The sequence below is a fragment of the Ptychodera flava genome, chromosome 1, assembly GCF_041260155.1.
Source record: "Ptychodera flava strain L36383 chromosome 1, AS_Pfla_20210202, whole genome shotgun sequence".
NCBI lineage: Eukaryota > Metazoa > Hemichordata > Enteropneusta > Ptychoderidae > Ptychodera > Ptychodera flava.
The window spans coordinates 42,544,003-42,616,091 of NC_091928.1; the positions used below are offsets into that span (position 1 = coordinate 42,544,003).

The 72,089-nt window shown below is 38.4% G+C and overlaps 1 protein-coding gene across 2 annotated transcripts; it reads right to left on the minus strand.

The window, feature by feature from the left end:
• Positions 1–2,922: 2,922 nt before the first annotated feature.
• LOC139138033 (serine/threonine-protein kinase 38-like) lies at positions 2,923–51,749 on the minus strand. 2 transcript variants are annotated; one of them, XM_070706258.1, is made up of 11 exons: positions 51,530–51,749; positions 45,606–45,831; positions 14,380–14,425; positions 13,233–13,439; positions 12,669–12,792; positions 11,872–12,026; positions 11,564–11,666; positions 11,180–11,241; positions 10,374–10,615; positions 8,471–8,655; positions 2,923–7,797 (listed from the first exon to the last, which is right to left on the minus strand). In XM_070706258.1, the coding sequence occupies exons 2-11, from the start codon at positions 45,728–45,730 to the stop codon at positions 7,655–7,657; spliced, it is 1,392 nt and encodes a 463-aa protein (XP_070562359.1). In that variant the 5' UTR covers positions 45,731–45,831; positions 51,530–51,749; the 3' UTR covers positions 2,923–7,654. The 2 variants fall into 2 exon arrangements, with proteins under 2 accessions (XP_070562359.1, XP_070562366.1); XM_070706265.1 differs by lacking the exon at positions 51,530–51,749 and adding an exon at positions 48,438–48,652.
• Between the last annotated feature and the right edge of the window lie 20,340 nt (positions 51,750–72,089).

Below are 72,089 nucleotides of genomic sequence, written 5' to 3' on the forward strand. Positions count from 1 at the left end.
CATTCCTTGGCAGTCCTTTACACACTACAACGATATGTCAATGCCAAGGTAACAACAGATGCGACATTGAGTATCTCACCTCAGTATGTCCATGTATTCTTTACTTCTTTAAAGATATCATAGCTGTATTTTTCGAAATTATTTCCAGTATTTTTGTTCAAGAAATCAAGTAACTATAACTTGTTCTTCTCCCTTCTGTTTGCCAAAATACAAAATATAACTCTTTCAAACACAACATATTGCACAGAATGCAATGTTCTTGTTGACAAATGACTTCTAGTCTGTACAAGAATTCAGTGTCTGACAGTAACATTTGACATCATACAAAAGGAGTCTGTGTTAAGCATGCATGTCAAACCCAAATACTTGGCTTAAATGTTCTTCAAAGAGACTTAAATTTAACCATTCTCTTATCAAATGAACAATAAAAAGCAGTGGTCACCATGCAAAATTACTAGAGGAACAAATAACCCTGCATTTACTGATCTTTGAAATTCAAAATATGTCCAACATCCCTGTGTTTATTCTATGGAAATAAAACTTTCAATCTCCACAAAAACGAGAATGGAGAAAATTTTACATACTCCAAGAGCTTCAAAATGAACCCCACAAGCAGTAAACCAGAAAAGTATTGGTAAAATATCTGTCACTGGGGTGAATTCTACCTGTATTGGGTTGACTACTTGCTTTTCATTTTGTCACAACTTTTGAAGTTAGAACATATTTTATGCACAAGCAGAACAAAACTGCTGGATGATACTTCAAAGGGTACAGCTATTGTGGAGCTCTGATCAATGCAATCACTGTGTTGTTTATCACCAGTATTTCAGACTTTTCAGTTTACTTCACATATTTAATTATATGCCAGTCATCACCAGGTGTGTTATGGCAGTATGCACGAGTATATCAATATTACATGAATAGAATCCGTGTTTATCAATGCAATCTCTACAAATGTGTGTATGTGTTATCTCAGTGTCTTTCTTTTATGAAAACTAAAAACAATGCAACTGTAAACTTTTGAAAGTCCATAAATGGAAATCAATGCAGGTGAAATAAAAGTTTGCTTGGCATCAGTGTATATATGTGTTGTGTCTAGTTTTGAATGCACCACATTCTTCAAAATCTGATCATTCCAATTGTAGTTGTTTGTAGTGATGGACATTTCTCAGAAAATACTCTCCACCAGGAATTAAAATAAAAAGTAGGGTTTTTTGCGTGAAATCTCACATCATTCCAGCTGTTTTCATTGTGAACACTTTACCTGGCATCAGGGACATAATCACTTCACTGCACAAACTCTATGTATGCGCCCATTTGAACCTATAGGGACAGTAGCTGTAACTTTTGATTATTGTCTCTATTTTTGTTTTATGTGTCAATTGCAAGTAGTTGTTCTACTCTCAAAAGAATGTTAAAACACTTCACAGCCTGTTAATGCAGGCACTCTATACCTAAAATGCACAATTATTGTTCACATTTGATTCTAGTCCAGACCAGAATTCGCCTGTCAAAAACAACAATGCAGGTTACACATGTACAGGCTGAGTGGACAAGCGGAGTACTGTGTGTCCAAACATGCTTTGGAGAGGACAAGAAACTGCCAACAACAAAAACTGAAAAAAATCATTGAAAATTGTAAGTATTGGCCAGGAAGTTCACAAGGAACACATGATATAGATATAGTACCTTTGTAACAACAGCTAACTATATTTCCCCAGTGAATATATCAAATAATGGCCAAAATAATGATTAAAGTCTTCAATAAATGTTGACTCCTTGCATTTATGAGGGTATTTTACCTTTAGTTTGACTGTCATGCACAAATCCCAACTCACAACATGCTTATGGCACCACTACCCCCCATGGAGACTGGTCACTCACTATTTAATTTGTTATGAAAATTTGACATTCAAAATTCTAGCGGCCCTTTTGGACAATCATTGATTTTACTGGGGATTGGGTGGAGATAAATAATAGTCCAAGCATCAGGTTTTTGCTTTTCCAAACTTTCATTGAGGGGAGGGAGTTTCATTGACCATACACACATCTGAAATAAACATGGACCACATAAACAGTTCTGGTGTTTTGATACCATTTCGGAGTCATGAGTATACATGTATACTGTTGCCCCATCAGACAGTCATTAGGTCTATACATAATGCTGTTGCCCTGTCAGACAGTCGATACCAGTAGGTGTAATCGTGTATGCTATTGCCCTCTCAGACAGTTGATAGGTCACTACATATATGCTGTTGCCCTGTCAGACAGTTGATAGGTCTATACATGTATGCTGTTGCCCTGTCAGACAGTCATTAGGTCACTACATGTATGCTATTGCCCTGTCAGACAGTCGATAGGTCTATACATGTATGCCGTTGCCCTGTCAGACAGTTGATAGGTCAATACGTGTATGCTGTTGCCCTGTCAGACAGTCGATAGGTCTATACATGTATGCTGTTGCCCTGTCAGACAGTCATTAGGTCTATGCGTATATGTTGTTCCCCTGTCAGACAGTCGATAGATCAATACATGTATGCTGTTGCCCTGTCAGACAGTCGATACCAGTAGGTGTATACGTGTATGCTGTTGCCCTGTCAGACAGTCGATACCAGTAGGTGTATACGTGTATGCTGTTGCCCTGTCAGACAGTCGATAGGTCTATACATGTATGCTGTTGCCCTGTTAGGCAGTCATTAGGTCTATGCGTATATGTTGTTCCCCTATCAGGCAGTCATTAGGTCTATAAATATATGCTATTGCCCTGTCAGACAGTTGATAGGTCTATACCTGTGTGTTGTTGCCCTAACAGGCAGTCAGTCATTAAGTCTATACGTGTACCGGTATGCAGTTGCCCTGTCAGGCAGTCATTACATGCATGTATATGTAAAAGTTGATCAGAAATACAAGGAAGCCGTTCACTTTCATAGCTATGTACACTTTATTACAGACAAGAAGACCACAAAATGCCAGCATGCATAAGTTGAATTTACATCAATAATGCGAGCAACGTTTACAATTCACCAAATGCCTTCACCCCTATTTTATCCGAACAATGGTACATTCCCTTACAAGAAACTTTGGGACGTACCATTCAGAAAGAGGTAGGATCACATCATGACAGTACTCTCTCCTCCAGAGAGGTATTTACTAGTTTCAGTGATCAGACATTATAGTCAAAACATAAAAGCGGCTAACAGTCGGTCAAATACACAAGACGTAACAGGCGGAGAACAAAATACCTGCAAACACCCAATGCCAAAGTCATTTCAACTTTTTTTGTTACTTTAACTTTCTATGAAATCTAAAGGGCATAAAATGATAAACATTTCAAAATACAGAAATAATTTAGTGAATTTTTGACACCCTGATTATATAAGTTGTTTTTGATAAAAGTCTGCAAGACTAATTTCACAGTCCTGATTACCAATATTGAACTCTTTGCTCTAAACAAACTATGCATTTCATGAGAAAACAGGACCACTCTTTGTGCTCCTAAATGGACAATGCAGCAAAAACCAAAGAACAGAATTAAAAACCTACACAAGGGATATCCATAAATTGCTTACGAAGTCATTCTATGATTTCCTGCCATTTCTAGATTAACAGAAACACTAACAGTTATACAGACTTGTCAAATTAAATCTAGCAGGCAGATATTGCTGCTATTGGCAACACACTACGTTTTCATTTACGTTTAAATTTCACATTATCCTTTTTCAGAACAACTTTAAAACAAACCCTTGCTTTGGTATGTTTGGACGTCTTAAAAGGAAATGAGGGCAGAGCGGCGAGATTCATGGCCACCTACAGTGGATTTTGCAAAGTTGGTCTGAAATTATTTCAGTCCGTTGAAGGCTTAATGGTTTCCACGGTGGTCGCCATACCTAGGCTAGCATTTTAAGAAACTCAAGGGCAAGGACTGAACAATGTCTCAATCTGGAGATTAACCCTTTGAGCGCCAAAGTCAACTTTTGTCACCTTGTTTAAAATGTATCCCCATCAAATTTTTTCAGATTTTTGCCAAAATTTTGATGAAAACCTGAAGCCAATGACATGTGACGTCTATTTGGTTCAAAACAATCAAAAAAATTGCAGAAAAATCATAAAAATTGTTAAAATGTTGTACTAAAATTTTGGCGGGGAAAAATTACAGCACTCAAAGGGTTAAGCTGCGACTGCTTTAAAACGCCAAAATATTAAATCGGCTAAATTCTACAACTGCTCTGGCAAGGCGTACACTTTAAGCTGTTAACTTTCTACCTTATGACAAAATTCAAAACGTCCTACATTAAAGATTTATGAAATTCGTTTTATGATTTCCTGAAGGCCACCAATATTTCAGAGATACTCTTGATAAATGGCTGACAAGAAATGTTTCCACTTATCTGTCTCTGTGTTCAGAATCAGTTCCTGAACACAACTATAAAGCGTTTGTTACTTTGTGAACACTCGTGAAAAAAGAAAATTTCAACTGGAAACTATGGACGCTACTGCACGGCTGTAAATATCCAAATAATTCTTCTACTTGGAAAAACATAAGCTTTACATTGATCTGTGGCCATTTTGATGTAACAGTTTCCTGTTATTTAATTATACAGCATCGGCCATGGTTGAAATAAAAGTTAAATTGACAGGACACAGCATTCTGTTGTCATAGATACTGACATACCGTAAAGTAAATCCTCACTGAGGCTGCAATCAGGACAATTCTCTACATAGGACGTGTATTTCATGCAAAATATTTCAAGAAGCATACAGCTAAGTTAAAAGAAATCGGTCACATATTTAAAGTAGCCAATCCCCAATTTCCACCTGGTTAGTCATGCAAAAACAGATGCACTGCCAATACTACGGTATACAGTGCTACTGACATTCCATGAGAAAATATGGCTGACACGCTTCTTTACCATATATGGATATGTGCAACCATATATGGATGTATGCAAATTTGTGGTGACTGATTACCTTTAATCTGCTGTGTAATACACCTATCCATATGGAGCATTTTGGTTGTTTTCATGGGAGTCCCTAATAGACAGATTGCCCTGTATTTCACTGTCCTAGGATTTCAGAATCATTTTAACCCCTGTTGCAGAGAGCACACTGTCCAAAGGAAGCAAATTCTTTGATACTTATCAAAAATTTTTCCTCCACAACTTTTAACTGATGCAGCACTACTGCAATACAATGAAAAAAAATTTGGCAACATTTGATGACATTTTCTCTACTGCTAGTCTACCCAACTATACTACAACTTGAATATTATGTATGTGAAGCAAGGATCGGCAAACTTAACACAAATGTCTTCAATTTTACAGGATTTCAGTGCCTCTTCAGTGCCGATCCAGTTTTCACAGGAAAATGACCACTAATCTCTAAAAACAAAGATTGAACAATCGAGGTTTTCAACAAAAAATGTAAATTTGAAATCAGCAGTCTATTGCGAGAACTTTCCATAAGTACAAAGATCTACATAAAGTATTTGCATATTTCCAGGGCAACAGCCAATCAGATCATCAAATGCACAGCATTTGCATATTTCTATGGCAACAACCACATGGTAGTTCGACACTTTTGACGTAAGTGTTTGCATTTCATTCTCATTAGTTTCATAATTGTGACAACACATGAAGTAACTGGACACAGTCTAATAAATTATAACGTTGATATTTATAACTTTTTTCTCTTTGGCTTAGTGGAGAAAATTATAGTACATGAGAGATATGTAATTAAGGCATCTGAAGCACACATTTCACACCTTCTCCAAAGAAAACTTCATTCTATAATGAGCTGAACTGCCACTTAAAATGACTACTGTAGTTCACATCGAAAATAAATGAGCTGGACAGGACCAAGGATAGGGAAAATCATAACTGACATTATATGAAACAGGAAATGGTGAAAAAATTACTGATAAAGCAAAATTTCCAAGACAGGATTCAAAAGAAATGCTCATTCATTTGTCTGCTTTGTTTATGAAATCACTTTTCCACTTCACAAATAGTATATGGGGCTACAAAACCATGATTTATGCCAGTCTATGTGTAACTAAAGGCAGCATTCTAATACGATTGCTTTCTGATAAAGACACTGTTAACTGAATTTGAGAAGCTCAAAAGATCTGCACATCCAAAAGTGAAACAAAAGTTAATATTTGCACAAGACAGATAAAATCAAGAAATAATTATTTTTGAACTGTACTACATGTATATGCAGTGTGCCTTACTGTAAAGTCAGTATGTTGTTCAGGTACATTTAGCACCAAGTTGATGCCGCACAGTCATGGATTGAATCCCAGCCTGTGCGAAGACCTCTCATTCTATTCCTAAATTAGGGCCAACCTATTCTATACACTGTCTCAGGATTGTATTACACACGATATACCACAGCATACTGAGTGTACATGTGGATTGCATTGATGTATCCACTTTCACAAGCTTTGAGAGCGCCCTCAAGCGATGGATCTTACAGTCTATGTAATCCTATCCCCACAGTGGAACCAAACGACTCATCGCACTCTCCAGCTTTGGCATTCCACTGTACATGAATAATCAGTGTGTACTGAGCATACATGAGATGTACATGATGGTGGCGTTATCAAACAGTGTAATTTGACTCTCTAACTTCCTCTGTTCTGAGATGGAAGAAATCTACAATGGCTATGAAACAAGTGAAAAGGATGCCACCATCCGTAAGTCAAGTATATGTGTTATGAAGTAATAGGGAGCACCACTCACACAGCCTATGGTGCACAGGGGATTTCAAACAAACCATGAAATTTTGTGATATCAGAAAATACATACCAAATACACATCTTTTTAAAGGTCGTCTTTACATAAATCCAAGTAATACCCAGGGCAATTACACTTCAAAAAAAATACCAGGGAAACATAAAACTTAGATTTGAATCATGCACACTTAATTTCCAAATGATAAATACGATCACAATGTTAACCACAATGAGATAAATTTCAATAAATAATTTAAGAAGTAAAAGATTGTCTTTTCACAATGAACGTTGGGATTATAGTACCAGTATAACCGTACCCAAGTGTGAACAGATTATGAGCACTTTTGCTGTCCACATAATAAAAGTAAAAGTAATCTCACATAAATCCTGTTAATCATATCTGCCCACAAAAGCTTTGCAGATTTTCTCTGTGAAGTGGACAGTGACACCTGCCTGTTTGGCTATTTTTTGCCAAAACTCAACTATAATGGTGTGATTAATAGCAAGTAAACAAAATATTTTAGGTTCGTTTGCAACAGTAATAGACAACAGTGTGATTTTTTCCTAAAACAACTTCTGGCATCGCGTCCTCCCTCCCATAATGATTCACTTGCATAATTTGCATTGATAATATGGGTCAAAGGCCATAACCCTATTTCCAGATGCATCATTTGATTTTTGCATTGATAATGAAAGTCCCTAACCCTAGTCCATGCAGCTCAACAAAGACTGTAAACCTCTGTAATTTCATTACTCAAGTGGACTTTGTCACCCTAACCCATTGGTGAACCATCATCATTCCCTCCTCTTCAGGGAGTGGACTCTCCCAGTTCAAAGGCAAACAGTGGACTGGGAACAGACCACTCTCCTGATGAGTAGGGGTGAGCAGGATCAGAAAGTCTACTTTTTCCTTCCTAGAAGTCAGCTCCGTTTAACAGAAGTCTGTGGTAGTGGCTGCCTTGACACACCTCTCTGTGTCAGGCCTTCAAATCTCTTGAATGTGTAGTTAATGAACACCCAGTCCTTGTAGTGGTGTTCTTCACCTTCTTTGGGTGGAGTGGCCACTGTTGATACAAAGAGAAAATCCATTAAATAAAATCATACTATTAAAGTCTTGCAGAATTTCCGTCACAGAATGTCATGTATCAAGATGTCACTGTCATCTGCTGGAGAAACAAGCAGTTTTGAGTGAATAACTAATAAACAAACAGTATAAGGCTCTTCTCTAGTTCTGTTTGTAAATGAAAAGGCACAGCACTTGGAAAATTTTTTGAAGTGGCCCTTCAGCATCTGAAAACTTTGAATGTAAAGCGTCCCTGCCAAAGTTCAACTCAGAGCAAATAGTTGATTTCCAAATGCAGGTGAAGTGCGCCCTCACAGTCCAACATTGAATGACTGCTTGATCTCAGTGTTGCCGCCTGGTGAAAATTTGTGAGACTTCCTATCAATGTTGCCTTTCATAGCAATCAAAACTTGAAACAAAATATTTTGATAGAAACTACAGCAGTATTCTGGTTTCCTATTTGAGATCATGGTCCATGATTTTCCCTCTGTCATGATCTCTGAATATTTTGAAACTTCAAAATAGTCTATGCTGTTCACCCCCATTCTGTGTACATAGTTCCACATTCACCATGGTTACCATTGAGTTTTGGCTAAACCATGGTGTGGGAAAGGGGTTCACAAGTAGCATGAAGGCATGTAGTAATGGGAAATAAATAATGACATAAGACTCACATGGCTTGAGTTCAACGTCTGGGAAATCGTCAAAATTGGATGTATCATCAAAACTCTTGACGTCTATGTGTATTGCAGCGGGGCGTTCTCGGATGTGTTCCCAGTCAACGCCCTCAAAGAACGGGTGGGATTTAATCTCCTCTACTCCATTAGCACCAAGGCGATGCTCAGCATCACAACAAAATCTGAAATATTAAAACAAAACAGGCAAGTAATGATTAATGAGGGGAAGTAAATTTAAAGTCTGAACTCTGTGACACGGGCAAATCTCAGACAACTGAATACACATTGAGTAATCTGAGAAGTTTATGTAACCGTCGATATGCTTCTATCTACGCACGAAACCTTCACATTAGTTCTGTTCAGAGCTCACAGGCAGTAAATCAAATTAACCTTTTTAGCAGCATGGTTCGGTCCAAACCTATTGTTAGCAATGGTACATGTGGACCTGTTTAAAGGAAATTGGGGGTGTACAGGTTAGAGCCAGTTAAGCTCTGAGCAATATGGACACATGGTGCGGAATTATCCCAAAATATCAGAAAATATGTGAAATAACTCCTTGCTTGTTTTCTTCCTAGGGGACAGTCCCTCTGTTACAACTTGCAATGAACAAGTTGTTGTTGGATAGCTTCAATTTGGCTCTACTGGGATCACTTGGTACAGCATACAACCATTACTATGAATAGAGTTTGGTGAAATGATACAGAGTTAAGGCCAAGCCAAAATATTTCATGCATCAAGGGTTGTTATTCCTGGCAAAGTTCCAATTGTACACTATTGCATGTCAAGGTTTGTGATGTTCATGCAATTTTTTTCATGCAATTTGGTCTCAATGTCATTCACATGCATTAATAACCTGGGAAAATGGCTTAAATTTGGTGGAATTTTTAGACATTGCCCTTAAAAACATAGATTCACACATATACATATTTTTCAATATCTTGATTTCTTTTGAGATTTCAATGACAATCTGATAAAATTAGAATGCAATTTCAAAGTGGACATTTGCCATTTCAAAACAGGGGCCTAGTAAGAAAGCCATTCAAATCCATGCTAGGGAAATCAAGGTATATCTTGCGTACCTACTCATATATTTTCAGACGTATTTAACTAAATTTGGAGTTCTTGAAACATTCTGAGATCTTGCTACCTCCTCATTTGCATTTTGATGATGTCACATCACCATAGCAATGTTCTCAGATTATTATTCCATTGAAAATTTTAAGATTTCATTCACACACAGAGAAAAATCTAACTATGCTTATGGCTAAAATAATCCTCTTTGGGGAATAGACATGGTCAGTTGTCCACACTCAATAATTTGAAGTCAGTGCATGGTTCAATACTGACATGATTAATCGTCCCTGGCACCTGTGACTCTGATGTGATCTGAATACCATAGTAAGACTGTAAGACCTTGCCCCAGCTGGGCACAGGGCCAACATATCAAAATATAAGATTCAAATTTTCAGTTTCCCTCTTCCTCCTTCCAAAGTTGGAAAACTTTCATCCCAGTAAAAAGGGAGAGGTATTGTGGTCCTACCAAGAATTTGAATCTGAGTGTTAAAATCATGTATGCAGATGTCACCCTTCCCCTGGTTCCAGTAGGAGCAAGGCCTCACAGTCAGTAGGCTATTCACATCACGGCAATAACAAGTCACAAGTCCAAGACTCTTTGAACACAGTGTGCCCACATTTACTCTTTTGAGTCTACATGTACTTAAAAGCCAGACCTACTCAGGCCTAATACAGAGTGTCCATGTGTCCCAAACTGATATGTACAGCTAAGCAATATGTGAAAACAATGCACCCGTCCAAATAATTGAGGAAATGGTTCAAATTGTAGGAAGTTGTTGATAAGGTTTTACCCTTCTAAATACACATTATACATTCCAAAACTTACCTTTTGATAAAATCACGTGCTCTTGAGGATATTGGCACCTCTGGAGGAAAGACCAACGTCTCCCTCCAGTTCATCACCTTCCTGTAAGTTTCTTGTGGGCTCTCAGAACAAAATGGTGGATAGCCAATCAGCATCTCGTACATGATGACGCCTAGCGACCACCAATCACAGGTACTCGTGTAGCCTGTCTGTAAGAAGACTTCAGGAGCTATGTAGTCTGGTGTGCCTACTGTAGAGTACGCCTGGGGTGAAAAACAGAGTCGGTAGAAAAATTGTTAAAAATCCAAGAAATTCAAAGGCCTGAGTATCACTAGTGTATCAATTTTCATCAGGTTTTTACAAAGCATAGAATACTTTCTCACAACAGGACTATTTAAGTAAGTTCCCACCTTCAAATTGAAAGACTTAAAATCTTACACCCAAACTAACTTTAAACCTTTCCCTTTCAAAATCAAGAATAAAATACAGGGGTCATCGTGCAAAGTTTGCTACTGTGGAAACAAATTATTCAATATTTATGGACACTTGAAATTCCAAATGGATACCATCACTGTGTTAATGCTATGGAGCAAAATACAATTTTTGATTTACAAAGATCTAAGTGAGTGAAAAGTTTACGTACATAATGAGCTCAAAGTGAGCCCCACCAGTGGCAGACCACATTGTATTGTGAAAGTTTCATAGTCAGAATAACTCTCCCGGAGGTGCATTCTACCTTCACAAATAGATTCAAAGTTATGGTTTGCAGTCACCATCAACTGGCTAACTCTCTTTGTCATGATTATTGGGGGTCAAAGTTCACTCACCAGTGCTCTCCTGTTTTTCTTCCAACTCTCTGCCATTCTCTTTGAGTCCATTGGTTTACTTGCTGTCGGGGTAAATCAAAAATACAGATCAAAATGAAAATGTCTCCTAAAATGCCAGACGTTGCTCTGATTATGTGTAAGTGCCTGAATTTACTGGAATGCAGAAGAACATTGGGTATGTGAGCGTGTGTATTGAGGGTTGGTTGAATGTGAAGACCGAAACTTACTAAATGCACATGAGTGGTGTATATCAGGGGGGAGGGGAGTTGAATGTAACGACACTGCCTTATTAAGGGTGTGTAGGTGGGAACATGAGGACACACTGACTTCCATAAAGGGGGATAGGATGGGAAGGCATGTTTGAATGTAAGGACACCGACTTACCAAAGTCACTGGGATGTGCCTGTGATAGATCTCTGTAAAACTCTGTTCTGTGTGCTTTCTTTAGTCCTGTGCATAGTCCAAAATCTGATAGTTTGATATGACCCTGTAACAATCCATACATCAAAAGTGTCAATGAAACCATGGGTACACTCTAGCGCCCTCTAGCGACAAGAAAATGGCCAAGAAGCAAACGCCCTAAAATGGCACATAGAAAGTCATTCAAGTGTCTTGCCAATGAAAGTTACAAGCATTGGTTTGTACATTACATATTCTTCAACTGAGTAACTGAAGGAAATGATTTCACTTACTTTGCTATCAAGCAGTAAATTATCTGGTTTAATATCTCGATGAATAAATCCTAACTTGTGTATGGAGTTAATTGCCACTATGGTCTCTGCAACATAGAACTGTGTGGCTTCCTCTGATAATGTGTCCTTTTTCATGAGAAGTGTCATCATGTCACCTGCAGAGTCAAGATCAAAAATTTTGTTAATCAGAACAAAGTTCATGCTCATCAAAACAAGTAATTGTAGTTCAGAATAGGAAAGACTGATAATACAATATCTATTTGACGCAAACTGATGAGAGTAATAATTTTGCACTGGCATCTGAAGACTGATTACTAAGCATGTGGGGTGAAATGTGCTCTGAAATTTGCTACTGATCGTCCTTCTGCTCAAGTGTTACCTTGTTCACAACTGTACGGTCACATTTATGCCCAAGAGTCAGTCAAATATTGCACTTCAAACCATCTTCAACAAGTTCTGATTGAATTGACCTGTCATCCATGTCAACCATGCAAAGCCTACCGACAGTAAGAAAATGGCCAGTCTGATATGAAGGTTTCATTTTTACATACAACTATTATCCTTAAAATTATTTGTGATATTGATCATAAAATGTGTGACACTTTGGAGAAGCAAAGGGCAGGGGAAAAGCCACACAAAAAAGACTATTAACCTGTTCTCCCAATTTTCTGATAATGGGTTCACACTCACCATAGATAACAATGGGTTTGGACCAAAACCATGCTGTGAAACGGTTAATAAAATTAAAAGAACAATTTTTAAAGTTTGTTTTCTCATTTCTAATGTCTTAATCTTACCTCCTGGCAGGAATTCCATGATGAGGTAAAGGTTCTGGGGGTCTTGAAAGGAATAGTACATTTTAACCACCCATGGATTATCAGCTTCTACTAGTATGTCTCTCTCTGCCCTGACGTGGGCAACCTGTACAGCAGATAAATGTTGAACACTGTCAGGATAGATTCCGTGTCATGACTAATGTGTTTTGGATAAAACACTTGTGGGACATAAATAAATACATAGTGGAATATAGATGTCCAGTTGAACTTTTTCAATATAACATGCATATGATTGTAATGTTATGCTTGCTGTTTTGCATGTTTTTTTCATTGTCAGAAAAACCTCATTACTATCACACACCTTGTCCAATTTTACTTGGAACAGTGTTCCCTGCTCATATTTTTGCATATGTACTCAATTTTTAAAATATACAATGTTAGTTTCCATTATAAGTATAAGAATAGGGGAACATTTTTGGTTGAGTTTTACGCTTTTGCTTGTTTACGCACAACATACATGTAGATGGAGAAGGAAGATTTTTAAACCAGTTCTGGATATCTGGGAAGAGGACACAACTCCCTAACCTGTTCTCGTTCATGCATATCAGCTTTCCTGAGTATTTTCATGGCATAGATATGACCAGTGTCTTTCTTCTGTACAAGTCGCACTTCACCAAATGCCCCTCGTCCTATGACCTTCAGCGATTCAAAATCGTCGACGCCCAGTCGCGACCTCTTGAGCCGTAGGAACTCTGTTTCTTTCTGTGCATGTTGAGATCGCCTCTCAGCTTTCTGAAAATAAAATAACACAGATGTTGAGGGTTAAAGGTATACAGTCACCTGTAATCTAAATATGCCCATATATGCTCAAAGTGGCATTCCTTGGTATTCAAAATGCCCATGTGAGGGCGCTGTTTTTAAAAAGCAGTCACCCGCTTAAAATCTGTGATTGGTTAGATTTTCTCTTTCCATGGTACATGTAACTGTGGCAAAATTGGAACAGGAGACAGTATACCTTTCAATGTAGCAGGAACTACATGTATTGACAATTTCTGTATTTGACTTCAGGCTTGAACAATCATTAAATATAATTTCATTCCATAAAGCACACGAGTATTTCACATTTCCACTTTGAAGTAATGAGGAAGTATAGAAAAAATATCACTTGTACACAATACTGCATGTTTACACACGTACTACAATCTTACACAGTAATCACATCTAAGTTTTTCAAAATCACACATCATAATATAATATATCTTGCAATCAAAACTATATCATTTACGTTTTCGTTACAGACTGGTGGAGTATCAACATGGAATGTACACACCTAAACTGGCAGGCCTCATCACAAGATTATTATGATCAGATAAGCTGCATTTCAAAGATATTGATGGCGACCTTTAAAGCTACTGCAGGTCAAAGGTTAATGTATGCAAAAACATGCAAACAGGTACTCTAATTAGATGTAACTCTGGCAAAAATTTCTGGGCATTGACAACAGCGGACAGCTCTTTGTTTGATGTCAGTTGATTACAAATCTCTGTGATTGTTGAGAGAATATCAATGTCAACTCTAGAGGGCGCTATAGGACAAGCGGACATACACCTGTCAGAAAACCAAGGATGGTTTTCTATTGTTGATCTGAATAACGGTTTCTACAATCTTGTTGACTTGGCCTGACAATAATTAGACATTGCACGTGATCTTAAAACAAAAGTGACATACATACCTCTTCATCTGAAAGTTCTGCTATTGAATTCTCTAATTTCCTCTGTCTGTGAATGAAACAAAACATTTTCATGTCAATCAACTTTGCATTTGAGAAACTTCAAGGACAAAGATGTTTGTTCTTTTCTCAATATTCATTTGATGATTGATTGATACAAACTATTGGTGGAAATTCATGAGGTGAGTTGTGAAAAATATGAAATCATGGAGGCTGTTTTGGTGTCACAATTATTTGAAACACCTGTTGGCTCTTAAATTGGGGTAGACTGCGCCAACTAATAATATGAAGCATAGCTATTTGAAAATTGGCTGATAATATTTGAAAACCATATGTTCAGAAATTGTATTAATGGAATTACATGGTTGAATTGCATGAATCGACATGAGCTGGTTAGCTGAGGTGGAAACGGTACTGTACCATACCGTACAAGTTTTACATTTCATGTGCTTAGGAGTATCCAGGGTTGGTGATACACTTATTTAGCTATAGTACGGTTATTTTCAGCACATATTGTTATGATTTTTATTTACTTTTTTCTGAATGCAAAATCATTTCCCATATTGATGAAATGAAACATTATAATGTACATGTAGGTCATGGTATTGCATCTGCAACTGATAAACCTAAAATGTGGGCAAAAATGACAGTGCAATGAAAAAATAAAATTCAGGACAGCATTTTTTTTAAGATACATAGTACTGGTCTATTAAAGTGGCATTCTTTTTTTGACATTGTTTACATATGTCTTGCACTCAAGAATGGATATCAGAAAACTGATAAAACGCAAAAACATTTTCAGAGAAGTCTGCATTCCCCACTGCCCATTAAATTTGAGTTCTGAAGATTGAAGTTTGTCCACCGAACTGTTATAGTACTGTGCTAGGAGTAGAGACATGCTCTGAATGCAGTGATTATACAGAGTGGTAAAGTGCAACGGCCCCTTGCTTCTTACTCTTATGACTCCCTGGATTGGTATCAATCCTCCTTGGTATCAATCAATACGAACTACCCCATGATTTTAGCAAGTTCATTCTAAATTTGAAGCAGGGTGAGCCATGAAAGGCATCAGATTATGAGGGTCCAAACTTAAAAGCATTAGCGTCCTTATATTCTCTATTTTTCTTACTCTACCCTTCATTTCTGAGTCAAATGTGGAGTTTTTGCGTTGGAATAGAAAGCCACAAAAAGACAATCACACTTCACACATGAACAGCATACAAATCAGGATTTTTTCATGAGACGGAAGACACCCTTTGTGTCAATACAATCTGATTTCACATATTCTTGCCAGACCTAAAAAGCTCATTTACTAGGTTGAAATGGCTGTTTGTTCAACATGTGATAAACCACACTGGTATGTGAAAAATTCTCACATTTTAATTTGGAAAAAATATCCTTGAAGAATTTATAGTTACTGTTCAATGCTACGTACACACTACATGCATGTGTGTGTGTGTGTGTGTGTGAGACGATTATTTCATCCAATAAAAACTGAAAATGTGTTTAACTTGAGAATACTGCATTCTTCACTTGAAAAAATGTGCACCTATTTAAGGTAGAACGTGCTTCAAAGACAGATATTCGAACTCTAAAACTTTTTCAATTCTTTTCTGATCTACCACTTGTGGAGGTTCTTTTTGAAGCCTTTCGCGACAGTAAAACTTTCACAGTCTTTGTTTTTTGAAAATTGAAAATTTTATTTTCTCCATAGATTTAACACAGGGATGGTGGCCATTTTGAATTTCAAATATCAGTAATTTGTTTTTCTAGTACAAAAATTTATACAGTCAGCCAAAATTTTACTCTTGATTTTGAAAGTGAATCAAGAAAGATTCCTTGAGGCAAATTTGAGCGAAACTAAGTCTTTTACTTTAGAGGCGCATACTACCTTAACACCAACAGCTGACTTCTAACCTGATGGTTTAAATACAAAATATCCACCAGACTCAAGGATCGATAAAACTGGAATTTTTTGAACAAAGGTGGGAGAACAATATCCTTTGCAGGTTTTTGGTTTTATTACAGGGTGATTAGTAAGGCTCTATTTAGTTTTCTGAATGTTGTAAATTTTTTGTTCGATGTGTACAGTTCAAAGCAGAACTAACGCACCATCCGGGCTCGCCTCGGGCTCGCCTCAGGCTCGCCTCAGGCACGCCTTGGGCACGCCTGAGGCGCGCCTGAGGCGCGTCTCAGACCACACAGGTTTGCCCTCAATAGCTCATTATCTCCAACTGGAAATTGTCATTATGTTGACATGCATAAATTATGCAGCGGTAACTGTCCCAGCCACAGTGTGGTTACACTGAGCACGAGTAAGACAAGTGTCGACCTAACTTTTCAGACGTAAATTTCTGGACTGTAGACCGGCCAACAATTTGTTGCACTTGCAGTTCAAGCATATAAATCTACACACCTTCACATCAAAGGAAAGCTTGTGACCCACTTTGTTGAAGGGTCAAATTTCTGTACAACTTTGTAGCAAACAACGTAAACTTAGCAAGTGTCTTGTGTACAGTGATCGCCATTGATCGTTTTACGATGCCACAAAAACGAATTGGTAATAATTGCCCTCCAATTTTTTAGCTTCGTTCGCCGTAAATTTCTCTGAGCCAGACCATGATCACTGACTGTGGCCAGACTTTCTTTTCTTGTCTGGAGCGACAATATGAAGGCCAATTTGCTGTGTGGCTCACGTAAATTATTTGACAAATGTATCGCCTACATTTAAATTGGCTCAAAGTCAAACAATGATTTGATCACAAATCTCGGAGAGTTACGAAGGCAACCTGTTGTAAACGAGTTTTAATACAAGTTTTAATACCTCACAAAACATTCATTGATCGCTCCAAAATAACATATTAAATTAAGATTTGGTAAAAATCCTTTTAAAATTCCTCATCTTGAGTGTTTTTGACAGAGAAAACCTCAACCACGGATCACGATATTGATCGAGCTTTCATTCAGAGTGGCCGGTGCAGTCAACGCGATGCTCCCGGGCGGGCGGGCGACCCATTTGAATCGCCGTTTCAACTTCAAATCACTTTCAAACGATAAACGTAAGTCTTTATTTTCCCGCAAAATACCCTCAAAAAATACCGAAGTCTGTCATTTCTGTCACGTGGTGGCACATAACCTGTCACAAAAAACATCGTGTGTTGAGGAAAAAATGCTTACAGACAGGTCTGTCTCCCTTCCAGCGAACCAGACCTAATTAAGTATTCACGACAAAGTTGTTGACCCGGTTTCATCGAAAGGTCGCTCTAATCATATGCAAATTTCTGCTGCATGCTGTGCTACATAGCATGCATAGATGATGTCATTATTTAGTCCTTACATGGACCTGAATTGGGTTCAAAGGGCAAAGAATGAATTATTTGTCAGTGACTTCCTGAGCGACTTGTGTAGTTTACATTTAGGCACGGTCCGCAGAGGGACCGTGAGTTAGCCCAAATACGACATCGGATTGTGGGAAGTTTTTTTAAAAGACGTCAATGCCGTTATCGGTGAAGTTCACCGTAGAGAAAGTCGCGAATCGTTGCAACAATATGTTACTTCAAGTCTTGAACACCGAACACTGTCCCCACCGTTTTGAATATCCCTATAAAATATTGCCAAGTGTTTAGCCGACGTAGTATCGCAAAGTGCATCAGATCATTGTGCAGTTTGTTTATAAAAACAGTGGAGTGCGCAGTCAGAGACAAAACACCACCACTAGCAGAGGCTGTTCATTTTGCGTGAACGTCGCGATAGTAACTATTCAATAAAGGATTTACATGTACTTTCTATGAATAAAGTTACATTGCTTTTGCCCATGTGTAGTTGTTGTGCATTGCTGAGTTAAATTTCATTGACCAGGGAACCTATCACGGTTGCAGCAACCTGATTTGACAGACTTTCAAAGTTGAAGAAAATGTGCCGGAGAGAAAACGGTAGGTACTGTTACAGACGCCCGTCATGTAGGCCTACTAGACGTTGTCATAATTAATGCCGTCATTTCCAATTTCTCACAAAAAACTTTTTAACTCTTATTTTAGTATACAGTTATCGTCGAGGTTAACAATGTGCGTCTCATTTCTAGTTGTTGTATATGAACCTTTTTCACACTTTACATCCATCGCATGGTGTCATCTGACCTCGAGCAATTACCGATCTAACCGACTGCAGTGTTTCCTCGAATGAAATTCAAAGTCACTAAATTTCTAATTTGTTGACTTGTGACGAAATTACGGTTGATGCATATTCTTAGATAGCTACAGTACCATACGTACGTAGCAAAACCAGATCTGGTTTTGCCGTTTTGCCGCCCGACCCAAATACCCAGGCAAAACCTCGAGCTACTGTACTGCAGCGAATTCTTAGAGTGACAGTGGGGAATTGCCAAAAACTTCCAGGCCTCGCTGTTCGTTTATCCAACATGTGTAACGAAATTCTGTACGGAGAATGCACACAAGGTTTCGGTTTTCCGACAGTTTCAGTGTATTAGCTCATATACAGTATGAATGGTTGTTGCGGCTGGCAGGAATCAATGTCACAAATCACGTTGTTCAAACTGTCGGCCGGCCTAACCTGTAGTAGCCTACTAGCTGCCAGCTGTCGTCGACGGCTTTTGGTTGTTAGTAATTCTACGTCCGGGCGAGCTCTCATTCAGGGACGTCCCGAAATCGATTTTCAAACACATGCAAGGCCAGTGTTCCTGTATTTTTGTAAGAATATAGTAAATTGTAGATAAAACCAGACCCTTTTTATTGCCTACAATGTCGCCTTGTACGTCGTGTACGAGTCTCGGCCTTGACATGGCACAAAACATATTTGCGCGCGTCATACAGATGATACCATTATTCATCTGGGGGCTTTCCGACTGAAGTGGGCACATAGTAGATTTTTCTCGAGAAACCTACGACGAAAAAGACAGTCTAAATGAAAATATTTCAAGCATAAGATCAATTGCATAGAATGCTGAACTGCAGCAGCTTTTAATCGCTAATTAATGGCATAGTTTGTTTTGCATTCAACGCATCCAATTGAGCAAGTAAACTTGGTTTGACCTTTTATAGAAAGTTTGACAATGTATTTTTGTTGGTCTCCGGCTCGAAGCCAGTGACGTTTCCGGACTTCAGTTTCTGAGAGCCACATCAAATTGCCACGATCAGCGGACGCAAAATTATTATTTTCAAATAGCTATCACCAAAAATTTCGGGAAATGAGAAAACCTGGCGAGAAAAAAGGCATGGCAACAATGGTGTTGATAGCGTACCTACCTTTTCAAGCCATCAAGAACCAACAGCTCAGCTCGCCCGAATTCAATTCATGAATATGTTGGGCGAGGCAACGATAGTAAATTTTTTCTGCAAACGTAGAAAGACCTGCACTTTGCACTGAAAGGAATAGTTGGCAAGTCTTTTCCGAAACTGAAAAACATAGCTGAGGATATAGCCATCTCTCAGTCAGTGCGGCCGTGGCAAACTTGGGCGTTCATACCGACAATGGGGACAGAGCATTTTCAAACGAAAACGGCATTGTGAATGAAAGGCGATGACTTAGTTTTTAAAGTAGAAGAAAATGCTCAAAATTTTGGTTGTGTTAGTTAATCAATCGAAATTATTTCTTGTTCCAATTGATAAAATCATAGACAGTCTCGATTCTACCATCAATTAATCGACAGACTAAATCGACAATGGAAGATGCATATAAAATTTACAACGCGATGTACGCGGTACGTACGTGTACATCTCAAACAACGGGCGAGTTGGTTTTGGCCCAGTGGGAATAGGGCGATCCGGCGAGTTGCTTATGGGCGGGTTCAAGTTGGAAAAAGTGCAAGTTAGTCATTCGTGCAAAACGGTCATCAAAACTTCAGGAAAATAGGAAATCAATGAAATTTACTGAGCAATTCAACAAAGACTTGGTGATACACATAGCTAAACTTAGTAAAAGCAATGTAACTTATTCATAAAAAGTTAATCCTTTATTTGGGTTATCATCATCGGTCATGCAAAATGAATGGCCTATGCTTTATGACACACCCCGCGGTTTTGATAAAACAAACTAAAAGATGATCATGGACAGAGCAGTACTGCTGTCCGCTGATCAATTGTCGATATATGGATATTCCCAGCGGTTTCCCATGTATATTGGGACTGTGATGTTCCTAGTTTTATTGCACCAGATGACATCGAATACACTAGTCTACACGGTCTAAGGCTTATTGACTCGGCGTAATTTTGTCATCGCCAGTGCAAGAGAGGGCCGGAGAGTAACAAAAACTTCATTCTCCACTCCAGTGAGCATTTTAGCCCGTGTTCTATTATTCAACGTATAACAAGAAACTTTAGCAGTGCCTCCGTCATTTTGTACACGAAAAATTCAGACCTCCGTCCAGCTCCGCAGCTCCGAGTTATTCTCGACGGTCAAGTCTAAAATTTGCATTGTTGCTATGGAAACTGGCCGTTTTCCGAGAAAAGGGAGCATGATTCCTCGAAGGCAGACTTTCGCTGTTTCACAATTCGACATAGAGGAATGATTTGCAATATGTCACCTATGACCTTTAACATCATGTAGCTGCTAATCACAAGATTGATCAGTCGCGTGAAATTCATTAAGTTCTGATACTTCGGACTTCACTGAGTTTGACAGAAAAGATGCCTGTTTTTTGTGGGGTTTTTTTGCACCAGTTATTTCCACGTGGGAATCATTACGTTACTAGAAAAAGACGGAGGTTTTTTATGTTCGGCCCAAATTGCTATTCGGAGCAGTTATTTTGAATGTGGGATATCGACTCACTTGTAAAATATTGACAGAAGCGGACTTACGTTTTTGGTTTTCGGTTGTAATAATTTGGCATGGGGACAGTTTTGAAAGTCAGACTTTCATCGGGTATGGACAGTTATGTTAAACAATACTGGTAAAAGACGTAACGCCATAGTTTTTGGCCGCAATACATGTGGGGCGGCAACAGTTCTGAGCTGGATAATTGTAAGATATCGCAACCATTTTCAAAACATTAACGACATGAGAAATCTGTGGTGACGTACTTGGACGTAATCTTTATGCAGTGTAATAACTTTCAAAGTTGGAGAACGGTTCATATTAATACCACAGACTTCAGGAATAAGCATAACCGAGTTTGACTACGGGCCCTCTCTATCACGGGGTTTGAATTACATGTAAAATACCATCAGAAAAAGACGTTTTTTCCGTCTCCAGTTACTTAGGAGCGGGAACAATTTATTATGAATATCAGACTTTATCAGGTATCAACTCACATGCACAGAATATTATCAGAAAGGAACCGGGAATTTTGAAAGCTTTTTGAGTTAAAGCGCAGTGGTCGTCGCGCTGCGCATCCTCCTGAGGGGTCCCCCTCTGTTGTAAACAAATCCAAGAACGCCGCACATGTTACGGGTTGATTGTAATGTTTGCGGTATTGCCGCTTGTTAAAATGGCGGCTGATCTGTCACAAGCATACCAACTAACCAAATGTAACACGCAATAAAAGGTCAATTAATCTAAGTTAAATATCTGCTGAATATTGAACAATAATTGCACGCTGGATTGAGATCACATTTGCTCATGATTTTCTTGAATCAGTTGAATGGGGCTCGGCTACTGTTATCGCTCGAGCCATAGAGCTAGACGTACGCATGTATACGCCAACAGACTATCAACGACCGGGCTCTAGTTTTCGACATCGCTAGCAAGGACGAGAGCTTTCATTTCAAGAGGCCCGACAGGAGTACAACAAGTTGTACAAAGACAACAACTCAAACTACAGAAATCTACAGCTCGCAGAGCAATGCCCGCTGCAGCAAGAAGCATCTCTGCATCTGTTCTGTTCCGTGGTCTGTATGAACGTCCGTGTCAAACCGGGTATATGGCGCGCTACACTCGGCTGTGGAGAATCCAACTCAACTACAACAAAGTTTACCCCGTTTTGGGGTGCAAACGAGAATTCTGAGTACAGGTATCAAGTAAAGCGAAGGACCTTTCATAGCTCTTCTTGTTATGTGGGGGTTATCTCACTTGAAAGAGGATTCAGACCTACCCGGCAATCAGGAGGTACAACAACGAAGTTTGCCCAGCACCGGTAGGCCTACACCAGCTAGCGGTTGGATCACTGCCATGACCGTGCACAGGCCCGGGGCACAGGATCTCTCGATACGTCTATGCACGGTGTAGCCGTGCAATTTTCCTGCCAAATGCCGCGAAAACCCGCTCGTTTTGTCTATTGTTTCCTGACATTTACTATTTCTTACCACGTAATACTAGGAGAAGTAAGACATGGTGATCAACAGTTGGTTGTGGGCCAAGTCGTCGCGGGCCGGCCGGTACGTTGTGGGACCGGATTCTCTATATCCGTGTACGTCAACGCGGTGACCGTCTCCCAACAACATCTCCCGTGTCCTGCTCAGGCTAGCCGATCATGGTCTTGAGTGTAATTTTTGTGTTAGGCATTGTGCTTTTTGCTGGTCTACATATATAGGCAATGTTGATCATTTTAGTTATGTATTTTCACTGTACTGTACATAGCATTGTGTATAACAGCGTGATCGCGCACGATCAAAGCTTTTGTTGAATGTGTCTGCGTACAGTGAACTCAGCGACATGTGCTGAGTGTAGTGTCCCAATGTTCGTAGCTCTACACGAGTTTATACCACTGAAGTTCGTTTCCGATCTTAATATTTTACTATTGCATGATGTTGAGTCTTACAAAGGCCTTAACAAAGTGGGGGACTGCTCCCATCTCACTCCTATTGAAGTTGAGAAGACTTATGTTTACAAAAATTTATGTTTATCAACAAAAAAACCACGCAAGCGCGGCGCGACGACCACTGCGCTTTAAGTTTTTTTTTTGGCCCCAATTTCATTCGGATCGGGAACAATTTTGAATGTTGGAATTTGTTGAAGGGTATCGACCCACATGTAAAATGTTAACAGAAGCGGGCGTAATTTTTTGGCTTTCTGTCGTAATATAAGTTGAAATCGGGAACAGTTTTGAATGTCTGACATCAGGTATGGATGGACAGACGTGAAACACACTGGCAAAAGACATAATTTTTGGCCGCAATATATGTGACTTTTGGAGTGGAAACAGTTCTGACAAATGTACAACATTTTAGAAATGGACGAATTATTTTGTTTCTGGCCGTAATTTCTTCGAAACGGGGAGTAGAGAAGGACGTTGATTGGGTAGTGAAACACATACATATCATGTGAAACATCATCAGAAACAAGCATTAATATATGATTTTCGGCAGTTGTAAGTACAAAACGGGAGCATTTGTTAGTGAATACGTATCCTAAATAAAAGCAAGGCAAGAAGTTCATAACAGAAACATCTTATTAATCACGAATCCTAGAAGTGTAAATAGTAAAATAATGTAGGGTGCAATAGCAGCCTGATATGCACCAGATGAATATAGATCCTATCAAGTGTAGCAATTTTCCTTCCAGATGGTTTTACATGTAGCAATAGTTTCTGAGAGTTGCAACATTGTATGTAAAGGTTAGCAAGATCGTTTTGACGGGCCTATTGTTCAAGTACTGATTGTCAATAATTCTGCCCTTTGTCATGCACGTGAATAAATTTGCATACGAGTACAGCAGGTCTCCAAGGGGAAACCACTTCTCAGGCTCGCCTGAGGCACGCCCGAGGCGCGCCCAAGGCGCGCCTCAGGCGAGTCCGAGGCGAGCCCGAGGCGAGCCTTTTGGTGCGTTAGTTCTGCTTCGATGCGTAAATAGTTTGTACACCTGTACAGGTGGGTTGTGTTTTGTACTGATCAAGCTCAACACACTAAGGACATTGTAACACAAATATCCAAAGGCAGACACTATTGCTAGACTCTCACGCATGCCACAGCTCTGCACACTGATTATTCACCATGAACAGTCTGGTTGCAAGAGAACCATTGATAACAGCACAGCTAATTACGCTTTACAGGGCCATACACAGCCAAAATGCGTGGCCAATGAGGGTTTGTGACTGAGTACAGGACTTGTCCACAATTATTTCCAACTTTCTCAGTTATGAATATTCCAATAAGTCTCCTCTGATACAGGTCTGCATTTTACAGGTTCTCATTTATAGGGCAGTTGTGTTAGGCCACGGCCACGGAGTTCCTCAACCATTTTCTAGTTCCTCATTGTCCCTTATAGTTATACTTCTACCATCTCCTCATACAAAGATGGCATGATGACATTTAGAAATTATGAAATATTACATTTATCCCCTTTTTATCAACTTAAATGATACTAAAAGCACAAAACTATTATTTATAGCTGTTTGTTCAGCTATTCTTAATCATGTTCCATGACGTACAATGTTCTGTGTTTACATCTAACACGGTTGGATGTTGATGGTGTTGTTTACTTCTGCATATGGCAGGTGTTGTGACCGTTGGATGAAGAATGTTTCAAAGTTTGGTAATGCCAAGCAAATAAAATTAATCCACTAGTTTCCAGGTGCTATTCTGCTGGATACACTTATCACACATGTGTGCGCCCAACACTGGGTAGCATTTATGGACAAACTTCCCTGCAAAATTTTGTTTGATTTGATATTACATGTATCTCCTTTCAATTTCTTATCAGTGCATCTACTTCATCTACCAATGGCTTTTAATAAAGTACATGCATGCAAATGTACCGGCAGTAAGTCTCTGACATACTAGAATTTTTCCATATTTCAGGTGTTTCGAAATTGACACAGTGATCACTTTCATGGTATTGTCGGCATAACCAGGTGTTGTGATGACAATCCTGGAGGATCCAGAGCTTGCCAACATGCATACATGTACTTAGTGTTGTGCATGTGGTATTATTGGCTGCACAAGCCAGAATTCAGGTGCCCTGGTGAACTCAGTATATATGTACTGTGGTCTAGTGTATGTAGGTTGTGTTTACTTTGCCATTTTGCTATAGACAGAAACTTTATCAAGCACAGGAAGAGATGATCATGAAAATAAAGCTCTCTGATACTGAATTGTATCAAAAACAACTCCAATAAATACATCAGCACACTGTCATAACATTACTGTAAATCTTATCATATGAAACAATTTACAATGTCTATGACAAGCTCTTCTTTAAATTTGTACCTTGTTCACATGTTTTTATCATTAAACTTTATCACACAGGGCTTAAATAGTGGAATTGGATGAATAGCCGAGTGTAAAAGGTCAGTACCCCTGATTATGTGTGATAATTGTGATGATAACATCCTCGTTAGCACATCAAATTTAAGAAACACTTGATGAATTATCAGTGTTTGAGGGCATAGATCAACCATGGCACATGGTGGTAAGACATTAATGGGACACAGAGACCTTGTTTTTGAGAGATGCGATGGTATTCCATTGGATCTCAAAGATAAAAACACAGATCAACAGTGTTCGCGGTGACTTTTTTCTCCTCGCGTACGGCATACGCATTAGTCTGCTAAAATTGCGTAATGGCTGGATTTGAGTGCGTAATTTCACTTCCGCATTCGATTGATGAAAAAACTGACTGCAAAATACGATGTGCCGTTAAATAAACCTACACTACGTATTCGGATTGTACGATGTAACATTATTTTAATGAAAACAGTTTAACGAACAACTTGAACAACGTTGAAACGTAACAGCGAAGGTTAAACATGCAACCGTCAAAACACATCGGGCAACCCAAAAGTTAGAGTTATGGCAGCTTATCCAGACGGTTTCTTGACGTTTCGGCACCAAGTCGTTTCGGCCCAAGACGTTTCGGCCTTCGAATTTCAGGCCCCAAGTCCGACGTTTCGGCACCGCTGAAGGCTACCTGTGGGAACTAGTGCTGGAGCGTAATGTTACAAATCAAAGCAATAAATAGTATAGTGTCAACTAACATTCACGTACATGCTTTAATATTTGTGAGAACATGGGAAGAGACCGTAAGAAAAAACTTCATATCATTTTCAAATCTGTGACACAAGTTTATCGATATCAATAGCCGCCGACACGGCAAAAGTTTGAAAGCGGTGACGAAACAGCACGGCAAAATTCACACAAAATGCACATAAAGTACTGGTCAGAACGCAAAGGTCACGCTTACGAATGTGACAGATCAGTCAATTACTGAATAGTTTGAAAAAAAATCGAAACACAGATGCCGAAACGTCTTGGGTTGCAGTGCCGAAGTGACTTAGGCCGGAAATTGAGAGGCCGAAACGACTTGGGCCGAAACGACTTGGTGCCTGAACGACCAGTTACTATCCAGACACTTCTGCAGTGTTAAAAATTTATCGGGATTCCGACGAGCTCTACCGATGAATCATTTTTTTCACGGACTCGTAGAGCAAAGTTGTAGGAAAACAGATTTGTCTGCTTCTACGCCATGCTGCATGTGTGCTTGATCAAAATTTGGGAACAGCGAGACGCGATGATCGTGCACGGTTGGCATTAATATAATTTGTCGCAACATTTCTGTCAATCACTCACTTTCAGAAACTATCGCTCGCCTGAAAATTAGCAACGTAATTCATAGGCACAGCTGACATGATAACGTGCTTATTTTTCAGACAACGCTCAGAGAATCCGAAACTTTCCACACAAAATGAGTGATTGACAGAAATGTGTTGCAACAAATTTAGTCTGGTTGTCGCCTAAGCTCATTCATGGGGAGTGCTTTCGGTGTTATCCTTTGCGTATAGAAAACGCATAACGATGGAAAAAATGCGTAGAGAGTCAATTTCAATGCGTAAATACGCACGATTTTTGCGTAAACGCGAACTCTGATCAGATATAGCTAGCAACTAAGTAACCTGTTTGAGTTGCTATTGTCTGAAACAAGGTGTGGTATAGTGGGTACAATTTTTCCCTTGACTAGATGTACATGTATTTGTACTGTATGCACTATTGTTTTCAGCATATACTGTAATCTGAAATAATTTGACTTGTCATATCATACGCTCTGCCTGAGAACAATAAATATACAAATGGTCTGACTAAGAAACTCCAACACAACGGGGTGCAAAATCAGCCCCTAATATTGTAGGTCTGCATTTGAAACACAGGTACTTGGCAATATCGTAATAGCATGGCAAAACTATACTAGCTCTACTGTCCATGACAACACCTGCCCAGTGTTTCCGCTGCCCGCTCGCCAAATCGCAAATGCGAGAAAAAAGTAGCGTTTGGCGAGAAGATTTTGGCAAAAGTTAGCCAAACTTGCGAATCGAAAATTGCACTATGACGTCATCACTTTGTCTGTCCGCGCGCACATCGATGTCCTGCATTCAACTTGAGACGTTATGCTTTATCTCTGTGCATCCCCGACCTTATGCGTCAGGAGATCCTATTTGTAACACATACAGTATGAATAAATTGTAACGAAATAACTCACAAATTAATAGTACCGCATCATGACTAGTTGACTAAAATGTTGCGAAGTTTTGGGTTTGACTACGCGCAATGTGTGATAACTCCGTGCAGTGACAGCCATGTCATCGTCAACACTGAAGGATCGTAGTGACTGTGAACTACCTCCATGGTGAAACTAAGCAAAAACGGCAAACTTTCCTTTTTGACTTTGGCTGCTCCACCAATATGGGGGGAACCACCCCTACAACACACATTCTACGCGCAAGTAAAGCTATGAAATGGAAAGAAAGATTATGATCAATGTACGAAAGTCGACCGTGAATTTGGAAAAGAAGGTAGCGGCATGCATACGCATGGCACTTTTAGAACGTAGAGCGAGTAAGGCACACCTGAATAGCGAAACTGTTCGTGGTGTATTGCTGCCAACAAGAAAATACCTTTACTGGCGTTAGAAACTTGTGTGAATTGGCTTCCTTAAATATAAATTCGCGACAATTTTCAGTGTATCACGGACCGTGGTGTATTGTGACGTGACATCAGAGAAGGCGCTCGCTCGTCCGCTGAGCTGAGTCGCCTAGTTCCGCATTCACATCGTGCAAATACGCTAAGTCTTGTCGCGATATTTGAGCATTTAACTTGATCGTCAGTGAAACAAAAAGATGTTTCTCCATATCAAAATGGTATATATTTGATATTTTACGGTTCTATTTACATAATAGACGTGAACATTTGGATTTATGATCCGTGATTTCCGCGATCCATGGCAAGCTTGCTGTGAATACACACTGACGTCTTTGATGATGACCCCTGACCCGAGTGCCATTGATACCCTGTGCGCTGTCCGAGCGTTGAGCTTCGCTTGCTAAACTTCAGGCGTAAAGCAAATGTATTGGAAGTCTAAAAAAATGCACATATTACTCAAGTCTGAGAGTATTTTACTTTCGAACTGCTACGAGAATGGATATCTGATTCGTTTGAAAAAACTAGTATGCTGAACCAGGTTTCGTGCCGCATGTACAGTATCGCACGATAGCGATTTCAGGTTTGTTACTGAATATAGTTGAAACGCCTAACTTTGGACAAGTGTCGCTCGCGTGGTGTCGCTTGAAATTCGGACAAATTTTATGTTGTATGCGTGGCTGATGTTGGCACCTTGTAATCTGAACCATAAATTGGTGTTACTTTTAGTATCCATAGTAGCACTAACAGGGTTTATTTCCGTCATTCTTACGGAAAATGCAGACAAATATTTATTTTTGCATATTAATGAGAAAGAAATGACGTCATTTGTGATCAGTGGTATCGGCTTGGCTAATTGAATATCTGGTTTGGCGAATAATTTTTAGGGCTTCTAGCCAAATTTGCTACAAGATTTTGGAACCCAGGGGAAACACTGCCTGCCAATGTAAGTAACTCAGTGTATAGATTTGCATGGTCCATACACACAGATCAACAGCTTGAGATATGGAATGGGTGATGACAAGGATAGGAGAGTTGCGGTTATTGACTTGGTACCAGCAAAAGCATCCAAGCAAGACTGACTGAGTCACCACACCAAAATTGCAAGCTGGATCTCCTCTCCACTGCAATAACAATGGTGTGGGGTCAATAGGTCACTGCTCTTTTCACACCTGTTGGATTGTGCTGACACGGGTATACCAGCGACAGACTCCATTGAGACCAAATCGTCTCCTTGAAGACTGACATCAGCACAGTTCCTGTCATGTGACCTTGTTTACCGTTTTTTGCTGCCAACTTTTGGGGAAATTTATGAATTACTACACACTTATAAATTAAAGTACGACCAGTGTGTTTCTAGTTTCAAATATTTAATAATTAAAAACAGTTGTACATTTGATGCATAATGTGCACAACTAATTATGTGATTTGTGATAGATTACAAAAGATATACAAATCTATGCTGCATCATCTCAGCACTGGCCAACAATAAAGTCATGGGTATTTGGCTCTATGTTTCTGTTTTTGGTGGTCACACCGCAACACATTTATACATGTAGCTCTAGACCAATCGCTAAGCTCCTCTACTTCTGTATAGTGTCCTGACCTGGCATGTAAACAGTTTATCTGATGAAAGCCTACAGATTTCTTTGTATCAAATACATCTCATTTGATTCTTCATCAATTTAGTTTTCACTTCAGCTTCATCAGCGGTGAACAGATTGTCACTTGACAAAAGATTGTTGACATTTATTTGGTTCTCTAACACATGCTATACTTCTAATGTGGAGTCACCTGGAAGTCTAATCACAGGTACAGCTATACTGGTGACCATTTTGGATTTCCACTACTGATGCGTTTTACATGCATTTTATATATCACTATCGAGGACAAGTAAAAGCCCAGTAAACGTAAAATATACATGTATCAAGGGTTGTCATATTTGATTAGTGACAAAATGATTTACGACATTAAATCTTCGCAGCAATATGCGTTTCAAGGTCAGCAAAGCTTTGGGATCATATATTTGCTGATTTCACTGCGGATTAATAATGTACATACAGTAATCTCTCTTTTTGAAAAATATTGTTACATTTACAATTATTTAATGCATTCAGCAAATTTCACACTTGTAAATTATCAATATGGTGTGTTGGTAAGCCTCTGTTTACTGTTACCACGGCACGATGCAAGTTTTACAACTCTAGGGGGCTCTCACATGTCACAGTTTACATTGGCAAACTTTGGTACCAGAGAAATAAATTACACTAGACTGGCATTTTATTGTGTGATGTCATGTCAGGGAAATGAGCAATCCTTTCCACTGAGCATTTGCATAAAAGCATTATTTACGATCTTCCCTCTCTCTCACATAGTTTCAAAACTATGTAGTAATATATCCTTTAAAATATTCGTCAAACATCACCTTGTTTGATGGTCAATATTTCTATCTTGGAAACCACAATTGTTGGGCTCTAGATTTTGTTTGACTTTCGAACATTTTTTTAACTGTACATCCTGTTTGAACAAGAATTTAACAAACTTGTCTTTCCTGTGTGGTACTAAAGAGTAACCATGGTGCAGTATGCATGTGTCAAATTCAAGCATATTTCTCCACTGTGTGTATGTTTTGGGAATTTTTTGCAAAAGACTTCCTCGGTCTCTGCAATCATGTTGGGTGTGACTATAATCAAAACCATAGTTCTGTTGAAATAGATTCCAGGCTACACATGCACCATGGGCACTGAAACAAATTTTCAAAACTCCCCAATACCTCACCAGGACTGTGCAAGTTTTCAGTGCAAGCAAAACGTGACCTCAGCGACCTTCTTTTACAACTGGACGTCGCCAAACAGTACAAAGAGACATTTGACAAACTTCCTCATTCACCATAGTGCCATGATGTGTCTTGCCATCCTCAAATGCTTGCCTATCAGTGGTTGCCTACGATATATTGAGTTTATTGAGGACTCTCCTAACATTGTCACAGAATACTTGTAAACACAAGCACTGACCATAGCTCATAACCAACACATTGAAATTTAAACTTCAGTAGCCAGGAGTAACAAATACTCTCTTACAATAGGAGTAATACATGTTTCACTTCAAAACTCATGTTTATCCTTCAACTCCCTTCAGTACTACTTATAGTAGGACCAAAATTTGCGCGGTGATCCCTGGTTTTATTTTTGATTTCGTGAGAGAATGGTTGAAAGTTTTGTCGAGGAATGTTTGAGCAAAAGTTAAAGTCTTTGACTTTCGAGGCGCATACTACCTTAATAAACACTAACTGCAAATGCAGTAATAATTTCTGATCTGATACCTGGAGAATAACTTTGGTTTATTAAAAAGAACTATCTGTGTGTATAAACTGACAGGGAAGCCCTCATAGAATACATGTGTCATATCTGACTACTCTGTACAAATACACCTTGTTTATCACAACGTCCACATCAGCAGAGACCAATAACATTAATCACAACTGCCATAAAGCAGGCTGGGATGACCCAGGCTTGTAGCATGTGGCCAGTGTCAACAAATCCACAGGTAACTGTGCACACAAACACAAGATACCATAACTCCTTTGCTAAGAAACCAACAGTCATGACTTGCATCACTCAAATGAGGTGATCTTTTGTTTTGTTCACATGGCGTGGGTTGGCCTGTGTTTACTCACAACTTTGGAAGATTGCCAATGAATATGTAACTTGGCTAGTTCTTTCAAACGGACTGGTGTGACCTCCGACATAGAGCCATGCACTCCTGTCCCCTTAATAACCATGTGCAAATCACGAGACCTACTATACAGTTCTTTCTAGTGTTTAAAATGCAACAGAACTCTGTACAAGCCAATCAATGTTTCAGGAAACAAACTGCAGTAATGTTACATTAATCCTCCAATGACCAAGCTCTTCAATTCCTACAATGTCCCAGACTAGCACATAATGTTCAAGACTTTTGTTTAAATAAAGTTTAAAGAACTACGTGTAAAGATTCCATAAAATTCAGTCATGTATTGGTACTTAACAATATCCTACCGGGGCGGCATAGCACCCATCCATGTACACGACTGAATCTCTCATAGTTTCAGTCTGTACTATGCAGAGTCCTTTTCACAAATTCTTTAAGTATCCCAAAAGCTGGCTGACCCCATAATCACAATTACTTACACTACTTGTATAGATGATATATTAAAACACCATTACCTTCAAGCTTTGTGGATAATTGTTTGAAGCGCTTGTCCAGGGGAAATTCAACAAAAATCAACATGCAAGGCTGTACACTCTAATCCCTTTTTGAAGAAGGCTAAACTTTTTCAAAAATAACTTCTCCAATTTACAATGTACCTCTGCCGTTTTTTTCATTTATCAAACAAACAGATTAGATTCACTCTGAAAGTTTTTGATTTATATAAAGTTAACCGATACTGGAAAGTACACATACAGAGACATCCTCTATATCATATGTAGTTTATAATATGTAGTCTCCAGGGAAGCATGACATCGATTTATCAAGGGCATTGTGACATTGGCATCCACCACCACTGAGGATGAACAAACTGAGAATATCGTCAAGATATAACAACATCTGATGGGAAAAACTATGTGTATTACCAGGTTGGGGGGGGGGGGGGGGCGTGCACACTGCTATTCCCTGATTGGAATGATTGAAGATTGCTGGAGTTTTCACTGCTGGGAATTGGCCAACCATCTACATGTGGTATGCAATATTAGAGTCACAACATCCCTGCTCAGTCCATCCACATTGTGTACACCTTGCAGGATGAATTGCATGTACAGTAGATGTGCTATACATTGTCTATATTATACATACATGTGCGTGCATAGCACCATAGACCCTAATTAGGGTCTATGACAGCACTGATGAGTATGTTGTTAGTATACATGTACATTACATGTATACTCTCGCAGACAGCTAGTGCAAAAACACTGTATAATCAAACATGTGATACAGAAATGAATAGAAAGAATACCACATACACAGGTATACATGTACTGCACTTTTATGGTACCACTTTCGAACGTGTGTTTTACAACACCTCCTACATGCATTGCCAACCTTTTGAGGCAACTAATTATCTCCAGTCTTTTGCCAAAGATGGCAGCTTGGGAACCTGGTAAGAACAAGTTTGTTGCTGACATGACTAGGGTATGCTTGGCGTGGTGTGGAGTGCTGATGCGGCCAGCCTATCAGCTTCCTTTCTGCTGATCGAAAACAATATTGTGCGAACTAAAGTTTCCTGGCCAAACGCGATCAGATGAATAAGGTCATCAACAAACATGACTCTCTTAACCACATACTTTGACTCACACAAAATCTGGTCTCGGATCAACAAAAGTGAAGCCAAACAATTCTGTGGTTTTCTTCAGGTAACAATTGATATACCTGACTGAATCAGCAGCTTTCAGTGATGTTGAGTCAGCGGTGGTACCAGGTGGTAGACGTGGAGGAAGACCCATGACAAAGATGTTGAGTTGGTGGTGGTACCAGGTGGTAGACGCAGTAGAAGACCATGACAAAGATGCCAACATTTAGAAGACAGTCTTTCGCAGGTCATGAATGTATTCTCTTGTCAATAGCAATAGATTAAAAAGGTTTTTTATTCATATTAACTTTCGTACAATAATTTGGAAGTTGTACCGAGGGGACATGTACAGTACATGTGCATAGCAAAATAAAATACAGTATGATCCAGACTGTCGTGTTAAGAGTCAGTGAGTCCATATTAGACTTGCTCAAAGTATGTGGGCATGTATAATATCCAAACAGAGTAAATTAACCCTTTCACCCCCAGTTCCCTGTATACAGGTCCAACTTTACCATAGAAAACAATGGATTTGGGACAAACCATGGTGGTGAAAGGGTTAAAGGAATAAATGTTGTCTTTGTGTCAAGCTGTTGTGTAGATCTTGGGTTGAACGCCCTGACCAGCCAGTAAAGGCTGCCAAGAAAAGCCAAGTGGAGCACTCTACATTGTATACTCTACCGGTACTCAGTACATGTACAAGTAAGTCCACATGAACTTGAAGCTGAAGTCTGACCGCCTACTGTCATACAACTCAGACCTCAAGTACAGTACAAGTTCTGAGTCATTTGGTCAATATTTGCTGTGGGATGAAACCCAGGGTTCTATCGTCTTGGGTGTAATGCTGACAGGATCATAACAATTACAACGTCACTGCTATATTTAGAAATACTTGACAATATACACCTGCTTGAGTCAGTGGGTGCCGATGGCTTTGAAGTCAAGATTGTCCCCACCCGATTTGGTCACGCTGTCTTTAACACATTACCCTATGATGTCATACTGTCAAACATCATGGGACATGTACGTACAAGTACAGTGTATACAGGTACAAGTGTGATTAACACTGATATTCCTGATAATACAGACTCAAAAGAAGTGTTACAATGACATGAACCGTTGGCAATCAAAGGCAATCATACTGGTGAAAACCCAAAACTGTGATATTTCTGATTATACCATAGTCACAAAAGAAGTGTTACAATGACATGAACCATTGGTAATCAAAGGCAATCATACTGGTGAAAACAGAAAATTTACAGAAATTTCTTATGTATTCCATAAAACCATAGACCCTTGAGAAAAACTTTCTCGAGGGTCTATGATAAAACTAATGAAGAAAAAACATTGATAATACTCATATCTATAAACAAATGAGTCAACTTCAAATCTGATATTCCTGACTACAAAATTGAATTAACATATATCTTTTTTTTTCAAAAACACCACTCTAATACAGATACTCTTTTCTAGTTAATATACAGTGTATACCAGTATATGTTGAATAGCATTTTACTAACAGGTCTTTTTTTCCAGTCTACAGACTACAATTATGATGAACTGTTGGACACCTTTCTACTCAGAACTCAGTCTGCTATACCAAAAGAGAGTATAAATGACCTTGGTACATCAGCTAGCCTAGTTGCTTCTCTTTCATTTCAAGTTCTGTGAACTGAAAACACAGTTATACCTGCTCGTTTTGGGTTTGAAAAGGACAACCTAACAGATTCAAGACTAGGATAAGTATTCATTGATCTCACAACTGGTATGGGGTTGGTTTGATATCTTCTTTCCTCGTGTATACAATCACACAAAATGACAGTAGTACAGGTACATGTACATGTAGTTCTGATGATAAAAGATATTATGAAGGAATCACTTTACCCTCCTAGGAAAACATTTCTAACTTCTATAATATTGTCTGTGTGTGATTAGTATGTAGTTTTTATACTAGGATATGATAATATGGTATGTGCATGAAGGTACATGTACATAGGGCATATCTCAAAGGCGACTTGAGAACGTTTCTTTGGCAACAGGAGAGTGTAAAGTAAAGTAGCGTTCCTCCCACGCAGGTCAGTTTCAACCTTGGTTTGAAATGTCACTCTTGTGGCTTGAGTACTGTATCATAATCATGAGCAGCGTTTCCGTTACAATTTCAAAACTTGCGTACGATTTTACGCAACTGAGTTTTTATTTGCGTAAAATGTATTCAAAATGCGTACGGTAGGAATCAGTATCTGAAGTGAGCTGGGCAGTCTTTTCTGTAGAACTTGGGGTTTCCTGTAATGCGCATGCTCTATTAACAAAAAACAACAACCTGGGGGGCTTCAAGGTGTAGCTGAACGCGTAACGTTTGCCATGCCCATGCCGTGATGCATGTCCCGGATATGATCGTTGAGCAGCCCAATGAGTTCATGTTCAAAGAAAATACCTCCTGACTACGACATTAGTGTTTTCAAAGGGCCAACAAAAAGCAGATACTGTTCAAGTCCAGTGGGACCTCTCAAGAATGCAACCCGACAGAGTCTAAATGGTCATCCGTAAACACTTTCCAAATAACATACAACGTAATGACCATTAACTGTATTGTGTTACCAACAACGTAGACTCGATCGATTCTCGAAATTTTGCATCTGTAGTGCCATTGTCTGTACAGAACTGATTGACATGACGTTTTGTGATGATGAAATGCAATGTTGCATAAAGTGCTGCGGTCTGCTAAAGTCTAAAATGTTGCAATATCATGATAAATGTCACTTGCAAGCAGGTGCATATGTTTTATTTTGTCCTGCATTGAACCACGTTCAGGCAATGTAGTGCGGGCCAAGTACTTCGTTGTCATTGGGCGGCATTTCTCAATGCGTATTTGTTTACGCAGTCATGATTTTTTTTGCGTATTTCCGAACAATTTTGCGTAAAATACGCAGGATTTTGCATTAACGGAAACACTGCATGAGATGTTGAAAGCACTGTTGTTGTGGTTTAACCCAGCCCCACAGCTTCAGCAGATATCCAGAACTTGAAGGATGTCGCATTCCGTTGGATAACCCCCTCCTTTAATTGGGATAGCCTGGCTTCAACCCTTGTTTACTCTCTTGTCATTGGACCTCAACACGTGAGAATGGGGGCGTATTGGATGAACACCTAGTGGTTTGCCTATAGACTGCTTGTGTAACAAGGAAGTGAATGCACAGCACACATGTGGTCATGGCCACGAGGTCAAGCCTCATCCTTTTCCATGTGTGAAACCGAAAACACAAATGTAAACAGATTTATGGGAAAACATTGTCACCATTAAGGTGTGTCACATGTACACGCATGTAAACTTTGAAAACATGTAATGAAATACATGTATATTGACTTATTTGTCCATTAAGATATGACAGAAAAGCGGGTTTTCACAAAATATATTTCCCTTACTACAATAGTACAAAATCCCATAAAGAAGTCATATTTTCTATTCTGCACACCTACATGTACACTGTACATTTGTAACAAATACTGTACAGAAGTACTGGAGGTATTACATGTACGTGTAGTTTTCATGGAAAAATTTCACCTCCTGAACTACATGCACAGTACATGTAGAAAACGTACATCATCATACATGTAACTTCTACATGTATGATGCTCTTGTTACAATTTCGTTTACAAAATGAAATTCAAATAAATATAATGTGCATATTTGAAATCATCCAATATATAATTTAAACCCTTTAATAAACACAACACTTTTGGCACAACCCAAATTATTTTCAACGGTGTGGCTGGACCAATTCACCAGAAATTGGGGGTGATAAGTCTTACAGTTATCCCATACATCAAAACAATCTTTATCAAAACTACAAGTGACCTCGTGTACACTATATAAACAAATGTCCAACTCATACTTCCCTCACATTGCTTCAAGCGGTACATATACTTAATGCTTTGTTACCAGCATGGGATTTTCCAAAACCTGCCCTAACCTGGCAGCCTTGTGTTGCCTGTTTACTGCTGTGGTGCTATAATTACACTGTGTTCCTCTGTAGCTTTTTTGTGTGTGAATGCAGAAAAAGTGGGCCCCACCCAACTGTGTCTATACATACACCACATCACCTGAGTTGTCACACAAATAGGGGTAGTCCAGTGAACAAAATAAATAACGGCCATAAGGCGGAAAAGAAATAAAGAAATAGGTGACTAAGCTGGCGGAAACTGAAAACTTGATGATTTATATTAATAATGAAAATCTACAAGATTGACTGGATTTCTTGTTATGAAAGGTCAATTCAAGGGTAAGAGATAATCAAGGGAGCACAGTAAATTTTGGTTAAAAGTCTCAATTTCTACCACGGTACAGGAGGGACTGTGTTCCTACAGTGAGATATCCAGCTTTACTGTCGGAGGCAATAATAGTGTCTTATCAAAATTTTGAAATCAGTGTATGCTTTAAAAACATTGCTACAAGCATAAACTTCCTATTATGATATATAAATCACTAACAGCTCGTGTCCTACACTGTATTTGCATATATAAAATATGTTTTGTGTATAGCTCAGATAACTGTATTATGATATACAGTCTTTCTGTTCCGGTTCAAAAAGTTCCTTATAAACTGAGAAGTGGGGTATTTACAGTTAATTTTTTAGATGTCACCTGATTCAGCTTTCCAACATCACACTTCAAGCTTCAATTCAATTGTTTTTTTTTGCATCTTTGCCGGATGTGGGATTATTTTTGAATAGTAAAGTCAAACAAATATTTCATATAAAATGACACTCATAGCTAAAATCATATTTACTGTACTGCACTTTTCAGTCTCCAAATAAAGGTGATATATTTGCTACAGCAAATATGATCTCCGACGATTTATTAGGATCATGGTATATTATCAGCCAAGACTGGTGCACAGTTTGTCCATGTTTTGTTGAAATAGATGTAATATATCATAATAGATGTAATAGATGTAATATAACATAATACTGTAGATGTAATATATCATAATAGATGTAATATAATCTTTATTCCTGTAAGCTGTTTGTACTGGTTTTGTGAAAATCAGCTTAAATATTATTTCTTTCTTAAAAGAGGTACATATTGCAGAACTAACTGTCATTAAACAATATTTGGTAAATTTTTGACATATTTGCCCCAAAAAATTCAAACACATGGTGTATCCCTTGGCGATTGCATTTTAAGTTTCAGTGTTTCCTGGCATTGGAGGCTGTCACAGTAGACTAAACTCTCATGTCCCACTGGGCATGCTCAGTTGCACCTTGGTTTTGCTCAATTTTACTGCAAATGTCCCGACTCTCCCAATATTAAAATTCCATATTCATAGAGACAATCACTGGGCAATAAGGACAATCATTAAACCATTGCAACAAACACTGACACTGTGTCCTCAACCAGAACACACTGCCCTCCTATTCAACAGAGTATGGCTACCCTTCTACACTCAACTTTGACCCCAGCGTGGCATCTTGCACTGTCTCCTGACAATATCCAAGACCGTCATAAAAAGCCTAGGGCAGGCTCAAATTTAAAGCATCACTGAATATATCACACTTCAAGGCAGGGTAGCATGTTTGCAGCCTACAGCTTCACAATAAGGTGTCACACTGTAAAAGTGACAATAGTTAACATGAGAAATGAATCACTTGATGATGATGATGACATGCACAAAGGAAAACTGTCACTGCTCACTACAGAGAAGGGCTGATGTGTAGCACCTCGGAAGCTGTTATCCAATTGGGTGGCTGAATCTTACTGTTATAATTGAATAATACAAATAGACTCCCTAAGTTGCTGTGAATGGTGACAATCGACCAATCAGATATAACCATATACTGACATTTTGAAAGGAAGGAAAGTTTGAGCACAAGTGGATACCTTCCAGTTTTTTGTTCATATCACAGGGTTTGATTCATTCTAACGATGAGTGTGTGAATATATTTCTCCTCTTTATCCCTTTTACTCCTTTGCATACTTTTTAATCATGAAAACTGTGACAGTATGTCCATAGACAGTCTCACTTCTCACTGTCGTCTATGGTATGTCATGCTTCACTCATCATATGGAAAATGTAGAGATTCTTTGAAATCAAAAGGTGTTTGTCACTGAGAGCTCATTACCATTCTAATATATTTGCCAGGTATGACTCCTGGGTGTCTGTGACATGCATGGCCTAGCTACTTTCAGACTTGTCTCTGTTTCACCGCACTTTCAATTAAGAAATGCAATGAACAGAAAAATTACCAATCATCTGTGCAATAAGTTTTGATTGTTACTGTGTAATTCAAGCATATGCTATCAACTCTATAAGCACGGGAGTCATGCATCAAATGCAAGAACATCACTCATGTTGGTTGGTTTGTCTTAACAATATGAGCAGTGCTTTATCATCATATAGCGTACATTTTCAATCCTGACATCTCAGGAGAGCGTCACCTAGGTCTACAAACCCAATCAACAGCAATGGGGATGTGTACTGTACATGTATGAAAATCTGCTAGTGATTGGTTGATGCTGGAACTTAATTAACCCTTTGAGAGCTGTAATTTTTTCCCTCCAAAATTTTAGTGCAACATTTTACCACTTTTTGTGACTTTTTCTGTAAATTTTTTGATAATTTTGGACCAAATGGACCTCATTTTTCATTGGCTACATACAGTCTTTGATCAAAATTTAATGAAGTCTGAACAAAAATTCAGTGGTTATATTTTATCAAGGCAACAGAAATTGACTTTGGCACTCAAAGGGTTAATGAATACAGTGAGTGTGTTACCTCAACTGCTGTCCCCTAAAAAAGATGAAACGTGAGGACTCTTAAGGAATTAAGAAATTTCTCCACACTAAATTGACTTATTTTTCCTCTGCCAAGGATAATATAAGGACAATCATACATGAATTCACAGCTCCATGCAACTTACAGAAAACTAGTACATAAATAAAACAATTTCCATGTATCGAGTTTTATGTATTGACAACCTTTTGATAAACATGAGAAATGGATATTCGAAGTACATGAACTTGATATGTGTAACTTTTATTTTTATTGACATGTATTTTTTTCTGATTAAATGGAAATGTTTGCATGTATGCTATCTCCCAAAATCATTTTGATAAGACTGATGAATACACTGAACAAGTTTAGAAATCATCATAGTCTTAGGGGGTTTCATTTCAAAGAATTACAGCAGCCTCCCCCCCCCCCCCCTCCCCCCCTCCATGGACACTCCATTGCATGTACCGGTACTTGTACAGTATGCTATCTCCAAAAATCACTTTGGCAAGACTGGAAAATACTGAGACCACGCTGAACAAGTTTACAAATCAACAAAGTCCTAGAGGGTCCTATTTCAAAGAGATACAACATGGCCCCCTAAGGATACTCCATTGCTTTCATAATGGAGGCCCTGTCTTCTTTTATATGTGAGATAGCTTAGAATAAAAGACTTGGTTGAATTATTAACTCAAGTGGTGCAAAATGTGATAACCTGCTGTTGGACCACTGCATTCACGATAACTTCCTCTTACACAGAGTAATTTCCTACAGTTATTTGTTAGAAAGGGGAAATCTAAAACATCCTGTCTTCGCAGTATAAAGCAAAACGCCCTGTTGTCATGAAGAATCTCACATTAAGATATAATACTGTGGGTTGTACTATATGGTATGAGTGCACTGGTCACTCATGACATTGCACCATGCATGGCCACACTGCTGAGACAGCAAAACACTGCACAGCTACATGTAATGGTTTGGTCAAACTTGGTGACCACTGATCTTGTCTCTCTCTGTACTACTACATGTAGACATACATGTAACTAACAATAGGATGACCCCAGTGACCTTCCAGAATGCAGAAGCTACACTCCAAAATAGCCACACAGCAGGGTTTGCATTTAAAAGGTCACGACCCCAATGTTTCCAGCGTGTCCTGACGGCATGTCACAAATCTTGTGTTGCTTCCCATCACTGATTATCACCGCATCTGTCTTTTCATCAGAGGTTGCATGTGACTGATTGTAATTTCGACAACTTTATATTTATACATCTTATTACCGTGACTGCATTAATACTGATAAAGTAACTAGTACAAACTACACCAGTTTGTAAACGGGAGAATGTATGCCGTAATGATGAGCAGTTCCAGTAGTAAGCGATGTGCTCTGAACGTATGCCACCTCTAAATCAAATACTGTATATGAGAATGATGGCAGCATGTGGTACGATGATATGCCACAGGAACGCTAGATGAAAAAGGCCTTACGGAAGCCATGTGACTCCTCACGGACGTTTGCAGGATTTTGGTAGTAACTTTAGAATCACATGTACAGTAGTCCGGTACTTGTCCTGTTGTTTTGTAGAAATCATATGGGAAATATGTACACTTCTTACTCCAGTGAACCCATATGATTCCTGTGGGATATTTTTACATTGGGGAAATGTACGACCAAAAAACCCATTAAAGACTGTGGATTATTAATTAACCTTTTAGATGCATTTAAGATTCTAAAGCTGAAAGTTAATTTTTAGCCCTACTGAACAGAAAAAGCCTAAAATTTTCTGCTTTGCTGAAACTGAAACCAAAAATGCCTGTGTAAAGTTCTGTCAAACACAAGATAAGACTGAAATTTTGAAATCTAGAGGTTTGTATCCCAACTGTTCATGCAAAGCAGAATTTCAAATAAAGATTATGAAAAGGCAGATGAGATACAGTATGCATTTCTTTTCTGGATTGATCTGAAAGTGTTGTTTTCAGCTGCGTCAAGCAACAGCACTGGAGGAGCACAAACGACATCAAGGATGCTAATTTTCTGTAACAGTGACTAGCAATACCACTATACATGTACATGTAAACCCTTGCAAAACACAAGCATCGAATGTCATGCCTGTATACCATGATCATAGATGTGACTTGACCCTACAGATTGATACATTACAACTCTGAAAAGTTACAACGGGGCCACAGTGGATATTGGAAAAGTTCACACTGAACTACGCGTATGCCAATCGACTTCAGAGAACGACCTATGAACTTTGATTATTATACCGGTAGGTTTGAGGACAGACACAATCTGACAGCTCTCTGTGTTTATCAACATGACTCAGGGAAAGAGGTTTTTTACAAACACAGTTTACGAGCCACTCATAATTCATCTTAAATTAGACCAACCACTTCAGTATTAACATTTATTTCGTGAGGAGCAACCAGGTTACACACAGCTATTCTGCATGTACCTTGATAACCCATAGAAACACCTCTTTTTTGAGTGTCTGTAGATTTTCTTAGATTGCATCAACAGTTATGTACTGTAATGTCTCAGTGACATCTAACAGATTATCCTATATTGAATAAGATTTCTGCTTGAAATAGTTAAGTGGTGTTTCAACATGGTCTTTGACATGCTACGTTATCATTATCATTATCATCATCATCCTGATGATCAGCATCATCATAAAATCATCACTATCATCATAGAATCATATATACTGTGCAGTATAAGCTATTTTGACATGCTAATTAATATGACTACAATGTGTGTTCTGCTCCTGTAATTAACATAGAAAATTTTTGTATGAGTAGGTTGGCTGCAAGAAATTTCAAAAAATTCCTAAATGACTGATAGTGTTCAGAAATCTTAAAAGATTGTAAATGTATGGGACAGGCAAGGTGATTATATCTACATGTAAATGTATATATGAACTGGAGCATATTGTAACCATACATGTACATGTACCACCTTACCCTCCAAATATCACCTAGTGACTGAAACCCATTCTTTACAATGCTATTATTGGACTGGAATACTGCTAAATGGGGGAGAGAGGGTGAAATATACGCACTGAAAGGTTATGCTTTACCGCACATTGTCAGTGGTTGCTATACTGGTGCACAGTAACCACTCTACAAATTTTGTATTCTGAAGGCGTCTTGTTTGTACAGTGTGTGATTTACGTGTTCTAGCACGCTGTATTCTCAGAAGTGAACATGGTACACCTACAGCGATAAGATAACTGAAAATAATTAATCACAGCATACAGAAAGCATGTCACTGGAAAAAAAGAGGCATCGCTAAGAATCATTATTATAAAATCATAATTTCTCCTTGATATATTTTGCTATGGTGAAAGAATCTGAAATTACGGAAGTTTGATTTACTTTAAACAGTGTTCTGCCTGTGACCCCTGTCTACAGACTAATGACATGAAATCACAACATTTCTGGTTCCACACACAAGTTAGCTTCTCTTGGCAGAAGTTCAAATCTGTGTTAATGATATGCATTATTTCTTAACCAGGGCTTTGTGTAACTAACTGTACCTGGTAGCAATTAATCTCACTATACCCCTCTCCCCATATACTCCCATTAAAATAAAATGTTTACTTCTCGGTGGAATTTAAATGTTCATACAGGATTGTTGAACTCCGCAGGTTCCCTGTGCTAGGCTACTGGCAAGCTGTTTGCCTCAAAGGTTTATAAGTTTGTTCCATGCTTACAATACCTTTTTTTCAGTTTTCAGTGATTCAAACCTTTGACCTTTGACCTTGCCCAAATTTTGTACAATCCCCCAAGAGTGTTTTTTTTTTAATTTATCAGTTCTTGGTACAGGATGACTAGCAATAGCATAAATACATAAATTTATTAAAAAATGCCAATGTTGCTGCTTGTGGTGTGGTCTTCCGCAAAAATAAATAAATTTATACCTTTCAAAAGAATCATATGAGGATTTCTGTACATGTCACAATGTTTAGAGAGGGGTCGTTTGGCAGGGTGGGCTATCCTCCACGTCTGACGAGTTCATTAAATATTAACAACTGATCAAAGAAGGGTGCATGTATATCCTGAGTGAAAAGATTTGATGAATCATAAATTACCATGTGCAAACTGAAATCGTGACAAATTTGGGTTGTGAAGTATGTTATAGCGTGCACATGTCAAGTTATAGCGATAATATCTAATTTGGTTTAAAGTCTGGGACGCCTGCCCCTCCCTAAAAACAGACGTTCAGTATGTTGCTACTCTGAAGAAAGAGCGATACATTGCAGGGATGGAAAAGTTCATTTTGCTCTTGGTAATCAGAAGACCTATGTTTAAATATTTTTGACTGGCAACTCTGTGCACTTTGATGTCATACAATGTACATGTATACCAGTATGACGCTATCTTTCCAATTGTATAACCATCAGAATGGCAAAGTAAGGGGCCTAGGATAACGAAAAGAGGTGTATTTCTGATGAGAAGAACTGAACAGACAGCAAATTGTTTCAACCGATTTGAAATTTGGTGGTTACCAAGCCTTGCAAGGTGTGAATGAGATAGGCACCAGGGATGTAGAAGATACATGTACATGTAGCCGGCATCCGATAAAAACAACTGGCTGTCAGCTAAAATTTGCCGGCTGTGAAAATTTAGTTTTAGTAAAATATCAGGACAATTTGCACAAACTTTTTATGCACATGCACTACTTGTAACCGCCTGTTCTTTTATTTTTGCCACCTGTAACCAAAATTTTCTACATCCCTGGGCACACACGTACACAGAACAATACTAGTAGATGGACTACATTATGTACGTCAAGAAATACATTGTGTATGGCCCTTTAATCATGGGCATGACAATCAAATGCCTGTGTATGGGTACATGTACATTACTGTAATGGCAAGATTGTAGCGGGTAGAAGCCATAAGTTTTGAACACTACAACAATGCAACCTTTGCATGCATGTAACACCAGCATAACTCTACACTGTCTGGATCATGTACTTGGTACAACTGGTGCTAAATTATCTTCATTTCATAGAAGAACAACAACTTGTACATGTAGATTATTCACACATAAACTCTCACATGGTCCCTCTTGATGTGATAACACTAAACAGCTCCATGTACAGCAGGGTCTTTTAACATTAAAGATACTGTAATTATTTACATATCAGTATCCGTATATGTGCCAAGGTGTGTACATGCATACTGTACATGTAGATGTACGTGTATATCAGTATATACACAGAGACAAGCAAGTCAACCAACAACGGTACTTGCTCATCCTTGGACCAGCATCCACATACACTGTACAGTACCATGTATCTGAAAAGAAAGTCGTGCAACCACTGACCTGTTTAATCTTTCCTCGTTCTGAAACACAAGGTTGGTGTAGAAGTTCTCCAACGTCACTTTGGCTTTGGTCACTTTATCCGAGGTGTGCTGACTTATTCGGTGCTCTGTAAGCGGCACAGACATGGTGGCGATGTCGTGGATGACGCGGGCATCAACGTTGCCGTTGTTGTTGTTGTGGTGCGTGGGTGATGGTTACTTCTGTTCAGTTTTCAGGTACTGACAACCTGTGTGGGGGGAATTAGAAAAGACCAGGTTAATGATTACTGGAAATGACAGACACGAGCCACGATCTTTTTTCTTTCTTTCTTTTTTTTTTATGCCAACAGCTCATTGGTGTCTGGCTAGACGCCAGCAAAAGACACAAAGGTCATCCTGGGCCTTTTCTATTGATCAACCAGGGCAAGAAGACACTACGCTGTGGTGCTTAGTCAAGGTGTTTCACATATGTGTAAAATAAAAGGACACAAATCTACAGTACCCCTCTCTCGCAATTTTCTAGGGGACATAACTCTAACCTAACACACAAATTTCAATCAATGACTGACTGAGGACTAAGATGTCCTGCTGAAGCCACACTGTACTGTACAGTATGATTTACGTATGACATGCCGTCCATTATGTACGCAATCTCAGATTGTCTGTTATAATGCAAATGTGACAGACAGAATGACGCATTGCCTTATCACTGTATCAAGGTCCCAAGGCACCAAGAAAGATCGTGAAAACCATAAAAATTGTACAGTATTTGGCAAAGAAAGTGCAATTTTTATGGTTCTTACATGACCAGATGTAACTGTGACACAGGCACACATAGTAATTCTCAGTTTCGCATGATTGGTTGCCACGATGCCATACCTGTGGTACCTATCGTACCAGAACCCTTATTATCAAACTCTTCAAAGTGGGTGGGACTAGCTTCATTCACCATCTCTGACCCCCAATATCTCAAAAGTGTTTACGGAACTAAAGTGCACTGAAATTGTGGTTGGCTGTGCATTGATGTGAAAGCTATACAAGCAAAGAGAAAGAATCAGAAATTATCAAAACAGAGTGAATTACATGTACATGTATGTATGTGTTTCTCAAGCATTTACGATGCAGAAGGACTGTCTTATAGTTTCTGTAAGGTGTCTACCGGTACATGTAGCTATGCATTACTAACAAATATGCCTTCTGTAAGTGTTTTGAAAGAATTATGATAATGGACCGTAATATTGCTGATCTATGATACCACAGTCTCGATTTTTTTCATATTTTCACTTCACAATAAAGGTCAAGTCTGTAAGTCAATAGTACAAGTTTTTCTGCTGATGTTGTGTCATTAATACTGCTGCAACTGGACTCTTACAAAATTGTCATTTGTTCATTGAGTGGCATTCTTTCTCTGGCTTGTAATAGCTTTGATATCAATGCCACGGCTAACCATCATTTCAGTGTGCTCTTTTCTACTGATGATACAACTCCAAAATTCTTACAAATTTAAAGTTCACATCACTTGCTGACACTACATGTGAGTGTCACTTGTACTGTTGTACAACCCAGTTTACGCTGTCAGTTATATTTTACCTCAGCGTTTTGAGCTATGACCTCGTGGGAGAAAGAGGAAATTCTGGTCTAGTGGAAATGTGGGTGGAAGAGATGGGGGCCTGGAAGACAGAATGCAAATTACATGTACATGTAGATGGTCTACTGATATTCAATCAGCCATCTACAATTCATTTCTGTACATCACATGATATAAATCAGAAAAAGATTAATATTTTCCTTCAGAGTGTTAAACAAACAGCCAAAGATAATAAATTACACATTTCCTGTATCTTTCACAAGAAACATGACATTTTCAGCAAAGAATGTTTGGAGAAGTGAAAGTATTTGATAACTAGCTGCAGCAGAGGAAATCACTTTTTTGGTATTATAGAACAATGTACATCATCAGATGTATAATTATTCTTTAACTCCATGAAAGGACAAAGTAAATGCATTTAGTCATGGTCACTGTAGGGACGCGATTTGCATTTCGTATGAGGTACATATACTGTAGAACTGAAAAGAGAACTCAGTAAGCCAATTCTATGTTCAGTCACATGTACAGGGAATACGTCACATATGATAAGTCTTTGTATACTATAAGAAATATACATGCACTGTACTTCTGCAGAGAGACAGGGTTCGAACATGTGGCAAAGCAAAACACACAAAGGAGAGAGTACCAATCGTGGTCCCTCCACAAAATTTGTAGAGTGACCGTGTACCAACCAATGCACAAGACAAAGGCTGAACTGCAGCAAATATCAATGATAGATGTTATTGTTAATATACAAAACACGATGACTACATTACTCTACTCTGTGGTTTTATTCATACCAAAAATAATGTGAGTGGAAAGTCAAAAGTTTGAAGTCAACCCAGTGAGAGTGGAGTTCAGCCAGTACTGAAAAAAATTTCTGATCGAAATGAAAAACAGGAACACCAGACTAGATGCACAAAGAGATGTGGTTCATTTGACACCATGGTTGTAAACAAAAGAGACGAGAGAGAAGTATTTCAGAGTTTGAGATCACCAAAACAGAAACAGACTACCACACACCTACATGTAAGTCAATCTTTTGTGTTGAAAAAACTCACTGGCATTTATAATAGTACCAGGACAAACTAAAACTCTAAACTACAGTCTGTTATGCCGCTCAAAATAACCTTCTAAACTCCGTAACTTACCTAGTAACAGTAACCTAGCAAGTACCGGTATGTAGAAGAAGACTCAAAAGTGCCAACTGTAAAATCTGTACATGTAATAACAAAACACCATAATGGGTAATAATATTGATATTACCTTACACTCAGCGGAATAATCTACTGTCTAGTTTGTATCAATGCAGTGTCGATTTTCTCAGCTACTGGCTGAACAGAAGAGTCACAACAAACTTACGATGCACTTGGATGAACCTGGTAAGACGGATCAATCAGTCAGTGTTCTCTACAGTGTCTGGTACTGGGACCTTGGTCTGAATCACAACAGAGTTCACTTCGGCCCACCAACAATAACTCATAAAGGTCCTTGGCACCAGGCACGTTTAAGAACTGACGTCACTGATAAGGACAATCTAACGCAAGCAATTCAGCGAAGTGAAAAGATCCTGTCATTGAAGAAGGAAGTGGAGTACAATTCAGGATTTATCAGAAAAACTCCATGTCAAATCAATAGGCTATTGCCCTCTCGCCCTAACAAATCTTCCTTTTTCCCCATGTACACCACTGAACTGACATCAAACTATGACAGAATGAAGCTGTCCCATTCACAAGTGTTTTGCCTCAGACTGGTCAAGCCAGCAGTTTGAATAGCATCACTGCCATGAGCACAGACTTGACATTCGTGACCAATCAATTCAACACTCTCCCCGAAAATAATAGTTCAAAGGTCATACCCTTCACTTTCCATACTGTACAATGTATGTTGACAATTCTAACAATAAGTTCTGGATGATGTCCCTCTCTTGTCCAGCCTTGAAATACAAAAGGCAAATCTACATACAATAGCATAACACCACACAAGTGAGTTCAAACACCTGTGTGCCACAGGTAGACAAATATGGTGAATTTTCCTTTCCTCTAAAACCACCTGGAAAGTGTGCATATCCCAGGTCCCTGGTTCTGTCTCTCTATGTTTGTTTCACCTGAAAGAAAATTCTGCAAAGTTCTTCACTTAATGTAATTTTTTTAAAATTTACATAACAAAAATGTCACCTTATCTTTCACCAATTTCTGTTACACAGATCATACACAACTGCACAAGGCCATTTTATCTGGCACGTCACTGGCACTTCAGCATAATAAACATGAAGATTATTCAGTTTAATCCTTTGAGTGCTGTAATTTTTCCCACTAAAATTTTAGTCCAACATTTTAACAATTTTTATGAATTTTTCTGTAATCTTTTTGATTACTTTGGTCCAAACAGACATCATATTTCATTGGCTACAGGTTTTCATCAAAATTGTGGCAAAAATCTGAAAAAAAAAATTTATAGGTGACAAAAGTTAACTTTGGCGCTCAAAGGATTAACCAATAGATTTTACAGCCATATGTGATAAATGTATGTACTGAAGCTACAGTGTATGACATAGAAATGAAGGCCTGATTGCAAAAGCACATTTCTTTTATTAGTGTGCACCTTTTTTTCACAAAATGTTTCCCACTGGTCAAGTGTTAGACAAGATACGTGACTTTGGAAGTTTTTGGATTTACTTCTGATGAATGCTTTCAGGGCCAGCTGAAGTGACAATGAGAAAGAGGACACAAAAGATGGAGTAGTAGAAAAGGAGTTAAGATTATCAATATCATTTTGACCATACATTTTGTACAGCCTACCCACTTACTTGAAGTTGAACCACATTTAATTGAGGTTTTCTGTCCTTTTTTCTAAATACAAACCGAAATTACCATTTTGGGTACTCTACCAATAGAGAAGTCGGAAAATCATCGCACAATCCCAAGCACTCCACTATTTTACAACTTGCAGAAAAGTGGGCAGTGTGTAGCCCATAAGACATAAATCTTTGTTCAGTTTTGGCGAGTATTCAATGGTAGATAAGAAATGGCATATGAGGCACATAAAAAAAACAAGTGCTGATAATAGATTTAGATACCCAAACCTAGGTATTTCACAGATTGTGAAGGTAGGTTTGTTAGCCATGTAGCTTGTGTTATATGTAACGAATCTTGTCCATTTATTTTGCACCTGTTTTAAGTCGCCCTCACATTCTTGTCCAGGTTGTAGACATCAGACAGTGAATTTTTGTGGTTTTTCATTTTCATAATTGGTAATCTCAAACTGCCATTTTCAGAACTAATGAACTTTTACCCAAGTCTTCAGAAACACATAACGACACATCAAATGACTAACCAAAGACAAAAGTTGTCCAGAGGCAGAAATACGAGTATTTGGTGGCAGAACCACTACTGCACCAGTCTCAAACCCAGACAAGAGAACAGCCATTTTGTTTACAGACAATCCCTATCGGTTACTGTACATCACGTGCTCTCGAGCACCTGCCCATGTGCGTGAACATGAAACCAGGTTATCGGCAGACGAAAACTTTCGTTGTAAAACACAAATTTTCGTTTGCTCGTTCTGCCGTTTAGCTGACGATGACGGTGCAAACTAAGCGCGTCGTCACGGAAGCTGGCATAGTGTAGTCTGTCTGCCTGTACTTGTCGGCGACGAAAACAACTTGGCGCAGTGTTTATTATTTCCTCAATGACGGATTTATCGCGCGAAAGGTGGTGTGATAAACGTAATAAACATAACAATAGAACCCCACAATAGCCTATTTACTCGCCTTTTGTTGGCTCTCACCTAGCAGCTGCGAATGATAGCGGGTCAATTTTCGTGTCAGACGGGTACATATCAGGCATTTAATTTTTCGAGTGTTGCCGATGGCGAAACAAAAGGCGTGAGAACAGCTTTTCAGATTTGGCGGCAGTCTGTAGGATGTGTACCGGACGGAGTCAAGCTGTTCCAAGCCGCTGACCGGAAATACCGCGACAATCAGCTGTTTGCATACATGTACTGCAGCGTCAAGTTCTCGCCATCTCTACGCAGTATACATGTACTGCCTTTTTGAGAGACACTCTATATGTCACTAAGGTTATTATTCTCCTTAATTTTCGTAAACTCGCAAACAAAATATCTGGATTGATGGCAAAACATGCAAGGGTGCGTTCTGAACACTATATGACTATATGCGCGAAGTACCAAAATTGACTCATACCATACGTTCACATACCACTAAAATTTATCGACTCCGGACGCACGGCATGCGGCAATAATAGCTAACCAACCGTACGAAAGGCGGTATTTGAAAACTCATTTCGTCAAATTGAGTAACAGCTTTCAGAATATTTGTCTGTATATTCTGAACTTACCTCACATTTACGAGAAGCTTGCGTACTGTAATTCCTTGACACCGTTTATCCAAAGGCAAGTGTCAACACACAGCTCAGTTCGGCGCTGCTGGGACCTCGACCGAATGACTCTGTAGTCACCTATGTATTGCTCTCGGGTCAAGAAAGTAGTTCCATAAACAGAACCTCATCTATGGAAAATAAACCTCGGTATTTTCATCTCTCGTCATCATCAGTATGGCTTTGTATGAAATACGTTGATAATTCTGATTAATTAAGTGATTCTTTTCGAAATTTAACGAAATTAATGCACGTGCACGCGTAGTGATCCTTACAGGTGTACAAACAGTCGAGCGATACATATTAGTTACCCTCAAGGCCCAACTCATCTATGAAACTGATTGCGGAAATTTAGCACTATTATTACTAATGACGTGTAGTCTTTGATAAATATTTACTTAAATCTTCCTGTTTCGCATGGTGTTACCTGAATGCATCTTCAATTTGACACCTTGTCACGTGACTGGTCTTGTCACAAGTTTAAAGGTCATCTCGGGACACGGCAACATGCCACTTTAAATTTCTCTTCAGAAAACGTCATTGTTTTACAACAGTGCCTCCACAAAGGCTTTCTTTTTGATTGTTGATCGATCTAAAAATTATGTGCACTTTGAATTTGAGCCTACAAAGCTTCGAAGTTGAAGAAATGCATAATTAAACAATAGCATTGCCTTTGTTTCATGACAAAAACAAAAGCTCACACACATTCACTGGTTCTTTACGGTTATCCACGATAAGCTTTAACAACAATAATTCACTAACAGTGCGTAAAATTGATGTGTCCTCCTTTATACCCAACGTTCACGTCGTATGCAACAGTTGCTGGATGACCATGGCCTTCATTCCACGATCCACGCGATTGTCTTCTGCTCTATATTTCTCCAATTTCACGATCACCTCAGCACTCATTGAAGTTTATTCCTTCAATTTTAATACTCTGTTTTGATATATTATATGCCCACAGGCTTGGGCCAAGTCTACAAGTCCCCCTCGGTGAAGTGTATTTTTACATAGGGGAGGGAGGCTGTCAGTTTAACAAACTCACTGAAATGAGTAAATTTGAGAAAAACACAACGAACCTGCGTCTTTCGAATCCTGCAGATTGGGTAACTATGCGTTGCATTTAGGGATGGGCCATTAGATCTTGGGAGGGGGTGTGTAGAGCAGTAATTTGTAATACTTTCGTAATTTGTAATACTGCAGTAAATTGTAATAAAATTTTGAGGTAATTTGTAATACTGCGGTAAATTGTGATAAACTTTGGAGTAATTTGTAATAATTGAACTAGCGCAATTTGTAATAAAATTTGGAGTAATTTGTAATAACAATCACTGCAGTGATTTGTAAAGAAATTTGGAGTAAATTGTAATAAAGCTTTTTCGATGAACCAATCTCTAATTTGAATGGTGGTACTAGTCAGTGAGCAGACGCTGATTGCGTATCCTTTTATTTCGAGCAAACATGTTTTCTTTTAATCATGTTTTAGCAAAGTTTTAGCCAAGTGTTTGACTTGGAGGAGAACTCCACTAATGCGAGAACCTGGGATTGAAAAGTGCGGCTTTAAGCGGAGCTATATAGCACACTACAGTTTTCTTCGAAAGAATTAAGGAGATCATTGGGTATGTTTTACTGGAGCGATAGTAGCTGACTCCTTTGCTGGATTATAATTCTTGCATTTCTTTAAGAGTAATAATGATTGGAACATTTCCAAAAGTTCTGCAATGTATAGAAATTTTGTAGAAAAATCCTTGGAGATGGTCAAATACCTTGCAGAATTGTGGAAAATCTTTCAAACTCTCAAAGAAATGCAAGAGTTACAAGCCTGGAAAGGAGCCAAACTTTTGCCGTTTGTCGCGAAATTGGGCTACCATCGCGCCAGGTATACAACAGAACAAATAAACTCCTTGATGATCATTCGGACGAAACACTAGTGTGCTATAGCCCTGCATATAAGTATTCCAAGGATTACCTCTTGTTTAGTATATTTGAAGAAATAATGTAATTAAAGTAGTTGATCATGCTATCGTCATTGCTTCAAAGTAGTTGATCATGCTATCGTCATTGCTTCAGAGTGGTGTCAATTTAGGTTGTTGAAAACGCTTAAACAGTGCTTGTTGATGACTCCGGTTCTCAGGGAAGGATAACAGGGCGCCCCCATGATTGCTAGATAGATAAAAGGCCGTCTGTTACCTGAAAATCCATCTATTCCTTTTACATGTTAAAACTTTGCTAAAACATGATTAAAAGAAAACATGTTTGCTCGAAATAAAAGGACACGCAATCAGCGTCTGCTAACTGACTAGTACCACCATTCAAATTAGAGATTGGTTCATCGGAAAAGCTTTTATTACAATCTACTCCAAATTTCATTACAAATCACTGCAGTGATTGTTATTACAAATTACTCCAAATTTTATTACAAATTGCACTAGTTCAATTATTACAAATTACTCCAAAGTTTATTACAATTTACTGCAGTATTACAAATTACCGCAAAATTTTATTACAATTTACTGCAGTATTACAAATTACGAAAGTATTACAAATTACTGCTCTACAGGGTGGTCAAAAACAGTGAAAAATCTAGATCTTGGGAAGGGGTAGTCAAAAACACTGAAAAATCTTCAACTCAAAATTTTAGGAAAAAAAATCTTTCGAGTAGTTTGCAAAATAAAAAAAATCAGAAAGCAAAAAATGATAAATCTGACAGTTTACTTAGTTAAAAAAACAGCACATCATGACTCACTTGGAAGAAAAATTTCAAAAGTTGAAAATTGTAAAAAAAATTCACAATCTGATTGTGACCACCCCACCTCCAAAGATCTAATGGTCCGTCCTTTATTGCTTTCGATCTCTCGGGATAATGGCAACAACTTCTGGCAATATTATAGCGCCCTCTTACGGCATAATACCTTTTGACTTCCCCTGAGGGAGTCAATTTTCTACAGACAGGCTGTGCTTCGATGCCACCTATACCTTTTTTAACAGACGGCTGTAAGACCACAATATTGAAAAAGATTTCTTTGTCAAAACTCTCCTTTCGCCAGAAGCAAATGATATGATGAAAGGGATGTTAAAGTAATTGAATGCCAGTAATGTGATTGAAAAAATATCACACCTCATCTTTCTTTTTGTGATAAGTTTTACACAGTTGTTTGCGTTTTGGGGTTTTTTTTCTGCAAACTCCGCACGAGACAGTCGGTGCAAACATTTCATAGTATTGTGTGCAGCTGACTTGAATTAGAAAACGGTATAAAGTAGGGATATTTGTTCCGACTGACAAAATTCTGGGCTACCAAACAAGTTTTCAGTGAAAAAAAAAATATGTTCGCAAACAAGTTCTCGATGGATAAGCCAGAAAGGCGCGTTTTTTGCACAAGCAAGTGGGGAACAGGCGGAGAACAAGTAATATTCATTAAGTTGGCCTGATGCATAAACTGAATTCATTTAAATGCTAAATTGATAGACTTGCTTCGTTCCCAGCGTTGATTTTTGGCTTTCATCTCGCCATTGCTCATTAATGAACGATAATAGCCAACGCGTCGTCTTTTGTTCCTTCAATGCATTTAAGTCTGTTTGAATGCATAACACTTCCTATTTTCATGTAACTATTATTGTGCAAAACTGGTTCCAATGAGAATGAGATGTGACATATTTACATAAGTCACCCAAGGGAGTCCCTGCAAATTTCCAATTCGAAAGCTATTTAAGAAATTAAACTTTGATAACTAATATATCCACCATCAACATGAAGCGTCATGTCTACATAACAGTACATAAATAATGCAAACAAAAATACGAGGGAATTATCTGAAAACAGAGAGTGTAAGTGGAAGAAGAAACACACCGAAATGTAGAAGCGAGTTCAATTACCCTTTAAATTAACCAATTTAGCACCAACAAACTCACGTCAACAAGGAGAATTGAAAGAGCGCCCTCATACGACTGATCTGCCAGTCTTGTTTCTTCAAGTTCCACATTAAATACTTTCGTGCAGAATTTCAAAGATAATTTTTCCTTGGGCGATCGATTTCATGACCTTTTCCAGCTTAAACTTGCTCACTACTGGGGGAGGGACTGTAGTGGACCGCAAAAGTAAGTAGTGTATGGTCCTGTTTCGACTCGGACCAAATGTTGCCGAAATACAAATTTAGTTTTTTCATGCATTTTTGAAATTTTAGTTCTGTAAAAATATTAACTTATGAAACATTTGGGCAATTTGTCAATATAGTAAGCTTAGTTTGTTCCTCGGTCAGTTTATCAGATATTTTAAATATATTTCTAACATTTTAATTCGCAGAGGGCGCAAGGACAGTGGATGAAGTGGGCGCTATACTACACTCGGTGCGAGTCTTATTTCCGTGGACCGTAGCCATCATAGCGCCCTCCCGAGCTCGTTCTTGGGATTCGAGCGCTCGTCACCAATTTACGACTTGCAAGAAGTTCCCTATTCTCCTTTGAAGATAAACTTCAAAAGATTGACTCCGACGGTAAGCATAGCAGCAAACGGGTACAGCTACAAAGGTCTGAAGCCGTTACGCAATCGTTCCTTATCAGCATGATCTCACCGGCACATTGGAAATAAAGTTCTCTTCAGCGTGTCTAAAACTTACTAAAAGGGAGCATCCTTTTTTTACAGGGAAGGGGGGCTGGGGGTTGGATTGGTGGAAATCAGGGTGGGGGTTGACTTTTATGAAACCGCATTTAATTAGGGGGGGGCAAATGAGGAGGGTCACTCTTTTTCTTGCAAATATTTTTGAAGAGCCCGATTTTTCACCCCAGGGCCCATCTTCGCTTGCTAAGGTCTCTTGTCCGGGCTCTGCTGTATTAGTGGGAAGTAACGGACCCGTGCGAGGTGACGATGCCCAAGGCCATAGGGTGAAGAGGGTTAATGAATCAAATATAATTAATTTTTTCCGGGGGTCACATTTTACAATTTATGAATTGGAGGTGTCAAATTTTAAATTTTATTTTGGAGTGGGGTCGCTTTTTATACTTTCATTAGTCGCTTAAATTCCACCGACCCCCCCCCCCCCCTCGCCACTCCCTTACGAACGTTGCATAGATGGGTATAGCCGGCAGACTGACAGAGAACACACAGATTGCTGTTTTTCTTATCCTGAATTCAATAATCGTCAATTTTGTAGGATGACCCCTGATTAATATTGGTGACTTCAGATTAATATTGATGAACCCTGATTAATAATTATTAACCCCGATAAATAGTGATGACCCCTCATTAATATTGGTGACCCAGATAAATATTCTTAACTACGAAGGGGAATGGTTTGCAGCTTCACTCAACGTTTTATTCCGACGTTTCATGGGTTCTCTCACCAGGCATGCGCATTACACACTCCAGTCAAAGCAAAGAAGAGCAGTGTTTCTATCTCTGAACAGAGGGTTTTTTATCTTATCTTATTGTATTTTATTTTATTTTAATTTTATCTATTTTATTTATTTTTACGATCTAAAAGTACGTGTTATATAACAGCCAATTGAAATGAACTGAAAGATTGGTTGTCAAGATACATTTTCAGCCCCGTCTACGGACACAAAAATATGACCAGGGTAGTGTACGTAATTGTTGTCATGTAAGGAAAATAAATCCACCGCGGCTGACGAATACCGTTCTCAACAAATCATAAAGTCCAGTACAAAGTTCGGCAAAGGCGTTTTTTCACAAGATTTGTGCAAGCTATGCGATACTATTTGTCGTTTCCACAATGATTCTAGAACAAGTTTCGAATATTCAAGGACCAGTAGCAGTAACGTTTTACGCTTTTGTTGTCAATATCAATTGCAAGTTCTTTTCCTACTCCCATTAAAGTAGTATGCACCTCGAAAGTGAAAGACTTAAACTTTTGCTCTAACTTTCCTCAAGGAATCTTTCAATCATTCTCTTTCAAAATAAAGAATAAAAATAGGGGGTCACCGTGCAAATTTTGGTACTAGAGAAAGAAATTACCCAAGATTTACCGATATTAGAAATTCAAAATGGCCGCCATCCCTGTGTTAACTCTATGGAGAAAAAAAAACTTTCGAATTTCGAAAAACTAAGCCGGTGAAAAGTTTTCTTTCACCAAGAGCTTTTAAATGAACCCCCACATGTAGTATATCAGAAGAGAATTGTAAAAGTTTGAGAGTCCGAATGTCTGTCCCCGAGGTGCATTCTACCATTAAAGTATGTTGAAAGACCAACTATACAAGTACTTCGCTTGTAGACACATCGCCTACAGGTGTACATTCTTCTTTGATCTTTTATGAGTAGTATTATACATGTACCAGCTGAGTTGAATGGATACTGTGTATCTCTACAAGCGTTGGGGAGTAGAGACAGAAACTGTAGTTGCTCTTCAAACAAAAACAAACGAATTTTAAAGTACTCAAGGTCATCTGTAATGCCTGTTAAAGGCAAGATAATCCGCCACACTGTTTCCACCAAGCGATTACATGTAAGTTGCCACAAATATCTCAAGGTAGCGCGCGGTTTAAAACTCTTGTATTGCCGATAGTAGATCTATATGGTTTATCCATATTGTAGCGAGTTAATCACGATTTAGTTACGTATCAGGGCTCCAAATTAACTTTTTTCCTTGGCAGTCCACGTGGGCTACCATTTTCTGAAGTTGGTAGCCCAGTGACAATGGCTGGTAGCCCATGCATATTTTAGTTTAGGGTTATTACCCCGACAAGAAAAAGTAATTTTTCAAGATTCTGCCCATGAAGTGAATTTTCTAGTCATTTGATGTGAATACTTGCACACCTAATACCCAAAGGAAACAGGTAAAAAAAACAAAATGTTTCTGGTCCTTGACATTCAGCAAAGTGATGCGGCGAGGTGGGTTTCTTTCTTTTTCTTTTTTTTTTAAATTCTCAACTATGCTGGTTTGGCACTATTGATGCAACAGTTATTGTCTTTTATCACTGGCTGCATAATATTTCTGGTTTTTTTTAGCATTTTTGAGCATGCAAACAGGGATATCAAAATCGTTGTATTGATGAGTTTGTAGGCCTAATCCAAAAAAAAACGCCATGTTGCACAGGTTCTGAAATGACATACGCGGTGACCAGAAACGATCTTTTTTATGCCTAATAGACAGCAGCGATACTGAAAAGTTTAATGACCTATTGACGACTCGTTTCACTAGGAATTGTACGAAAATTTTGACAGTCGTCATGACAACGACCACGACCTTCTGCACGACTAAACATACTGTAGTAGGGCCTTGGCTTTCTGTAGGGAGGAGGCATATTGTCTGTGATTGATACATTATGATCAAAATGCAATGAAAATGCGTTTTCATCGGCCATCATTTTCTTGGTCTGTCATCAAGGTACATCAGTTGAGATATTGAAACTTGGTTGCAAAGTTTCACTGCACGGTTGTCTTTGTATTTTGTATAACAAAGTCATAGTCTGGCCTTCATATTACTGTGTCAAACTGGATTCGACTGCAATTTAGCTTCTGTTACCCTGCTCCCGCCGCCTAACAGCCCTATTCACGCTCTTTATATCGGGAAAATTGTCAGCTCTTTACTGGATACACCTGTCGCCAATTCCTGCCGCCCGACTTTCTAGTCCTCGGCAATTCTAGTCCTCGGCAATCTAGACTTGGTTTGACCAATCAGAGAAGTACGAGACTTTCTTAAACTTCTATCAGCACGGCCGTCAACTGCCTCGGGGAAGATATTAAAATCCCCGTAGAACTGTATGCCAATCCCACAGGTAAATAGACATTTCCATCATTTAGATTTTGCTGACTCATTGAAAGGTAAATTTCGTTTAAAAAAGAATATTAATCTAAATTGATGTTTGGTAGGTATAAATATTACCATCTGCGGCAAATGTAGACGCAGAAAAAAATTTGTACATTTTTGTCTTTATTCACTTTTCTGACGGGAGGTCGGTAGTACTGCAGCGGCATACATGTGGGCGTCTGCCCTTACATGACCATTGAAATTCCCGCACTTTAGGTACGGAAGACTTCGCCCCACACAACTTCGTCCAAAAACCATTTCGTACCAAAACTACCTCGTTGCAAGTACTATCTGGTCCCACGCCACTTCGCTCCAAGTTCCATCTCGTACTAAAAACCACTTCGCCCCATAGTACTACCAACTCATTCTGAAACAACGATCGGTGTATCTCAGCGTTGTTTTTACCTGCAACTTTGAAGCATTACACAGTGTCAGGACATTTTTGCCACCGTGAACCACTTATTCCTGCACAAACCCACAAACGGCGGAATTGGAAAAAAAGACAAACGGAAACTACAAGGCAAACCACAAGGCTACAACTTTTCTTGAAATGTGTACACTTTCAAAACCTTAGTCCTGGGATGATGGAAAGGTGATGAAAACTTCGTTGGTTATTTTCATCTTTACCGGTTGGAGATATTTTGCAGGGCTCGATATTAACTTTTTCCCCTTGTCGTCCACGTGGGCTACCATTTTCTAAAGTTGGTAGCCCAGTGACAATGCCCATTCATATTTTAATTTAGGGATTTTTTTATCATTAACAAGAGAAGAAAAAGCTATTTTTCAAGATGCTACCCATGAAGTGAATTTGTTAGTCATTTGATGTGACTACTTGCACACCTTTATCACCCAAAGGAAGCAGGTATAATTGATGACAGTGACACTAAAAAGTTTGGTGACCTATCATTGTATTGACAACCCGTTTCATTCTCAGAGTTGCATGCCAATTTTGATAGTCGTCATGGCAATGACCACCACCTTCTCAGCAGGGCTAAAAACAGACCATGGGCTTTCTGTAGTAGGGAGGAGTTTGTGATTGATACATTTTGATGAAAATGCAATGAGAATACATTTTCATTGGCCATCATTTTCTGTGCCTGTCATCCAAGTACATCAGTTGAAATATTGAAACTTTGTTGCAAAGTTCCATCGCAAGGTCGTCTTTGTAATTTGCAAAACAAAGTCATAGTCTGGCCTTACTGTGTCAAGCTGGGATTGACTGCATTTAGCTCGTCCAAAAAGTGAAAGACATGGCACGCCAAGTACTGACTGAATTTCATGTCCCAGGCTTTGGTAGTCCATGTGGGCTACCGTTTCATGGATTTTGGTAGCCCCTGGGAAAACTTGGTAGTCTGTGGACGTGGGACTACCGCTAATTTCGAGCCATGCGTATCAATATAATGTTTTGGGAGAAGTACTCTATGATATGCACTGTCATTGTCAATGACATCAGACAGTAATCCTGTATCCTAGCATCAAAATCCAACAAACTAGTCTGAGAGAAAAAATCAAACCAGATATGCTTTGTTGTTAAATGTTGTGCATTTTTGATTGGCTTGCACGCCAACCTCCTGTAATACCTACTATATCACGCCGATCGATAGCATTTATGAAAACATGATCTTGAAACTTGAACTCATGACATGATGACGTACATAACGAACCCTGACCAAGTCACGCAGCCATCAGCTGTTAGAACCACCGTCTTATACAAGACACATAGCATCCGTGACACGTCTAAACCAGGAAAAGAGAAGAACGCACGGGGCATTGTAAGAATAAATCAATAGACAAACATCGTTGAATGAAAACGTCTTAAATCTATAGGAACAGAGAGAAATTACAATGGAACCACCCATACATTTATTAGTATTATTTCTTAATATGTATCATGTGTTGCGGTTACTAATTAAATACGAGATTAATAAAAAATACTATCGCGCAACAAGATCGGAACTAATTTGGGAGATTGGAACTTTGAAGTGTTCAAATTTATCAAAAGTGTTAGGTACCCTAAAACTGAAAGTTGCAATATTACAAATATCCCATAAAAACAGGTGTATTTGTAAAGAAAGAAAAGCAGATGATCTTACATTTGCAGATTAAACCAACATTACTACACTATCCAATTATCCCAAATTAGTTCCAATTGTGTTGCGTACAGATTCATTATAATGGTCTTTCAAAACTAGAGACGAACAGACATTCTGATTTAGGAGGCTCACCCTATTCCTTAGATTGGCTGTTAGACAGGCGACCGTTTTCTTGCTTGAAGCACTTCTCTTGTCATCACTGTTTTTCTCATAGATCTACTGCTATCAGAGAAGTAGTTACTATTTTTAGAAACAAAAAATTCTCATTCACAATGATAAAACGAAGGAAAGATTGTTATTGTTGAAATTGATATTGAAAATAAGCCATATCTTATTGTAAATAAATATGCATCAAATGTTGAACTTCCTCGTACGGTTTACCTCGAAGAGCTTACAAATGTGTCTTGTGATTTTCAAATTGACCCAAACCGTGAAATAATTTTGGGTGGCGACCAAATTTTAGTGTAAATCCAGTAATTGAGAGGTATGGTGGAAATCCATCAATACTGAAGAAATCTATCAGTCGTTTTCAAATTCTTGTTCCTGACTTTAACTTATTGATATATTGCGTGCAAGAAACCCAACAGATAAACGTTTTATGTGGAGGCGTTAACGTCCACCTGTTATTCAGAGTAGGAGTTTTTGATCAGTTTTTCTCCCAAGACCTCTGGCTATGGATAGACATCATTCCTAATAATTTGTCTGACTTCGGTGCAATTATTTTCTCATTGAAAGATAAACGCATCAGATGAGGCAGTTCTTTGTCGAAATTAATATTGGTTCGATTAATGACCCTGATTATATTCGTTTTATCCTTAAAAGCATTTATGAGTGATACACAGAATTTGACAACCCTCTTAATAAGCAGGGCTTCCGGATATATATTAAAATAGAGCCTAGACTATTGAGTATTCAAAAGGACAACAGCAGATAGCAACATGAACTTAAACTTCGAGACTCTGGTATCGAGTTCAATAATAGGGCGCCTGAGGATATGAACATGGAAATGAAAGATGTCATGTACAATTTGAAATCGAGCACTACAATCTTACAGATGGTACCAATGTACGCTCGAGGGCAGGCTGATATGGAGTTGGTGAGAAAAATGCAAAATAAATTTTGACTCTTGAAAATTATGGTGCAAAAAACACTTGAAAGATTACCCATTTATTTGACTGGTCGAATACTATATTACTTGCGCCCTTAATGTACAACAGAGGGATACTTAGACTATCAATTCGAAAATTTATTCTCCGTGAAATGGGCATGAAAATATAGCACATGACACAGTACACTGATCACTGACATAGGCCAATGAGATATTTGCATGTTGGATCAAACAGTATCTTATGTAAATTTCATCCTCCTAAACTTGATGTTAAGCACGATCTTAAGGTAGTATGCGCCTCGAAAGAGAAGACTTAAACTTTTGCTGAAACTTTCCTCAAGTAACCTTTCAACCATTTTCTTTCAAAATCAAGAATAAAATTCAGGGTTTACCATGCAAATTTTGCTACTTCAGAAACAAATTACCCATTGTATTTACGGATATTTGAAATTCAAAATGGCCGTCATTCCTGTGTTAATGTAGAAAAATAAAATTATCGATTTTCAAATAACTAAGTCGGCGAAAGTTTTTCTTTCTCGTAGGGCTTCAAAATGAATCCCCCCACAAGTGGTAGATCAGAAAAGAATTGTAAAAGTTTCGGAGTCCAAATATCTGTCCCCGAGGCGCGTTCTACCTTTAACCATTCGAAGGACATTTTATTTTCAAGTGTAATTTTATAAAGAAACCTTGAAGATCAACCTCCCGCGAAATGCTTAAATTATGGAGTGCTTTAGGGGAATGAGATAGAAACTTTCTCCCTCCTTTGCAAATAATAAGGAACAACAAAAAACTCTTCTTACATTTATGTGTTTGAAAGACTTTTACGATCTCTGAGGTGTTGACACTTCAGTTATTTGTCAGTTTGTGACAGAATTAAGGGTTGGGTTTGGGGGTAAAGGGTATAAATTAAATCAGTTTCCTACAATGGCAGGGAACAACATCTTCGTTCGCCTGAACTTGCATAGAACTGTCGGGGTCTAAGAGAAGAATATATTCGCTGCAATTTTTTTTTTTCAAAAAGAGCCCGGATGCACACAATCGAAAACCTGTGGAGACGTATTTTTGTCTGTTGTGTTTTGCGATTTATGCATTCCTTGCTGTCAAGTTCGAATTCTCACCTTTCTATTAATCACTGATAACCTTTCAGTGTTTTATTCATTGACTACACTTCAAGTACAGGAGGGCGCTTAATGTATTATTTCATTTTGAAGTGGAAATATAAGAACATATTTCAGCAACTAAGCCTCCTTTTGAAGCTTAATGTATGATCTAGTATTTAGTAATAATACTGGGCATGCGCATATATAGGCCAAGTGTGAACGGTCATACACAGCAGAGCGGCAGCTTCTTAATATTCTGGTGGTCTTCAAGCCGCAAGCCTGACACGTTAGATAAATTGTCGACTGTTGTGGAAATATGGACAATTTGACATCACAAGGTAAAGAGTTATTCATTTTGAAAGTCCCTGTTCAGGGACAAAGTCGCTCACTTTTTAATTTTTTTTATGATTTGTGTTTCATGTTAAAAATTGTTTGTGTTGTTTAACGATACTTTAAATATGCTGACCCTACTGGTCAACTGACAGCCTCTACTCTGCTTGCTGTTGTACACAATTAATATTTCAGCGAAACATGCTAGGGCCTTTCCATAGCATCAAGTTCAGCGTAAAAACTTTCGTTATACATAGTCGAATATACAAGTTTGTACATCATGCAAGCTTTCGTAATGAGATTTCAATTAGTGGTCCATTTCATTCAGACGAGATACTGCAACAACTGTCCCTTATATAGTGGGTATGTTTTATCTATGAATCCAAGTTTGAATGGGAGTCGGTTATTCCAAGATGCTACAAACAGATTCATCTGGTAGAATTCAGCAAATAATTGATACTTGTATGAATATACGCATGCATCATCATCCTTGTGTAAGCTAAGTGAATTTATGCGCTGAGTTTTCAATGTATTCGTGTTATTACGAAAAAGTGAAAAAAAAGCGACTTTGTTCACCTAAGTGTGGAAACTGAAAAAATATGCATCACCCAATCCCCTTCGTTCTTTCGTTTGTGTTTTTTGTTTTTCTGTTTGCTTAACTGTTTGTCCATGAGAATAGTAAGTTTCAAACCATATGTCTTCAGTCTGAATAACGACATCTTAATCACACAGGTGCCATCACGGAGCGCTCTTACAACACAACACATGCTTACGAAGATCTGATGGTACGTTTTGGAGACGTTCCCTTGCCGAATTATCCTCTGGCTGTTCTATTCATACTGCTTGATACAGTGATTGTTGTCGCTAACACTGTCGTCATCGTAATGTTCCTTATTTACAAAGACCTACGAACACAGACAGGTAAGATGCACATTGTGTACTTTGTTTTTCTCTTTTATCACGTGACATTACAGGCAAAACCTCCGACACGAAGTCAGCTGAATCTAGTAAAAGTGAAATGCATCTAGAGGACTGATATTCGTAATTTCATGTTAAGGATATCTAGCTTTTCTACTGCTTTCATGGACACATTTTACTCTCGCGGAGTAAATGAAGTTTTTGTGAAGTGGGAAACTTGGCCCAAGGAGCTAATGTAGGAATATCAGTCCCTTTCTGCTTAAAATCTAACTTGAGTAAATTTGAGGATCAGCCTCTCTGTCTCTAAAGTTTTCAAGTTTCGGCACGATTTGTACTGTTGACATTTTAATGAGAACGGTTTACAGCTACCTTGAGGACTTTTTGAGCAAAAGTTGAAATTTTTCAGTTTCGAGTGCCTACTGCCTATATGTGGAAGTTCGGTGATTCTTGACATTTGTGAATAGTTGAAGCTGATCTGTTGCCATGCGGTCACGACGTTATGACGTTATTGTACCATTTCTGTTTCGCACCAATTTCTAGACGGGGAAAAACGCCGAGACTCGGTAATGACGACATTAGGATCTCAAAGCTAATGTTTTTAAAAAAATATATGAAAATGCTTTACTTTATAACGTATTTCTATGGAAGCCCGTATCTTGAGTATGGAAGAAAGCAGAAATTAGTTTCACAGTTTCAGACTGCTAAGTTCAGATATTTTTTCCGCGTTTGGGCTTGGCCCAATAAGATGACCTCTTTTGGCGGTTGGCGTTTGTTAGACTGTGCGCGTGTCAGTGGTTGTGTGTGTCTCTGTGTGTGACTATTTTTTGTGTCTTTGATTTCACTCGGACTACACCCTCAAATGTCGCGTGATTTGGTACGCTTGATCTTCAGGAATTAAAATAGATCAAGTTTAATCTGGAAAGATTTTGGGGGATGTGAGTTGCATAATTTAGCGTAAATTGATTGTGCTCATTTGGGCGGCAAGGGAAGATGTATATAATAATAATAATATAAAAATAAAGTCTGAGATATTGGGCACAAACAACTTGGGCAAATAGTAATGTGTGGCTGTGACTGAAATTATGTAAATACCATCGATAGCATACAGTAAATATGTCAATATTTTTGGCAAATTTCTCCATGGACAATACCTACACGAAAATTGACTAGCTTTTTGGCTGTAATGCCTGATATTACTCATAACAGGTTGTGCATATCAATTTTTGTAGCGGCGAACCATCAACCATGAAAAGGGCATTTTTTTAAAAAAAAAGGTAAAATGCCAATGATGCCATTAAATACTTTATTTTTTTTTTCAATTGCGAGTAACAGGTCTAGGAATCTTTCTAGAACTCTAAAGCAAAAAATCGAAATAAGGACGTTTATAGTGACAAGTTCGTATGGCCATGCTACCGAGTGGTGCGGCTCTCAATCACGTGCAACGTCAAGTGTAATTTAAATTTGTAAGCTGCTTGTGGGGGCAACGTCGTGATTTGTATGAGTGAATATGAGTGAATATCCATGTATATATTACAGGCATTATAAATGGGGCTTTGCAGTGATCAGTCTAGGGTTTGTATTTAGGGGGAGCGTAGTAGGATTCACCAATAAAAATACGCAATATGTAATATATGTAATGAGGGTCAACAGTTACACGACTGTGTGTCTATGAAATTTCCTCAAACGCAGATTGTGCGAGACATTCCTACATCGCTGCCTTATATATATATATATATATATATATATATATTATATATATATATTATATATATATATATATATATATATATATAATATATTATATATATGTCTACTTAGACCTACGAAAAGCTTTTGACACAATTTATCATAAGATTCTTATAGATTAACTCCATTTGTACGGCATTCGAGGAACAGCTTGTGATTGGTTAAAGAGCTACTTGAATAATAGGAAATAATACGTAAGTGCATGCAATTACGTTTCAACTCTTAGTCCCATTGACTACGGTGTTCCTCAGGGATCAATTCTAGGACCCATTCTTTTACTTATTTACATTAATTATCTCCCAGATTGTACGTCGTACTTCACTTCCAACCTCTTCGCTGACGACTCTAATTTTTTTCACTATTTCACAAGTAACACACGTGATATCAACGATATCAACGTTGAATTTAGCAACGTCGTCAACTTGTGCTCAGAAAATAATTTGACCATAACCAGGATAAAACAAATTATGTTATTTTCTCTACTTATCATCGTTCTTACCTTAAAAACGGGCAAATGTTTATCGATTCAAATGAGATTAGTAACGTTGATTATGTTTAACATCTTTGAGTAGAGATTGACAGCCACTTATCCTGGAAACATCACATTTATAAAGTCTGTACAAAAATCAGTCCTAAAATTTGTTTATTAGCAAAAACTCTGACATTTAGTTCAAAACACATCCTTATTATGCTCTATAATTTTATTATTCTTCATATTTCCATTCTCGCGAGCCAGAGCATAATTTCCGCTCCGCTGACCTACGCAAAATCAAGCTTAACGGGTAGCGCTAAGTTGTTGCCGTAAAGAGTCGCGTGGTTTACGACGATGCATATTTCATACTGTCTGGAGATATGGGGAAGGTCTGTGGCTAATGGCGTACAAGTGAAATTTTTAGTATTTCCTGAAATCGACGAATTCAATTTTAGGCGTAATTTCAATTTTTGGGGCTAGTTTTCATTCAGATATTGCGTTTTGTACTCATTATAAAGAATTTAGAACGATTTTCAATTTGGTTCTGCAGTATCGTCTCGAATTTCAAACTTCGTTTTTGAAATTCAGAAACCAAAATCATATCATACTTGACCCCCTGGACATGACCTGCAAAATGGCAGTACATGGAAAATGAAAGTAACCTTTAAAGTCATTTTAAGTCAGAGATTCGTCATATTAGTCAAATTTCACTCAATTATTTCTGTCCGTTTTTCCTGACTGTCAAAATTGATTGAGGTCTAAGTATTGAAAGTACTTAATTTAATGATGATTTTCATAAATATGTTTCACTTACAACTGGACTAAATTGTCACTACTTCCAAGTGTGACTGTGAACATCCTTGTAAAAATATTCAAATAACTTCCTCGCATTCAACTTTGTACAAGTTTGTTTGCAAGTGTCGCGCTGTACCACCATGAAGTTCTCTGGACGTACACTGTACATTTTAGCCTATCATTTTCAGGGAATAAAGGTCTGTATGTTTAAATGATTAAGTTATTGGTTTATGAAAAATATATTAAGGATCATGGATGTTGATATTGCAATTCAAAAGTCTCGGTGTTGTTTTCCCAAGCAGGAGCGTATCAGTATCACCATGGAGCTACCACACACTTTTGGTAGTTCCATGGTATCACTCCTTGGTTTATGTAGCTGCAGTTCCGAAGCTGAAGGTTTTGCCTTTTTCGAGTTTTAGCTTGCTTTAAGTGTTAAGGTTTGATCAAGTTGACGTCCTACCTAAACACCAGTCCAAAAATTGAGGTACAACGGCAATATTGCCCTACGCTAGGAGGATATGTGTACCACTGTCGCTACGCGAAGGCTACTTACCCGGAAGAGCTCTCTCTACCGGGTACATAGGCCTTCGCGTAGCGACCGTGGTTGCACCTGTGTGTGACGAGTATGCCGTTGTTGGAGGCAATCAGAGCAGCCAATAGCTGAATACTCTTACCATTCTCGTAGGGCTTAGACTGCTACACAAGTCAATGGCATATATCATGTAAAGTAGGCAGTAAATATGTGCCCATTCACTTTGGCTTTGAACTGCACATGTGGAATTTTATGATTCAACAGGCTGTCCAATAATTCCAATAATGAATGCCAAAATTGGCTCATAATGGAATAGAGCACACTTATACTCCATTAAGAGTGGTTGTAATAAATAATGCTCTTCAAATGATTTCTTTTATATTAATGCACATGCATGTGCCTGCCATTTTTTCTAAGGAATTATAATTTAATATTTATCAAAATATCAGTGAAATTCATAATTTTGGAATATATCACATTGACAATTGAGGGAATACTGGAAATACAATGTGACACTGATCTTGATAACAATGATATATGGTCATGTACAATGTATTGAGCAGTTCAATCTCTACATGGGGAGGAAATATGGGAAAGTACAATGTATGTTTAACATATGTTCCTGGTGCAGATATAGAACTACATGTGTGCATGACCCCATCATTCACTGGATTTTATAATATTTCTGATAGACCTGTGTAGTCAAAGAACTGAAAATACCTGTAAATGTGCTCATTGCACTCATATCAAATCCAGTTTTACAGAATGTACTATTGTGTTCCAGTAGACAATGAGAAGTTTTGGTCATGTTGCCCTGTTTGTGGGGAAAGGTCAACAGAAAGGCTATGCCTATTCAAGCAATAATTTCAGCAAACAATTCAAAGTATGGTCATGGATTGAATGCTATAGTGTGAAATTATGGTGTTTTAACATTGACAATATTTTGTCAAGTTTTGTGCCTCGTTTCTTTGCATTTTAAACATATATCACAGAAAGCAGCCTAGATAATAGAGGATAGACTGATCCTGATTTGACACAGAAGTGGCAAACACTATTTCATGACCAATCAAGTCTCTATATTCTGAAATGACATTGGGATATCACCATATTTAATCAAGTTCAATCTGAATACGTGATCAACATGGCTGATTCACTGTATAAATTACCCACATTAAATTTCAACAAATGTCATATATCCTGCCTTCACAACACAAATGAACACTATACATTCCAAAGATAGTTCCCACGTGGTAAAGCCAATATAAACTTGAAAAATGCCACAAGTAGCCATACCAATCAGATGACTGTACCTAAATGTTTAAGTATACTAAAATCACTTTTCTGGAATCAAAATTATTAATTATCACCCCAAAGCTTGCTCTTAATTTCAAACAATAGTATCTCTAAAAACTAAAATTCATGTACTAAAGTGACTGATGCAGGGTGGAGCTTGGCCTTAAACTTTAAAGGGAAGTGGCTTATGAAAGAGAGGGAACTTTTGTTGATCAACAAAAAGTGCAATGAGAAATAATATTGTCAAATAGTTATAGGTTCAAGATTGACTACATCAGTGGAACAATGTAAGATATTGTGGTAATATCCAGCAGTGTTTTTGTTAAGGGTGGTACCTAGGTAAATGTTACCGAGGTTTCCCGGTCATTTTACCAGGGTTAGCCTTGGTATATCAGTGCAGTCATACTAGCGGACAACAGAAATTTTACCAGGGTTCCCAATGTTCCACAATCTTAGCAAAAACACTGTCCAATGTTTATTAACGAAACACACTACATGTACAATGTGGCGAGCCAGAGTGCCATGGGTTAGCTGAGGAACAATAGATTGGATTTGCTATAAACTTAATGGCGATAAGAATAGCAACAAGAGAGACAATCCTATTTAAGATAATGGTGGGGAAGAGATACACAGAGAGTTGGGAATGAGCACTTAATAGAAAGTAAGAGGCAGTGTGCGAGTGATGTCATGTGAGCATAATTGTCTATACAAACAATTTGCTTTCTACCTTTAGTGCACCGACAACAAGCCCAAAAATTTGTGACCCTCCCCCTTAGAGGAGCTCAAAAATTGTGACCCTCCCCCAAACAGAGGCTCAAAAATTTGTGACCCTCCCCCAAATCCCCCCGGCCCTCCCCGCTGCTAATTTACGTCCAGTCCCTAATGTTCAAGGGTCATGACTGTGAAGGCTAACATAAACATTTTACATCGCATAGCCACACAGTGGTGGACATGTGAATATGCTTCCTTGTTTAGACATGATAAGGATCGGATATTGCCAAACTGTCGGTTACATTTCCAGCTGTCAATGTGAATGACAGATACATTGTTCTGTCGACCCACTGTACTGGTCGCTTGCGCTGCGCGCTGTAGTGTGGACGCCATGTTGAATCGGAGTTGAACTGTGCGGTACTTCTCTTGCACATGCGTACAAAGTCTATTACGTTGCATTCCGTGTGTCAACATCGTTGAATTTCTCTCCGTCAAGAAATTCACTTCGTCAACATTCTTTATCACGAGGAATTGATACACGTTACATACTGAGGTCAACTAGTAGGTGATTCTTCATGATTCACTATGTTTATTCATGTGAATAGTTCGCGGTATGCAACAAAAATAGTGAAAATATTCTCAAAAGTTACAGCTACTATCCCTTTAAAGTGACAAATCAACGAGCAAGGACATGTTACGCAACATTTGCTGACCTCAGGATAATCACTAACCAAAACACAAGAGCAAAGACAGACATTGTATATTCTGACAGCAGTTCAATTGAGCACACGACGCGGAGAGGAAGACATATTTCTGATAAGACTAGACGCGTATACGGTTTAGTGCCAGAGTAACTAACTATCTCTGACGAGGATTCATTGTATTATGTTTTTCAATATTCCTGTCAATAAACCCAATTAATACCAATATAATCGACACCCGTTTGAGGCGTGTAATAAGAACAATCAGATATCTGTTATATCATTATATGTAGCAGGTTTCATCAACTTTTACACAGTACTCTGAGAGTTAAAGCACTAATTAATATGCAAATGAGCTATTTGTCAACTTGACACTGCCAAATGCTTGTCAGTACAATTAGATATTTATCAGATCAATATCTGTACCAGATTTCACTGACTTGGGTGCCGTAATTTCAGAGTTGTATACCAAATTACAAAGTTCATTAAATATGCAAATGAATCGTTAATTAACTTGACACTACTAAGTTCTTTACACCATAGTTAGATATCAGTGAGATCAGTATCTGCAGCAGAATTCATCAAATTTGGTGCAATTATTTCGGAGTTAAATGACTAATGATAAAACGTCTAAAATATGCAAATGAGCTATTTAATAACTTGACACTGCCCAATGCTTCTAAGTATAATTAGATATATATCAGATCAATATTTGTTGCATGGGTCATCAAGTTTGGTGCAGGAATTTCAGAGTTATGTCACTAATAACAAAAGTTCATTAAATATGCAAATGAGCAGACAATTGACATGACACTCATGGTATCATCATAATGTTCAGAGGTGGTCATCTTTGAAAAGTTTCATGACATTTTGTGCAGTATTGCTTGATATATGTCTACACTGTCATTACCGTCTCCATAGGGAAGCCATTGTACGGAAGAAAAATGATATTGCATAACTTC

What these genes read in the sequence shown, in the direction of transcription:
- LOC139138033 (XM_070706258.1), bottom strand. Translation starts at nt 45,730, where the DNA reads ATGTCTGTGCCGCTTACAGAGCACCGAATAAGTCAGCACACCTCGGAT. An exon ending in CAGAACTTTCAGATGAAGAG is followed by an intron (nt 13,440 to 14,379) that starts GTATGTATGTCA and finishes TTTTATTTTCAG; the next exon opens with AAAGCTGAGAGGCGATCTCA. An exon ending in ATATGCATGAACGAGAACAG is followed by an intron (nt 12,793 to 13,232) that starts GTTAGGGAGTTG and finishes TCTGCTGTACAG; the next exon opens with GTTGCCCACGTCAGGGCAGA.